The following is a 67,712-nucleotide window of genomic DNA, read 5'->3' as shown; positions in this document are numbered from 1 at the left end:
ATTTTCAAGCAGGTCCTTTCCTCCCCCAGCACCTGCAGCCTTACAGCCTACCAGATAAGTAACCATGGCAGAGCAAGAACTCAGTTTTCTGAGCACTTCTGGCAAAAGTCCTGCAGCTGTCTCTCATTGGCTTTACTTGGATGATGTACTCATTTCTGAAGCTGGGGAACAAGGTTGGCCCCATCCAGATCACACAAAGAGAAGGAAAGAATGGTTCCCAAAAGAAAATGAGGAGGGGAAATTAATGCCCACGAGGCTAATATATCTCTTATGTAGAGAGAGCCAGCCCTTGGGGGTACCGACCCATCCTATTTTGTCATGAAGAGCAGTCAAGTTGCCAACAGGCCAATAAGGGGCTAAATTAGCTGGAGGTAGTCAGGGATGGCATGTTGGAAAAGGCGATGTTGGAAGCAGAGCCCTGAGGGATAAAAGACAGTGTTCCAGGGGAAGAGACCTAAAAGGGCAAAAGACCTGAGGCAAATCAACGTTTGGTGGATAAGTACATGAATTAATGGGTGGATGGATGGATGGATGCCTACAGATGGGGACTGTATATGAGAGCACGGCTTCCTGCTCAGAAGGAACCTATGGGCCCTCGTAGTAATGAGGGAGCTGGGGTTGGAGCGGGATAGACCTTGAGGGGAAGTGGGGTGTGCAGACGTTGCCTGAGAGGAGGAGGTGAAGGGGTGTTTAGACACTCCAGGAGCCAAGAGGAGGGGTGGACAGTGGACTCTACCTTGGAGATGACGTCCCACATCCCTGTCTCCACTCCCGAGACTCCTGGGGCTACCCTGAAACCCTCTCCCAGTGCAAAGCTTCCCCTCTCCTCCCTCTCTCCCTCTCCCACAGCATTCTCACTTCCTCTTTTTTGTTCCTCAAACAGACCAAGTTTGCTCCCACCTGCAGTCCTTTGTGCTTGCTGTCCCACTGCCTGGAACACCCTTCCCCAAGAGCTTTGGGAGGCTATCTCCTTCTTAGACCTCAGGTCTCAGCCAGTGTGCCCTCCTAAGAGCCGTCCATCTGGACCACCCCAACTGAATCACCGCTCCCCCCCCAACCCCCAGCAGCCCCTTCCCAATCACACCACCCTGCTTTACCTCCTTTCTTGGAAACTTTTGTGAGCCTGTCGCAGTCCCAGCTGTCACGCCAGTGCCCAGCACAAACCCTGGCACAGAGTAGGTGTTCAAAGGGCTCAGGATCCAGCAGCTCAGAGCCCCTCAGTGCCGGTGACTAACACCCCTGTGCTCCCTGCCTGTTCTTCCCAGTGTGCTAGTGCCTTCTCTGTACCTCAGTTTCCTCCTCTGTAAAATGGGCATAGCGATAGACACGACCTCTGGCAACCTATCTAAGGCGCACACGCAGAGCACATGCAGCCTGGCTCATAGTAGGTGCCCCATAAGGTCAGCCTCAGCAATAGTATTATTACCAGCCCAGGCTTGTTTTGAAGTCTTTGGGAGGGAGTCGGGCACACATTCCAGCCATGACTGGAGCTTCCCGGCCGTGTGACCCTGTTCAAGTGACCTCCTCACACTGGGACCATATCTTTTTTTTTTTTTCTTTTAACCTTTCGGCTGCACCACGCGACATACAGGATCTTAGTTCCCTGACCAGGGATCGAACCCGCACCCCCTGCAGTGGAAGCGCGGAGTCCTAACTGCTGAACCACCAGGGAAGTCCCACTGGGACCATTTCTCTCATTGTAAAAGTGGAGCTCACTGCAGCATCACCACGCTCCTCCACTCCCCACCACACACACACACACGTACACACACGCACGCACGCACGCACACATCGCTGTGCAGGTTAATGAGCTCATGCAGATAAAAGTTAGTGCAGCGTTTCAGGCAGTAAATGGGAAGTGATGGATAATGTAATTTGTTCAGCCACCTATAATCTGGAGAAATGTTTCTTGGCGGGACATGTGACTTCAGTAATGGCCTTCACCTCCAACCCTCCTCCCCTTTCAGCTTTCAAGGGCCAGCTAGGGGCAGTCCCCTGCATGTAGGGAGGATGGGGGCAGCAAGTATCAGCCCCTGGCCTGCCCATGCTGTCGGCAGGTGAGGGCCGCTGAATTGAAAAGGCTCTCGCTCACCGCCAGGGGTAGTAGGGGTGAGGTGGGGGAGCGGAACAGGAAGTTCCATGGCCTCCAAGACGTTCTCTCTCTCTCTCTCTCAGTCTCTCAGGGCTTAGTGGTCTTAACCCTGAGGTCCCTGGGGGATGGGAGACAAGGACTTGCGAAGGCCAGGTTTTTTTTTTTAAGACGTTGGTGGTTTGTTTGTTTGTTTTTTCACAAACTGTTAACGCAGGCAACAAAAATGTGAAGTCTGATATAGTGGCCTTACTTTTGAAAAAAATTTGCAAGTAAAGACATGGAAAACAAACAAAACTACCAAACGAAAATGCATTGCTCTCTGATTTTGAAATGGGCAAAAGACCTGAACAGACACCTCACCAAAGAAGATATACAGACGGCAAATAAGCATATGAAAAGATGCTCCGTGTCACATGTCGTTAAGGAAATGCAAATTAAAGCAACAGTGAGACACTACTACACACCTCTCAGAATGGCCAAAATCCAAAACACTGACATCACCAAATACAGGTGAGGATGTGGAGCCACAGGAACTCTCACTCATTGCTGGTGGGAATGCAAAATGGAACAGCCATTTTTTAAGACAGCTTGTCAATATCTTATAAAACTAAACATACTCTACCACACAATCCAGCAACTTCACTCCCTGGTATTTACCCAAAGAAGCTGAAAACTCATGTCCACACAAAATCCTGTACGCAGATGTTTATAGCAGCTTTATTCATAACTGCCAAAACTTGGAAGCAACGCAGATGACCTTCAGTAGATGAATGGATTAACAAACTGTGGGACAGGCAGACAATGGAATATTATGCAGCACTAAAAGGAAATGAGCTGTCAAGACATGAAATGGCAAGGAAGAAACTTAAATGCATGTGACTAAGTGAAAGAAGCCAATCTGAAAAGGTTACATACTGTATGATCCCAACTCTATGACATTTGGAAAAGGTACATGACAGAGACAGTAAAAAGATCAGTTAGGGGTGAGGAGTGAGGGAGGGATGAATAGACACAGCACAGAGGATTTTTAGGGCAGTGAAACTATTTTGAATGATACTACAATAATGGATACACGTCATTATACATTTGCCCAAACCCACAAATGGACAACACCAAGGGTGAACCGTAATGTAAACCATGGACTTTGGGTGATTATGATGTGTCCGTGTAGATTCATCGATCGTAACAAAAAGACGCCTCTGGTGGGAGATGCTGATAATGAATGGGGAGGTTGTACCTGTGTGGGGAGATGGAGTATATGAGAACTTCCTGTACTTTCTATTCAATTTTGCTGTGAACCTAAAAATTGCTCTAAAAAACAAAGTTATTAATTTAAAAAATTGCTATCAACCACAGTGACTTTCAAACTTTCTTGACTCTAAGAAACTCACGTTACGTCATAACTCAGGAGGAACACAGGATTACAACAAGTTTCCGAAAACAACACTTCCTTGACAGCCTGAGACAAACACTGATACTTTAAAATTTCTCTTCTCTTCTCCTTGATTTCATTTTTTAAAAATGCTTGTCGTGACCTTCTAAATGGGTCTTGTGAGCCACTATTGAGACACTACCCACTTTGTAGTTTGCAAAGCTCTAACTACACGCAAGAAAGGATGAGGGCTTCCCTGGTGGCACAGTGGTTGAGAGTCCGCCTGCTGACTCAGGGGACATGGGTTCGTGCCCCGGTCTGGGAGGATCCCACATGCCGCGGAGCAGCTGGGCCCGTGAGCCATGGCCGCTGAGCCTGCACGTCCGGAGCCTGTCCTCTGCAACAGGAGACGCCACAACAGTGAGAGGCCCACGTACCACAAAAAAAAAAAAAAAAGAAAGAAAGGATGATTTAACACCAGGAAAAAGTGGGAGGGTTGGACCCAAAGCATATTCCGTTATACTGAATACATTTTTTGTACTTTATTTTATTTTTGTATTGAAATATAGTTGATTTACAATGTTGTGTTAGTTTCAGGTGTACAGCAAAGTGATTCAGCTATACATACATATATATCTATTTTTTTCAGATTCTTATAGGTTATTACAAAATATTGGGTTGAGTTCCCTGTGCTATAGAGTAGGTCCTTGTTGGTTATCTATTTTATATATAGTAGTGTATATATGTTAATCCCAAACTCCTAATTTATCCGTCTCCACCTTTCCCCTTTGGTAACCATAAGTTTGTTTTCTGTGCCTGTCGGTCTGTTTCTATTTTGTATATAAGTTCATTTTATACTGAATACATTGTACTTGATGAAAACACTGTAGTTTGCTTTTTAAAAAATCACACCGATGGAGAGCGTGCATGGATAGGCACAGATAGGGGAAGCTAATTCTGTGGGACTGCTTTCATGAATTCATTTACTCATTCAAAAAATCTGTGCTGGGTGCTGGGGTGTCGACTGCAGCGGTGTGCTGGAGCCCGCTCCTACCAGGTGGCAAGAGCCTATTGTTAAATTTTTCAGGAATTTTGGTTGAAATCACATTGGTGGCTTGAAATTGTCCATGGTGGGAGATTTACACCATGGAAATCAGCAAATGCTATCAATCAGCACTCACAACCCCGCCGCCACCCCACCTTGTCCCACCTTGCCCCAGAGGCTGTTGTTAAACATTCATGAGCACATTGGTGGTCAGCAGTGACCAAGACCTGGTCCCTGCCTGGACAGAGCTTACGTTCTAAAGAGGGTGGGGTGAGGAGCATAGTTTACGGAAATAACCACAAAAATAAAATAAACTTGATAAATGCTATGGTTGCTATAGGAATCCATGAGAGCATATAATATAAAAGGGGGCTCCAAGAAAGCTTCCCTGGAGACATGAAATTTGATCAGAGGCTTGAAGCATGGCAGGATTTAACTAGACAAAGAATGCAAGGAAAAGTATTTCAGGGAGCAGGAATAGCATGTGTGAAAGTCCTGTGTCAAGAGAGAGAATGGTGACTCAGCAATCTGGCTGGAGCAGAGAGCACGTGGGACAGTGAGAGATATGGAGAGATGAGTCTGGAGGTGTGGGCTGCCAGGCCAAGCTGGGCTGGTGGCAGGGTAGGGCATTTGGTATTTACCCCAAGAGGAAATCACACAAGGTGACTCCCATGTTGCATGGAAGATGTTCTTGTAAATGCCCTGTTTTATACCTTCTTCCATCAGATTCCGTGAACTAGATTTATGGTGCGGATTGCACGCTGCTTCAGGGCAGGGAAGACGTTTCCATGTCTTCCTGATGCGCCTTTTGTTAATGAGGAAGACTTGCGTTTTAAAATAAACCTCTGGAAGGTCAGAAGTGACCATCATGAGCAAACAGCAGCCCTGGAGAGCTCAACACTTTGCTGGCACAATGGAGAAAGGCTGAAACTGAGTTTCCTTAAGAGTAATGAAGTGAGGAGCTTTTATGGTTTTTCTTGTAGCCTAAGGTGAGCTTTGAGGTGATGTCGGGAGGTGATTAAGTGCGGTAGCTCATCAGCCCACACCTGCGATATCCGTTGAGGGCAGCCAGAAGAGCAGTGAAGAAACCAGGGGTTGACGATGGAGAGAAAACTACTTCCCGCATCAGCCGGTCTTGGTGTGGGAGACTTGCAGCCAACTTACCTGTGACCGTAGAGGGCAGAATGAGGACTGCCAGATGACAATTATAAGGGGGCAGCTTTTCACCCAAAATGTAAAAGGTTTTCCTTGACCAGCCAGAGGCAGGACTCCTTCAGTTCTGCCTTGCAAGACATTGTTCTTGGCTAACCTGTACCGGGGGAATCGGGGGATGTGACCTTTCCCTATTTCCACACCTGAGGAGTCCTCTCAGTCACTGTGGTCAAGACGTTGTTGGCATCCCTTTCCCTCTGTTGCTTCTTACTTACTGTGTAACCTTGCGGTGGCTGCCTAAGTTCTCTGTGCCACATCTGAAACATGCAGGCCATCTTGGTAGCCGCCTCATAGGGCTGTTCTGGGATTATAAGAGATAATACACGTAGTATTTAAAGGGCACCTGGCACATAATAAGTGCTCGATAAAGTTAGCTGCCATTGTTGGTGGTATCTCCAGCCTCCCTACTTTTCCCTCAAATCAAACATCTTATATGTGAGGCAGGTACACACAAGTTCTTTTACTGAGGGGTCACTTTATTAGTTTGGACTCTACTACAAACATCAGAACCCTACTTTCAAACAGAGTTAAACAAAAGAAAAACAACAACAAGGGAGATGGAACTTATTGGTACACTAAAAAGTCCAGATGTGTTTGACTTCAGGCATAGTTGGATCCAGGCGCTCAGAGGACCACATTAGAAGTGTGTCTCTGTCCCTTTTACCTGCTCAATCTGCCTCTATGCTGACCTCATTCTCAGGGTGATTCCTCCCTGCTGAGGGAAACAAAGGCCCCCAGCAACTCCAGGATCAGATCCTATCAGCTGAGGAACCGAGACAAAATAACAGCAAAGGTTCCAGCTTAACTGGAAAGGTTCCAGCTTGTCTCATTGGCCCAGCTTAACAATGCACCCATCGCAGAAACAATGACAGTGGCCAGGGGTACAATTTATTAGGCACGGTGCATATGCCCATTCCTGGATCTAGGAAAGGGGGTCACACCCCAAACTCTAGGAGCTGAACATGTGGGCCAGTGTTCCCCAAAGGAAAATATGGGTTCTCTTACCCAAAGAGGAGAGAATGGTTACTGGGCAGGGGGAAGCAAAAGATATCCCCTACAGTCAAATAGATATCTGCTTGGAGGGCTCAGGGTGTGAATTTATCCACCTTTCTTGCTTCCTTGAACCATATAAGGAAAGTGAGCCACCCAGGCTTGCCTCTTGGAAAGGAAGGTGTCGGGAGTGAAAGATTCTCTTTTTTGCTCCCTCTTTTCTCAATCTTCCTCCTACAGTCCCCTCTTTCCAGACTTTGAATCTGGTGTTCCTCCTCTCTTCCCTGTGAGACTTCTGAGACTTCAACCTCCTTTTTTTTTTTTTTTCCTTTTGGATCAAGGCTTCCGTCAGATGCTAATAGAAGCTCTCCTCTGGCCAGCTCTCCTACTCCCAATGGGTCATGCCCAAGTTCCAGGTTCTGGTTCTGAAATAATAAGAATTTGGTGAGTATATCAGGATTCAACCAGAGAAGCAGAACCACGAGGATATATCTATAGATAGGTAAATAGCTATGAAGGGACTTGTCCCTGGATTTGATCTTATGTAATCTGGGGAGCTGGTGAAACAGTCTCTGTCAGGGTGCTGTCTCTGAGTCTGATGTTCTAACTTGAAGTCCACAGGGCAGGCAGTCAGGAAGGGAAGATGGATGTAAGATCGATGAGAGTTAATAATAAGCTGGAACACAGAGCCCAAGCTGGACTCCATGAGGTTGGACTGTCAGTTCTTGTTGCCTCTGACGACCTTGGTGGCGTGGGTGTCCTGCAGGAGCCAGGGCGCTTCACCATGGGGCTAAACACACCTGGCCCAGGAAGTGGAGAAGCTGAAGAAGGATTGGTGGGGGGAGGGGGCGGAGGTGGAGCAATGGCAGGACTAATGAAGTGAGCCAGCAGAAAAGAGAAAGCATTATGAGCTACTAAATGGCTGCTACTTCCCCCATCCCTGAATCTCTCTTGGTTAAGAATCCGCCTGCCAATGCAGGGCACACGGGTTGGAGCCCCGGTCTGGGAAGATCCCACATGCCGCGGAGCAACTAAGCCCGTGCGCCACAACTACTGAAGCCCGTGCTCCGCAACAAGAGAAGCTACCGCAATGAGAAGCCCGTGCACCACAACAAAGAGTAGCCCCCGCTCGCCGCAACTAGAGAAAGCCCACATGCAACAATGAAGACCCAACACAGCCAAAAATAAATAAATAAAATAAATTAGTTTTAGAAAGAAAAAGAAGAATCTCTCCTGTAGCTCAACATAATTGGAAGCATCCCAAAAAGGGAATTTGGGGAAATGTAGTTCAATCTAAGTGAGTACAAAGCCACCATTACAAAGCCACCACAGTACTCCCCTTGTCAACTTGCACATACACATCTCCTTAAACCATACTTAATCTCCAAATAGAGCAACAAAGTCATGCTTTTACCTAAAATTAACCGCAATTTACCATCCAAGACTTCCCCTGGTAGTTGTGAGCCAGAGTTCCAAATTAGTTCCATCAGACAGATCCTACCAGTACAATGTTGTCTAGACGGGGAGACAGACATTCCTGCTGTTTCGTACTCCATCATCTTCCAAGAATGCTCCTGAAGTTTCTTTTTGGGGTGATGAAAATGCTCTAAAATTGAGTGTGGTGGTGGTTGTACATACCTGTGAATACACTAAAAATTATTATTTTGTGGTTTTTTTAAAAATTTTATTGAAGTATAGTTGATTTCCAATGTCATGTTAGTTTCAGGTGTACAACACAGTGATTCAGATATATATATATGTATTTATTTATTTATGTACATATATATAGACACACACATATATATATATACACATATTCTTTTTCAGATTCTTTTCCCTTATAGGTTATTATTAAATATTGAGTATAGTTCCCTGTGCTATCCAGTAGGTCCTTGGTGGTTATCTATTTTATATATAGTAGTGTTATACTAAAAATTCTTGACTTATATACTTTAAAGATGTGAATTGTATGACAAGTGAATTATATTACAATAAACCTGTTACCAAAAAAAAAAAAAAAAAAAAACAGAAAAATGTTGCTCTTTCCATGAAGGAAGGAGTTCAATGTAATCAATCAGCCATGGTCCACCTGGTTGATTCTCTTGAGAAATGAATGGTGCCGTAGCAGGGATTCAGTGATGGTCTCTGCTGCTGGCAGATGGGGCACGTATCAGTGGCAGGAGCCAGATCAGCCTTGGCGAGTGGAAGTTCTTGTTGCTGAGCCTGTGTACAACCTCCATCGCTGCCACCTTGGCCACACTGTTTATGAACTTATTGGGCAAATACAGGAGTCACTGGAGAAAGTGGCTGACTGGTGTCCACAGAGTGGGTTACCCTAAAGTAACCCACAGTGTGGGTTATTCCTAAAATTTTATTTTCTGAGGTCACTCTTCGTTGAGCATTCACACGGGACACAAATATCTTCCCACTCTGTAGAGATCTATCCACATACCTCTTCACCAGACTCTGTAGCAGTCTCTGACCATCTAGCCGAGAACCATTAGTCCCAACATGTGAATTGATGTACAGCCATGTTTCTGGACGTCTCTCCTTCCAATCAAAATGGACAACCAGATGCACTGCTCAAATTTCTGTCCACTGGGAAAATTTCCCTTTACCCCAGTCCTTCGGGGATGTCCCAGAATGGGGCTATAGTGATATGGCTGTCCAGTTGTGGGTGGTACCTGCGTGTCCTGCAGAACTATATGTAAACCAGGTCTGAGCTTTTTCTTCCTCAATCAGCTGGTCACAGGGAACTCCCCATGAGCCATCGGTCTTGTCTGAGAGACAGAAGACAATGAATCACGAATAAGGGATCTGGACATCCGAGCAACTTCCACATACGTGTGCTTCAGGACCTGCTAGAGCCCAGTCTTGCATAAACCACTTCCACGGAGTTCTGCTGTGGGTGCCCAATGTTATGGCTTGTTGGGTCAGACAACACACAGTTAATGATGGGTAGCTCAGATTGCATGGTATCTTGGTGCCAGTGGTCAAGTGTTCAGTCTCTACCAAAGCCCAGTAGAAAGCCAAACACTGTTTCTCAAAAGCAGAGTAATTATTTTCAAAGAATGACATAACTTTCTTCCAAATCCTGGAGGTCTACACAGTGATTCCCCAGCTGGGAGCTGCCGTAGTCTCCAACGGCATCCCTATCTACCACTGACACATCAAGCACCACCGTATCAGCCTGAATCTGTGACAGAACTTTCTCTTGTTCTGGATCCCGCTCAAAACTGGCAGCTTTTCAGGTCGCTCAGTGAATGAATCACAGCGCACGAGGTATGTGTTGTTTCCAAAATCCAAAGGGGCTCCGCAGGTCTGTGCCTCTCTCTGAATGTTAGGAGGGGCTGGGTGCAGCGACTCTTCCTTCCCCATCAACATGCCTCAAATCACTGGACCCCAAGAACTTTCAGTGAGGTGACAGGCCCCTGAATTTTTGTGAGTGGGATTGGCTTCCCATCCTCTGGCATGCGAGTGTCTTACAAATGTGGCTAACGGGGTTGCTACTTCTCCCTCATCAGATCCAATCCTCATAATATCATCCACGTAAGGGAGCAGCATGAGGTCCTGTGGAAAAGGAAGGTAAGGTTAATCCAGACCATATGATGACACAGGGCTGAAGCACTGATATACCTCTGAGGGGGGACAGGGAAGGTGTATTGCTGGCTTTGCCAGCTGAAAAGAAACTTCTTCTGATGTCCTTTACTAACAGATATAGATTAAAAAGCATTTTCCAGATCGATAACTACATACCAGGTCCCAGGAGATGTGTTAATGGCTCCAGCAACAAAACCCCCTTTGGAACAGCAGCTGCAATTGGAGTCACCACCTGATTAAGTTTATGATGAGTCACTGTCATTCTTCAATGACCCATTTATCTTCTTCACTGGCCAAATAGGCAATTTGAACGGGGTTGCAATAGGAATCACTACCCCTGCATCTTTCAAGTCCTTGATGGTGACGCCAATCTCTGCAATCCCTCCAACAATGTGGTATTGAGAGTTCTAGTGGCTCCTACTTGCCTTTTCCTATGATAAAATCCCTCATCCATGGGTCAGGGAACCAATGTTGGGATTCTTCTAGTTGCTCAAGATGTCTATTTCAATGATGCATTTCAGCATTGAAGAAATATCCAGGGGCTTCCCTGGTGGCACAGGGGTTGAGAGTCCGCCCGCCGATGCAGGGGACACGGGTTCGTGCCCCGGTCTGGGAAGATCCCACATGCTGCGGAGCGGCTGGGCCCGTGAGCCATGGCCGCTGAGCCTGTGCATCCGGAGCCTGTACTCCGCAACGGGAGAGGCCGCGGCAGTGAGAGGCCCGCGTACCACAAAAAAAAAAAAAAAAAAAAAAAAAGAAAAGAAATATCCAGAAGGTGTATTCAGGGACCGATTAGGCCTTTTGTGAGACAGAACTTCCCCAAAACTCCATTGATCACCTGACCTCCATAGCCCTACTCTGACTAGTGAACCTCAGTGATGTTTTGGAATTCCAGGAATTAGAGTCAGTTCAGACGCTGTGTCCAGTAATCTTTGGAAAGTCTGACTATTTCCCTTTCCCCTTTGCACAATCACGGGGTGAATGGCCACAAGTCTCTTTGGAGAAGTCTGGGAGGAAGATTAACAGCATACTTTTTTGGCAGTGTAACAGGGTCCTTCCTCAAGGAACCTGGCCTCTCCTTTAATCAAGGGCTCAAGCATGGAAGTGATTGAGGGTCCATGACTCTCTGTTTTGAGCATTCTGGTCAGGCTTCCATTCGCCAGACCCAGAGCTCATTCACTTATTCAGTTCAAGCAAGACTTCAGTAGGCTTCCCATCTACTGCCATGATAAACTAGTGAATGCTAAAGATCTGCGAGTCACACTATGCTTGTTACTGTTTTGGCTTCACTATCCACTATGGTAACTATGCCCATCTTATCTCTGGCATATGAGTGCCACCAGGATCCCTGCCACCTCTGGGTTTCTGCATGCCTATTGCATTTAGAGATCCCAATTAATCGTAGCCATTTCCACTAGAATTTCTGACCTACAGAGAAGCACCATCACAGAGCTCTTCCAGGATGCTCAGGCTCTCCCTCGTGAATCTATTTCTGACAGCTACAGTGAAAATTGCCTCCCCCTGACCCTCCTGGTGAAGGAGGGGTCAGCAAACTGCAGCCCAGCAGCCAACTCTAGCCCTCAGGGCTGTTTTGGTATGACCCACAAGCTAAAAAGGGTTTGTACATTTTTAATGGAAATTGAAATCAAAAGAAGAATATTCTGTGCCACTTAAAAAAATGATATGAACTGCAGATTTCAGCGATCGTAAATAAACTTGTATTGGAACACAGCCACGCTCCTCCATTTACAGATGGTCTTTGGCTGCCTTCCGGCTATGACGGGAGAATTGAATAGTCACAACGGACACTGGCCTGTGAAACCTAAAATGTGTACTATCTGGCCTTTTACAGAAAAGGTTTGCTGACTCATGCTCGGCAGGTTACCAAGGAACTTCTGACATTTCCACCCAGGATAGGCCACCTTTGGGAACATACATCAGTCAAATAACCAAGTAAACCGTCAGAGCCATTCCTTAGCCCCTCTACCTCTCTGTTTAGTGGACCAATGTCAATAAACTTGACCTGACCCACTTTGTATTCTTCCACCTTGATTCATCACTCTTAAGACCCATTTCCATACATATGCCCCAGTTTTCTCTTGATATAAATTGGCAAACAGAAACTGGCAATTGTTTTGGTATTACATCGCACCTCCTCATGGGTCATGTTTTTTTTTTTTTTTTTTTTTGCAGTACGCGGGCCTCTAACTGTTGTGGCCTCTTCCGTTGCGGAGCACAGGCTCCGGACGCGCAGGTCCAGCGGCCATGACTCACGGGTCCAACCGCTCCATGGCATGTGGGATCTTCCCGGACCGGGGCACGAACCCGTGTCCCCTGCATCGGCAGGCAGACTCTCAACCCCTGCGCCACCAGGGAAGCCCATGGGTCATGTTTTGTACCTCAGCCTTTGGTTTCTGTTGAGACTTGAGTCTAGTTAGAGGTGTTGGAAGCGAGAAAAGGGAGTAGGTTCTGACGAGGATCAGCAGTGCCTTGCAGGGAAACTGAGGCCACTATAGCAGGGGTGCAGACTGCTGCTTTGGGCCAAGAAGATGGCAAAATTCAGGGGTTTGAGGTACCCAGCCTTATTAGAATCTCGTCATACATCCTAATCCCAATTTTCAGGATCCTAGTCCTTCCCAATCAATGCCCTAACTTTAACAAAAAAGACCCCATGAGGTTGGAAGTTCAGTTTGTGTTGTAATTCAGCCACTCACAGGATCGGACTTTGAGCTTGGTCTTCAGAACTCTTGGCCCGGTGACCATGAGAAATAAGTTTCAGTGTAGTCACAGAAGCTTTCGAGTCTCTTATACAGGTCTTGACTGGGAATTTGAAGCTCTGAGCTCATCATTTTCTTTCCCCCATGTTTTCCAGCACAGTTAGAAACAATCAACCGATCCAGCACGCTCCTTCGTTTTACTGAAATGTTTCATGGAAGTAAATGCTTGGTCACCCAGAACCTTCCCTCCTATAGCACTGATTCAGGAAGCTACAGGTCACGATCTGAGTAACTGTTCTGCCACTTCATGCTATGGATTTTCAGTGTCCCCTTTACCTCTGGAAACAGGGTCATTAATGACTTCAAATCTGATTAGATCAGAGAACCAATTCCAGAAAAAACCAAAACTCATCCTTAAGAGTCTGTTCTTCTAAGAGTCTGCCCACTCTTAGACCCAATTCTATATCAGCAAAGCAGAACCACTGATACACACACACACACGATGTGTTACAGGCATTTGCCCTTTCCCCATTGTGGGAGCTGGGTAAGCTGTCTCTGTAAGGCTGTTGTCTCTGTACTTGATGCTGAAACTTGAAATCCACAGGCCAGAAGTCAGGAAGGGCAGACGGATGTAAAGCCAGGGAGAGCAAGAACAATCTGGAAGCCACGAGGGTGGACTGAACCCCATCATTCTTTATTTTTTTTTAATTTATTTTATTAAAGTATAGTTGATTTACAAAGTTGCGTTAATTTCTGCTGTACAGCAAAGTGACTCGGTAATACATATATATTCTTTTTCATATTCTTTTCCATCATGGTTTATCACAGGATATTGACTATAGTTCCCCGTGCTATACAGTAGGACTTTGTTGTTTATCCAGTCTATATATAACAGTTTGCATCTGCTAATCCCAAACTCCCGACCTTCCCTCCCCCAACCCCTCCCCTTTGGCAACCACAAGTCTGTTCTCTATGTCTGTGAGTCTATTTCTGTTTTGTAGATAAGTTCATTTGAGTCCTATTTTAGATTCCACATATAAGTGATATCACATGCTGTCTTTCTCTGTCTGACTTATTTCACTTAGTATGATAATCTCTAGGTCCATCCATGTTGCTGCAAATGGCATTATTTCATTTTTCTTTATGGTTGAGTAATACTCCATTGTATATATACCACATCTTGTTTATCCATTCATCTGTCGATGGGCATTTAGGCTGCTTCCATGTCTTGGCTATTGTAAATAGTGCTGCTCTGAACATTGGGGTGCATGTATCTTTTCAAATGATAGTATTGTTCAGGTATATGCCCAGGAGTGGGATGGCTGGATCATACGGCAGCTCTATTTTTAGTTTTTTGAGGAACCTCCATACTGTTTTCCATAGAGGCTGCACCCATGTACATTCCCACCAACAGTGTAGGAAGTGAACCCCGTCATTCTTGTCACCTTTGACCTTGATGGTGCGGGTGTCCAGTGGAGTTGAGGGTCCCGATCACAGGGCTAAGCACGCACCTGGCCCAGGAGTTGGAGAAGCTGAAGATGGATCCAGGGGAAGCTGGAGCATTTGCTGGCCCGGTTGTTGCCTGACGCCAATGAGACGAGTGGGCAGATAAGTGACAACTGGTGTGAGCCACAAAACGGCTGTTGCTCTAATCTCCACCCAGAAACCCTCCCACTAGAACATCTCTCGTGGCCCACCCTACCCGGAAGCACACGGGGAAGGGGAGGACTCTGGGAAATGTAGGTTAACCTCACCAAGTGGACACATCACAAAGCCACTCAGAGGGCGTTTCAAATCCTGTTTAATCTCCCACCAGCAGGAGCCGGAGTTCATTCACTCACCAGCCCCTTCAGAAGCAGCACCCCTGCCTGAAGTAAGCATTTGGAGGACGCTCCCGACGCCCCGAGAAAAGCACAATCTAGCCTCATATGAGCAAAGCAGATTTCTTCCAGTTACTGTGATTTGGCCTTAATTCTTCCAGAACAAGAACCTTGTCAGTATCGTACTCAGGAGCCTGGCTGCATGGGAAGAACCACTGCATTAGCTATTGGCAAGAAATCTCACCCCTGATGTAAGAGTGGAGGAAGAGGCTTCAGTTCAGACACTACGCAGCAGAAAAAGGTGTCGTGCTAGAAGGGGTTTGGGCAGCAGATAACAGCCTTTGGGGAGCCCTGGGGCACTAGTGGAGAGGTTTCTGAGTGTCTTTTCCAAGTCTGAGATCCAGTGTTGCTGTCCCCTGGAGGTCTCGGCAGACTCCAGTCTTAAGAATTACCTTCTCTTCTTGTATTTGAATTAAAATTGCTTGAGCTCCCATCCCTTGACTTGGGAGAAGCTCAGCATCCTCCTCACCATATCCACAAATTCCTCCAGGCTATCACTTTCCCTGGCGGTATTCAGAGTGTTGCAGACTCAGCCAAAAGACTACATTTCCCAGTTTCTTTTTGCAGATAGCAGTGGCCAATCAGAAGTAAGTAGAAGTCTTTGGGAAGGGATCCTGAAAAGTCTCTTTAAAAGGAGCTGACTCATCAGTGGTGAGTGGGCAAATAAGTGACAACCAATGTGAGCCAGAAAATGGCTGCTGCTCTAATATCCATCCAGCAACCCTCCCACTAGAATGTCTTTCGTGGCCCACCCTAACCAGAAGCACACGGGGAAGGGGAGGACTCTGGGAAATGTAGTTGCCAAGTGGTTAACCTTGCCTTTTTCTTTTGCTCTTGCTTTTTCCCCTGGAATGTGGCATGATGGCTGAGGCTCCTGCAGCCATTTTGTGACCTTGAGGATTACAGCCACATTCTAAGGATGGCAGATCAGTAAGTCAGTAGGAGCCTGGTCTCTCATGACATCAAGGGACCCCTTCCCCAGCCTTGGACTACATGCTTCAGAGTTCTGTTATGTGAGAGAGAAATAAATCACCTTGCTTACATCACTGTTGTTTCTGGCTTATGTCTCTTGCAGTTGAATACGGTTTCTGCTTCCGCAATTCTTGCTATGTGAGATAATTAACTTCCTTTGCGGCAAGCTATATTACTGTTCACGAACTATATCACAGTTCCCTCCCCATAAGAAGGTTGTAGTTTCCTGCTCTCTTGAACTCAACTGTAGCCATGTGATTTCCTTTGGCCAATGAAATCTCAGCAGAAATAATAAGTGTCCCTTCCTGGCAGAGGCTACAAGAGTCAATATGTGTTTCATCTTATTCTCTTTTCTTTCTGTCAATAATAAGCAGGAATATTTCCATAATAGCTTCTCCATCATCTTAGGTTACATCATAGCTCTTGGCTGACCCATGGACATGCAGTGTGAGTGAGAAACCAATATTTGTTGTTGTAAGCCACTTAGATTTTATTGTTTATTACTGTCATATTTAAGCAAAAATGGGCTGGCTTGATACAGGGAATTAGGGACTGACAAGCTCTTTGACTAAGGCTAGTGGCAAAGAAAGAAAAGAAAAGAAAAAAAAAAGGCTAGTGGAATGGGCTCTAGGTTAAGACTTTGTAGATGATTCCCAGAACATGATTGTAAGGAGAAACTCATCCCTCCTCCTGTGCATTTCTGCTTTACCCTCTCACTACTGCCACGCTCACAACACTTCTGATACCAGATGTGTGGCGGGGGTGGTTTCCCACACCAAGCAGTTCTCTGTGACACCAGCTGGATGTCCTACAGTTCAATTCAGTTCTGACACTAACCAGAATTAGTGCAGACACCACAGGTTAAGGGCTCAGTCCCACAAGACTGCCCCCCACTTCAGATGCCAATCACTAGCAGCGCCCCAGGTCATCCACAACTTGTGTCCAACTTGGTTACAATTGGAGGTTCCCATGACTCCCCCCAAACCTTGGATTCGATTGTTTCCCAGAATAGCTCACAGAACTCAGGGAAACACTACACTGACCAGTTTATCATATAGTAAAGGATGTGATAAAGGATACAGGTAAACAGCCAGATGAAGAAGTTCATAAGGCAAGATCTGGAAGGGTCCTGAGCATAGGAGCCTCTGTCCCCCTGGAGTTGGGGTGCATCACCCTCCTGGTATGTAGATGTGCTCACCAACGTGGAAGTTCTCTGAACCCCATAATTTTGGGATTTTTATAGAGGTTACTTCATCATGTAGGCATGGTCAACCATTAACTCAATTTCCAGCCCCTCTCTCCTTCCCGGAAGGTAAGGAGTGGGGCTGAAAATTCCAAGCTTCTAACCGTGCCTTGGTCTTTCTGGTGACCAGCCCCCATCCAGAAGCCCACCAGGCATTGCTTCATTAGAACAAAAGACACTCCTATCAGCCAGGAAATTCCAAGGGATTTCGGAGCTCCACATCAGGAACTGGGATCAGAGACCAAATATTAGAATGAAAGATGCTCCTAATGTAATTTCCTATCGTTTAGGAAATTACAAGGGTTTTAGGAAGTGTGTGCCAGGAACTGGGAGCAAAACCAAATATAAATATATATGTATTTTTTTTTTCTCATTTCACAATGACCAAACTGACCCACCTGGGGAGCTTCTCCCTCCACCCCAATCAAGAGGACCCATTGTACATGGCATCTTCAGAATCTTGTAGCTCTATCTCTGATCCAGGACCCGGAAGTCATCGCAGCCCAGGACATAACTGCCCTTTTGGTTTCCAGTCTGCTGTGTTTTGTGTTGAGGTATAATTCACATGTAGTAAAGTACACAAACCTTAAGTGTACAGTTCAGTCAGCTCTGGCCAATATATACATTCAATTAATCTGCATCACTGTCAGGGCACAGAACATTTCAATCCTTCAAGAAAGTTCCCTCATGTCCCTTCTCCATCAACCTCTTGCTCTCATAGTAAAGGCAACATGATAGTAGTAGAGGCAACTATTGTCCTGACTTCTATCACCATCAATTAGCTTTGCTTATTCCAGAATTTCATATAAGTGGAATTATACAGTGTGTGCTCTCTTGTACCTGGTTCCTTTCACTCGGGATAATGCTTCTGAGATTCATTCATGCTGTCGTGTGTACCAGTCATTCTTCTTTTTATCGCTGAGTAGTATTCCATCGCACAAGTATGCCACAGTTTGTATCCACTCACCTATGCTGATGGGTATTTAGATCGTTTCCTGTCCTTCGCTATTACAAATACTGCTGCTATAAACACTTGTGTAGTACAAGTCTTTTCTGGACATCTGGTTTCCTTTCTCTTGGATAGATATTTAAGACCTGAACTGCTGGATCATAGGTTAAGTGTACATTTACCCTTTTAGAGAACGGATAGCTTTCGAAAGTGACTGTACTGATTTACACTCCAATTTACAGCAACGTATGAAGGTTCCACTTGCTCCACATCCTCTGCAGCATTTGGTATTGGTAGTCTTTCTAATTCTAGCCATTCTGTGTGTGGTGGTGTCTCATTCTCGTTTTCATTTACTTTTTGCTCATAACTAGTGATGTTGAGCATCTTTTCATGTGTTTATTGGCCATTTAGATATCGTTTGTGTGTGTGTGTGCGCATAACTGCCTCTTAATGCCCACGAAGCTAGCGACTGGACACTGGAACCGTGCGGTCCCAAACTCATCACCTCGGCAACCCTACTTGTCAGCAGAAAGCAGCCAGTAGAGCAGAGGATGATCTCTCTGGCTTTCCAATTTCATACGAGGGCCTCTAATTAGCAGAGTTGAATCTGCATCCAGAACTCCATATCAAGGGCATCTTTGAAAAACAGTATCAGCTTTTTCATCTCTACCCCATGGGAAGATGGAATGAGGGGGGAGTGGACGCCCAGCACCAGTTCCCCAGTTATGATGAAGTGGGTCAGCACTGCCCTAGTTCTGCCTTGGAGGCTGTCAGGCATGCTCGTGTGTTGGTGATTCCTCAAGTTCAGGCTTTGCTCCAGTGGTGGCATGCGAAATGGTTTTAGGCCCCAAACAATATTAACTCACATTGAATTGCATCACGAGAGTAAATTGCTTTTTGAATATCATTTAATCCATCAAATGATATGAGGGAGGAAGACTCTGTTTAGTAAAGAGATGGCTGGCTTTTGTGCTCAGCTCCTGGAAGGTAATCTCGAAGCCCCTGGAATGTCCTGCCTGAAAAGAGTGTCTTTCTTTACCTGGAGGACTTGGGCCAGCCTAGATAGTTTTTAACAATGGGATTTATGGTAGGGCCTTTGGGTCACAGGTATCAGCCCCAGAGGGGCTGGAAAGTAAGGTGACCACGTGCGTGGTCAGTCATGTCTTTGTGACTGAGCTCCAATAAAAACTTTGGACACCAAAGCTTGTGGGAGCTGCCCTGGTTGGCAGTACTCCATGTGCACTGTCACACATTGTTGCCAGAAGATAGCACTGTCCACAGCTCCACTAGGAGAGGACAACTGGGGGTTTCATGTCTGGAACACTCCTAGACTCTGCCCTATGTGTCTCTTTTCTTGGTTAATCCTAATCTGGTTCCCTTCACTGTAGGGAACTGTAAAACACTGTATTTCACTGTAATAGACCATAACTGTGAGAATAATGACTTTCAGTGAGTTCTGTGAGTCCTTTTAGTGAATTATCAAACCCAAGGGTGGTCTTGGGCACACTCAGTCTTATAGTTGGCATCAGAAGTGAGGGTGCTTTTGGGCCTCCCAAACTCTGTGGTGTCTTTGGGCGGTAAGGAAACAATTACAGCCCTGACACCTGATGCTCTCCTCCAACAGAGCAGACTCTGGCCTCCAGCTCAGAGCCCTCAGCCAGCAACTCAGTATCCAGCTCGAATGCAGTCTGTCTTTCTCCTTGCTTGTCTTCATTGGATTTATCTCTATGGCTATCTTCTATCTACATCAAGCAGTACTAGGTCTCCACATACGATTGTGCCTTTTAAAATAAATGTATTTAAGTTAAAAAGGGAGCTGATTTTTTAAAAAGTGAATAATAATAGTACAGGCAGGATGAAAATACAGCAAAACTTGTGAAGAGCATGCGTGATGATTGAAGTTTGGGAAATACTAGAGACATCTTCCACATACTCCTGTGGCCATCCAGCCAGGGGGCAAACGTGGTTGCCAGCACTTCCTGTTCTGAGAAAGAACCTTAGTTCCTTCGCTGTGACAACCATATGTGACAAGCATATATGTGACAAGCATATCTCCCTCTCCCCAGTGCTTTTCAATATGTTTAAAAAGTGACCTGCAGTATGAAATCTGTTTTACACCATCATCATTAGTTGAGCCACATGAAATTGTTTTTATAGGTCAAAAAAATTTGAATAGTGACAATTTCATATTTAATTTGTATTTCAATTTAATAGAGATAACACATTACACATGAATATATACATATATGTGTAATATATGATAGATAGATAGATAGATAGATGAATGATATTCCCTCCTGATTGGTTAAGTATCTGTTCTGATTCGTAGGTGGGGAGTGCCAATCAAAAAATATTTTTCGTATCCCTCCATATGTATATTATATATATATCATGTATGATGTATATCACATAGATAGTATACATATATTATACATAATACATGTCACATATACAATATATTGCATAAAATATATGTATTTGTTTCATTGAATTTATCTTCTTGGCTATCTTCTATTTATATGAAGCAGTATTGGTTTTCCATATATCATTGTGCCTTTTTTGGGGGGGTTTATTTTGGCCACGCCATGCAGCATGCAGGATCTTAGTTCCCTAGGCCAGGGATCTAACCTGCGCCCCCTGCAGTGGAAGTGTGGGGTTTTAACCACTGGGCCACCAGGGAAGGCCCCCTCACTGTGCCTTTTTAAATATATTTATTTAAGTTAAAAAGGGTGTTCTTCTCTTAAAAAATGAATAATAATACAGGTGGGATTAAAATGGGGCAAAAATTGAGAAAAGAATCTATCTACAATGTCATATTATTTGTGATATATTCTGATATTTTATTTTCTGTTTTGTTACTTCTTTTTCTTGTTTTTTTTAATGCTACTCACAGCCCACTAGATCGATTTTGTAACCCCGGGAACAGGCTATGACCTGAAGTTTGTGAAACATTGTTATGCAACCGCCTTGAACAGGACCTTGTCTCTTGGCTTTGGCATGATGACCCTTGACCCTGAGCAGAGGTCCCCAGCCCAGGCCCTGCACTTCAGAGGGCCTGCTCCCACCTCATCTGGTTGAGTCCCTCCCCACGGGCTGCAGAACCTAAGGGCTTTCAGGAGCCTGTGCCCCTTCTCAGCCACGCTCTGGGCCCCCAGGACTCTGGAATTCCCCACCCAGGCTACTCTGAGCCCACTCCAGGGCCTGCGTGGCTTTCTTTGTGGGCACAGCCCTAAGACCAAGAGGCAACCAGGGGTGTGGATGGACCTTGGATGTGCAGGGTGGGGTGTCCACACTCACATGCTGAGGGACCCAGAGTGGGAAAAAAGAGGGTCACCGTGGGCCTGGGCCCTCCCTCTGTGCTTGCCCGGTTAGCAGTGTTGCCTCTCAGTGTCAGGGGTGAGCTGGCTTTGGACACCAGGCTCTGCACAAGGACCAGGCCAGGGGTCTCGATCTGCCATGGGTGGAATCCAACACTGACCCTCCCATTGGCCAGATTCCCCTGCGGCCCGCCCCTGCCCCCATCCTTCCCACCTCATCCAGGCTGGCTTCGTTCACTGCGGCCCCCAGCTTGGCTTTGGAGTCTGTGACTCCCTCACTTTACTCCTGGGGTCCCTGCCCCAGCCACTGCTGCTTTCTTCCACTCCCCGTTCAGGAATGATCAGAGACCATGGCGCAAAGACCACAGCGCTTTACTTCTTGTCGGAACAGAATGGATAAATGGGGAGCCAGTCAGCCTTCAGGGAGGGCAGGGCTGGGAGAGTAGCGGGCTCAGGCCACCAGTTCCGGCTCTGGCTCCATCCACGTCCTACCTCTCAGGCTGGGCTTTGTTGACTAGTCTGTAGGTCCTTCGAGGGGAGGGAGGAGGCCAGGCACGGTGAGCCGGCGGGGGCTCAGTCTCGGGGTGCCCATCGGGTCATCAGCGCCCACTTCCAACGGACTCATCTGTCATGACTCCGGCATAACCGGGGCAACTGCCTACACTTGCCACCTGTAGGTGAAGGAAATGGTTCAGTCATGAGTCGGAACAATATCGATTATTGCGGTGATCTGGGTGCCGGAGGACGAGCCTCCCCTCGGGAGGCTCCAAGGCAACTCTGAGCAAGTGACAAGAAGCTGATGGGGGAAGAGCTGGTGCAAAGGTCCGCAGGGGGGACCTCCCCCCACCCCTACGCAGAGGAGCCCTAGCTTGTGTGTCATTTATGTGTTCAGCAAACATTTATTGTGCACCTACTCTGTGCCAGGCAGTGACCTAGGCACTGGGAACACAGTTGGGAGCAAGAATGGATAAAATCCCTGCCCTAGTAGAGCTTTCTAGTGCGGGAGACCGACAATGAGAAAAAGAACTAAGTCAAGTGCACATACAGTGATGTGTCAGACAGTGGTGCATGCTGGGAAGAAAAATAAAACAAGGAAGGATGCAGGGAGACCCAGGAGCTGAGGGCATCCTCATGGCAGTGACTAGAGGGGCCTCAATGAGGAGGTGAGGGGGGAGCCACATGGACATATGGAGGAAGGGTGTTCCAGGCATAAGGAACAGTCAATGCAAAGGCCCTGAAGCAGAAGTAGACAGGTGGGGTTAAGGGAGAGCAGAAAGGCCAGGGGGCTGGGCCAAAGCAAATGAGGGGGATCTTAGAAAACAAAGGGGACTTCAGAAAACAGCCCTCTCCCATCTCCTGGCTGCCACCCTTACCTACACCTCCCTGTCCCTCTAGACTCACCTCCTACCCCTCTCCTGCTCACACTGCCCCAGCCACCCTAGCCTCTTCCCGTGGTTATTGCAACACGCTAAGCTCATTCCTGCGTCTGGGACTTTGCACTTGCTGCTCCCTCTACCTGTTTTTAAAAATCATCTTCCTTATCAGAATCCATTCTGATTTTACCTCTTTAGAGGGAGTACCTCTCCCCATCCTTCTCAATCCATCTTTATTTTCCTCCTGGTAATTCTCTTTTCCTGTACCTCTGCTCCACTCTGTTCATTAATGTGTTGAGCTGTTTATTGTCATCCCCCCACCAGCTGTGAGTCCTCCGAGGGTGGGGACCAGGGCCCCCAGCATCACAGCACAGGCTGGGCACAGAGTAGGTGCACACAAATGTCACTGGAACAGTTTATGGCCCCAGAGCTAACATATAGGCTCTGCCCTCACACAGACCTGGGTCCAGTCATTCCCTGATTTTTCTGTGCTGTGTGACCTTGGACAAACTTCTCAACTCTCTGAGCCTCACTTTTCCCACAGGGGAGAGAACAGGGTCTGGCACTAAGTCAGGATCTATAAGCACAAGTTGAACAACTGAGGCAACAGTGCTTGACTCCCTGATTCAACAGGATCAGAAACGCATCAGCGATCTCTTTTTAATTCTATCAGTGTTCCGTCTCCCACCTTAAAGCAAAAAGCTGAGGCTGTGCCCATTTTCCTGATAAGGAAGTTGGACAAGAGAGGTCACTCATAAAACTTGGCGTGGGTTGTACAGCTTAACTGAGAGCTTGCAAACTGGTTGCCCTCGTGTTTTACTTAATCTGTAACTTTTTTTTTTTTTTTTTTGCGGTACGTGGTCTTCTCACTGTTGTGGCCTCTCCCGTTGCAAAGCACAGGCTCCAGACGCGCAGGCCCAGTGGCCATGGCTCACGGGCCCAGCCACTCCGCGGCATGTGGGATCTTCCCAGACCGGGGCACGAACCCGTGTCCCCTGCATCGGCAGGCGGACTCTCAACCCCTGCGCCACCAGGGAAGCCCCTTAATCTGTAACATTTTTTAAACTTCTTAAAAAATTAGTTTCTCCACTTGTTAATCTCCCTTTGCCCCCCTTCCCTGCTCGACACTGGGCCCTGGGAGGCTGACTTGAGAGGCCGCAGCCCACAGGCCCTGGAGGGAGAGAGGAGGGCAGGAGGAGAGAGAGGCTGAGGTATCCAATCCCCTCGACCCCTGCCCCGCTCCCTCCCGGTGGGCTTACCAGGAGGCACGGCTGGAAACCTCTCTCTGAAGCCACAGTTCCTGCCTGGGGCCCCCTCCTCCACTTCCATCTCTCATCAGGCCCTGGCGCAGCCATTACCACTCCTCACTCATGCAGCCCGGGGCCATCAAAGCTTCCCGCTATTGCTAATCCTGGGGAGCTGCATTCCCCTGCCACCGCTGTGTGAACAAGCGCAGGCTAGCCTGCTGGAGAAGACCACCAGGTGAAGAACTGAGGTGCCCATAGAAGCAGAGCTCCCTGCTGACCCGCGGCTGACCTCAGACACGTGAATAAATCCAGCTGCAACCAGAAGAACCATCCAGCTGAGCCCAGCCTAAGTTTCCAAATTGCGGAATTGAGAACTCAGTAAATGGTTATCATTTTAAGCCACTGAACTCTGGCGAGGCTTATATGGATATGCCTCCTTTAAAACAACCTTGCTCAGGGGCCTTCAAGAACCTACCCTCCGTCAGAGTCCAAGCCAAGGCCTCCTCCCTCCCAGTCCTGATGCCCCTCCCCCCCAACCCCCGTTCTCACTGGTGAGGATGACAATGCCGGTGATGAACAGCACGGCTGCCACCAGCAGGCCCCGTTTCCGAAGGGTGCCCTCATCTGCAGAGAGAGAAATGGAAGCGTGTGGCGAGAGGGGCCTGCACCCTCCTCTCCCCACAGCCTCCCATGGGTAACTTACCATAGGAGAAGGGGTCGTCCTCGCTTGAACCTGGAGGGGACAGAAGGGAGCAAAGGTTTGTGGAGTGAATCGGTGAGTGAGAGTCAGAGTCAGAGCAGAGACACCTGGGTTTCAGCCTTGGTGCACTTAGAGCAAAACTGAAGTCCTTACTCAGCACACAGTCTGGTTCCCTTCACCTCTAACCTTTTCTCCTCACTTGCCCCCCTCACTTACTGGACTCCACCCCCACCCCCCCCCACCCCCGCTGGTGACCATGCAGACCCTTTCTCACCCCAGGGCCTTTGCACTGGCTGCTCCTGCTGCCTGAAGCTCCCTTCCCCAGGTGGCCACATGGCTCCCCCTCAGCTCCTTCTCAGTGAGGTCTCCCTGGCCCTTTACAGAAAATACTCTCCAGTCGTTCTCTCACCCTAACCCTGCTTCATTTTTCTTTTTTATTCCTTTTTTTCTTCGTTTTTCTTGATAGCAGCTTAAAACCACCTCATATATAGTTATTATGATTCTTATTTATTGTCTCTCTCTCCCCATGAAAACCTTTCCTTCATTAGGGAAGAGATTTTTGTCTGTCTCATTCGCTGCTGTACCCCTGGCACCTAGAGCAGTGCCCGGCACACAATAAATGCTCAACGAATATTGCTTGAATGAACGAATGAACTCTCTATATGACCCGTGGGTGTATCATTTCCATCTGTTCACTGGGGTTGGCTGGACAGGAAGTGGAAGATAAGACCGGGAGGGGAAGAATCAAGGTGCCCCTGCAAACTGAGCTCCCTGCTGACCCCAACCTGATCTCCAGTGCACAGGTAAGTCCAGCTGAGACCAGAGAAGCACCCAGCCAAGCCCAGACTAAACTTCTAAGCTGCAAACCTGAGAGCTACATACATGGTTGTCTTTTTTTTTTTTTTTTTTTTTTGGCTGCGTCCGGTCTTAGTTGCGGCATGTGGGATCTTCACTGTGGCATGCAGGCTCTTTTAGCTGCGACATGTGGGCTCTTTTAGTTGTGGCATGCGGGAACTAGTTCCCTGACCAGGGATTAAACTTGGCCCCCTGCGTTGGGAGCACCAAGTCTTAACCCCTGGCCCACCAGGCAAGTCCCTAAATGATTGTCATTATTAGCCATTGGGTTTGGGGGTCGTCGGCATGCAGCACTCACTTATGCATTCATTCATCTATTCAGACATTTCTTGTGTGTCTACCCTGTGCCCACCCACAAGAACACCAGCCCTGAAGTCAGGTATTCGCCCGACCCCTGTTTACTGAGCACTATTCTGTGCTGGGCAGTACTGAGGCGCTAAAAACACACAGTGAGTAGGAGATAGCCTGTGTCCAGTCTGGGAAGGGAGCTACTGACCAGTCTGCCGGGGGGCGGGGTCCGTCCTGACGTTTTTGCGTGGGAGTTGAGTCTTGGGGGGCGTGGGGCCTTGAGTGGAATCAGCAGAGAGAGTGGCCAGAAGATGGTGGAGGGCAGGAGTGAGCCGTGGAGGGAAACAAAAGACAACTGAACGTCTGCGTCTGGGAGAAGCCCCTCTCCCACGCCTACCTTCAGGGCGCAGGCCAGGTATCCCCGCCTCCCACCCACAGAGGCAGCCAGGAGTGGCAGGTATGGAAATACTGCAATAAGCCTGCACCCCCCGATTAGGACCAACAGCTCCGACTCCCGAGGAACCCCTGGCTCCTCTCCTAGGACCTCCCGGACCACCCCGTGATCAGGAATAAAGGGTCACATCTGTCAGAGCCACACAGGGGCCTCCAGAACCCTGACCCAGTTACAGAGCCTGGAGATGCTTGTTAGAAAACACGTTGAATTTTGCCTCTGCTCCCAGACCAGAAACACCAGCGGGTTCCTCTCTTTAAAAAAAAAAAAATTCAATACCCAAGGGAAGACCTGCCGCTCTGGCACTGAGAAATGTCCTCAGTGAGGCGGCCATCCCTGCCTGATGCCCCGGTGTGAAGTCAGCATGCAGAGAAGCTGTCTCATGACCTGGCTCCCCAGGCCAGCCTCAGCACCTCGTTCCCTAAATAGGAACCGATTACGAGATGTTCAGGAAAAGTTCTTCCAAGAAAAGGGATGAGCCAGATCCAGGGTAAAGATGGAGGGACCACAGGACATGTAATAAAACACAGCCTCAGTGGTATGTGGTGCTCATGCCCCGCCCCCCGGCCACTCCGGTGTGTGGGAACCTGGGCTCAAATTCTGGTTCTGCCACTTTGCACTGTGTGGCCTAGGGCCAGCCAAGTAACCTCTCTGGGCCTCAGTTCCCTTCCCTGTAAAATGGGGTACTGACAGCTCCTCCCACATAGGGTAGCTGTCAGCAGTGAACGAGTGACCACGTGAAAGCTTAGCACAGTGGGTCCCGCATGGAGCAAACCCTTAGCATGCTGTTGCTATTGTCTACCTGGCTCTCACTCCTCCCTTCTTCTGGCAACAGTCCCCTTTCTTTGGGGGGAAATGTTCCTGCTTCCCCAGACCATCTGGGTCTCCTGTTGTAACCCAGCCACAAGGGGGAGCATGTGACCCAGTCTCACCTTTCCCTACCTTTCAAATTCCAAGTAGGGCTTTTGAGTGGACGCTAGGTGACGGAAGTTCTGAGCTGGCCATCTCCTTGCCAGGTGGAAAACAAGCTCCAGTGCAAGAGAGACAAAGATGAAGAAGGGAGAGAGGCTCTGGGGGCGCTGGGCTCAGCAGTGCCTTTTACCACTTGGCTCCTTGACCCCCCTCGACCCAGTTGAATTTCCATCACGTACAACCAGGAACAAGGAATACCACATAGGGTAACCCAGGTCAGCAAGGAGTCAGAGTGAGTGAATCCAGAGATGTGAAGATGTTTTCTCATTTGGAAAATGTGGAAACAGCTGCTACACCCCCAAACCCCACTGTTGTACAAAATAAAATAAGCTCCCTTCCCCAAGACACCGTATTCCCATCTGTTGTAAAATTGTTTTAATAGACAGATTCTTTCAGAAGGAGATGCTTTACTGCCATCACTGGGAAGTTGTAACAATGATAAAAAAATCTACAAGCAGAATGGTGTGACCTTCTAGGTAGTGCTCTTGTGCAGTGCCCAGTCTGAGCAACCATGCATTCAACTCAGCCTGGGAGTGGCCTAACCTATAGTACTTTCCAGTGGGGGCTGCCTCTCAAATACGGATCATCACACAGGCATTAGAGACCCCCTATTACCTTTATTTTTGCTCATCCCCCTTTCCCACGCCTCTGGTAACATTAACTCCCTTGTCCTGAGGGGAGCCACCTCTTCCCTGACTCTTGGTCTATGCAGATCACACATGGGGCACAGACTCAGGGCCTGACCAGTCAGAGCTGTTCATTTCCCGGGCTCCCATTGGTCAGACATAGGCACATAACCCCAGCTGGGCCAATGAGAGTCAACTCTAGGCCTTTCAGCTAGAGATGCACTCTAGCTGCTGAGTTTGTAGCCTAAACTTAGAGCTACGGGACCACCTTTGTCACTAAGAGGGGAAAAGCCGCTTGAGAATGAAGAAAACAGAGCTGAGGGAGGAAGCAAGTCAGTCATGATGACAGTGCTTGAGTCCAGCTGTGCCTGAAATTGGTGCCTCTGTACTTTACAGAGCGTATATCGCTAATACATCTTTTTTTTTTTTTTTCCAGTTGGGTTTTCCGAGTTTTGCAACTGAACAGCTCCTGCTCTAACATTAAGAAGATCTACACCAAGGAAACACCTGCAGGTACATTTCCCGCACCAGCCCTTCGAAGGGATCTGAATAAAGAGGGGTCCTGAGTCTACCAAGTTTGGAAAACGCTGCAAACTAGATGCTCCCCCTTGGGATGTCTGCTACAAACAAGCTTTATTACGACTCTGAGAAGTCCTGCCAGATAGAAACGTGTTTAACTTTAACTCAGAGTTTCCCGAATACCTTTGACCGCAAACCGAGAAAATTTTTTTGAAAAATGTATTAATTCCCCAAACAGGTGCTCTGAGAAACGTACTCAGGGAAATGCCGACCTAGATGGAGAATTAAACACAACTCGTATGTTGCTGTTCTAGTCCCAGGCTCTACCTTGCGTCCTGCTCTTGTCTGTCCCCGGACCTGGTGTTAGAAGCACATCCATTTCCGTCGGTTGCTGGGTGTGGATCTCCATCTGGTTCGGGGTTGCTTCTACTCAGGTCGGAAGAGAAAGGAGGGGAGGGTAAGAAAGAAGCGAATCAGGGACCTGCAGAAAGCAGCAAGGGGCCCTCTCCCCTCCTCAAGTTGGCAAAAATCAAAGACATCCATGTACAGGTGCTGCTGTGGGGATGAGAGAGGGGGACTCTCTCACGCGCCGCTGGTGGCAGGGCAAATCAGTGTGCCTTTGCCCCACCGTGTCGTGGGTAAACTTTAGAGCCAGGTTCCTGGACCCTCATCCTAGCCGTGTCACTGACTTTCGGTGACACCTTGGGTGAGTTACTCTGAGCCTCCTGTAAAGCGAAGCTAATGCTCATTTCTACCTCAGAGGGTTTGTGTGAGGATTGAATGAGTGAATGAGGGTAAAATATTTAGAACCATGACCGGCACTTAATTTGTGCCATAAGTGCTCAAGGAGGAGGGGACAGGCTTGCTCACTGCGGCACTGCAAGCAACAGGAAGCACTGGAAGCAACCAATGTGCTCATCAAGATGGGCATGGCTTCATCAGCTGTGCACCGGCACCCTGCAGAATGCCACGCAGTGAAAAAGACCCACATGGATGCTTCTATAGGACTGTGGGAAGAGCTTCCAAACACATTATTGCATGGGGAAGAAAAGCAAGTTGCTGAACAACAGTCATACAGTACCCTTAAGCTCCCACAACGACACCTCCCAATTAGTATGTTTTCCCCAGTTAATACACACGTGATGCAGTATCACTGGGGAACTACTCCCAATGTAACACTAACGGTGGGGACCTCTCAGAGAGGGAGAAGAGAATGAGAATGGGGAGTGGATGAAGGGATTTCATCTTACCTGCAATATTCTTTTTATTTCCAAGGAGAGCGTGTTTATGTACCACTAAACATTAATGGACAAAACTGGTGAACACTTTTTGAATGCTGTTATATTCCAAGAAAGGGTGAAAGAAATGATTTGAAAATTCAAAAAAGGAAAAAGATAAAGAGATAAAAGGAAGAAAATGAAGGGGTTGGCATACAGGGAGTTTCTGGGGTGTCTGCAAAGCTCTATTCCTTGACCTGGCTCATGGTTACATGGGTTCAACTTAGAGTAATTTAAGTTGTACACTTATGGTTTTTATATTTTTCTATAGGCATGTTATTTTTCATGATTTCAAACAATTTTTACAAGAAGTGAATGGAGTTAGCTGGCTGCCCCACGACAAAGTAAACCTGGGGATTCAGCACTGGGGGACTGAAATGGGTAATCAAGGACCCAGAGTGTCAGAGGAAGAGGGGCAACAATGTCTGTCCCAGGCCCACCTCCCCACCCTCTGCCCTGCCCAACTCATTACCAGCCTGCAGGGTTGAAGTCTGAGGCGTGGGCTGGAGTTCTGGTTGGACGGTGTCTGGAGTCCGGAAACAGGAAGAGAAAAGAGAGAAGATGCAGAGAAGGTGCATGGCTGGAGGTACAGGGGGATTTCCATAGCAACTCAAATTTGATGTCATGGAAACGAATTAATCCAGCCATTTGCTAACTGCCCAGATGGGATGCCAGTATCTCCCTGGCCTCAGGCCCTCCCCTCCCACAGATGTCTTTTCCCCTACTCAGCACACACCCGCGTCTGGTAAGAGCCCCCTGAACTTCCTTTGGGGAACCATCCTTCCCTGACTGTCAGTCCACTTGGTTCAATGGGCCTGGCACCAGCCCTGTTGGAGGTTAAACACGAGACCCGGGTCTGGCCAATGAGTTTTCTATGCCTGTGGCCACAATGATCCGCTCACAGGTGGGTGTGTGACCTGAGCCTGGTCACTGACACTCAGCTCTGGGGCATCTGCTGGATCGGGGAAGGGGAAATTCTCTTTCCTCTGGATTCTTAGCAGGTAGGATAGAAGCTCCAGGTCTCTATGGGCCATCTTTGCTCCATAAAAGGAGAATCTGCCTGAAAATGAAGCCATCACAGAGAAAACAGAACCGGGAGATGGAGACACGTTCCTGATAGCATAATCTGAGCCTAGACGGAGCCATGCCTGAAGGTTTACCCCTGGACTTTTCAGTTACACAAATCCAAACAATCCCGTTTGGTCCAAGTTGGAGGTTTTTGTTGCCATTGTTATTTGCAATGACAGGATCTTGACAGACTGTCCCTCTTTCCTCACCTGGGGCTGGAGTCAGGGCATGAACGTTCTCAGTGACTGGGTCTGCTAGAGTAATGGATATGGCCTCCTCCAATGTCTGTCCTGGGAAGTCAAGGATGAGAAGTCAGGGAGGAGCCTCTGGTCCCCCTTCTCTCACCGAAACCCCTACCCTGCCCTCCCTCCTGAAACTTTGGGGGATAACCAGGAAGTCCTGTCTGCTGGCGGAGCAGCAGACAGATGTGTGATCAGCTTTGGTGGAAGTGTTTTAAGAAATGCTAATACCCCAGCACCCGACCTGCAGCTGCCTCTCCGTACCCATCCTTGTGGGGTGAGAGAGGCAGTTTAGCCTAGGAGCCCAGGTGCTAGACTCAGCCAGGGCCCTGATCTCAAAATCTGTTCCCAATAACTTCCTTGCTGTGAGTCCTGGAGCAAGTGAAGCCCCTCTCTGAGCCTCGGCTGCCTCATCTGCAAAGTGGGGATAATACTTGAATCTACTACTCAGGACCGTAGAGAGGGTGAAATGAGATGGAGGTCTCCCGCACTGCTTAACATGCAGTCAGTGCTGGATAGAGCCACTGTCCCCCACCCTGGCCCAGCCTCCCTGCTCTCCCTCCTGGACCATCACACAACCTCCTCCCTGGTCTCCCTGCTCCCATCCCGCCCCTACAGTCTGCTCCCCACACACAGCCAGAGGGAGCCTGTGAACCCCTGAGTCAGATCAGGGCCCTCCTCTGGCTGCATCTCACTCCTAGTAAGAGCCAAAGTCCTCACCTGGCCCATAAGTCCCCCCTCCACCCGGTCCCCTGTCACCTCTCTGACCTCTCCTCTTACCACCCTGCCCCTTCCCACCCTAACCCTAACCCAAACCCGAACCTGAACCCTGGCCTGCCTGCTGTCACTCACATTCTCCAGACAGCACTCGTTCCTTACATACCTGCTTGGCTTGTTCCCTCCTCTCCTTCAAGTGTCTGCCCAAATGTCACCTTCTGGTGAGGTCTTACCTGATCACCCTATTTAAACAATCCTCATTTCTCTCCTCTGTTTTTCTCTATAGCACTTTTCACCTTCTAGCATACTATATAATTTACTGATGTGTCAGTTACTGTGTGTCTTTCCAACTAGAATGTGAGCTCCTGTTTTATGCAATTGCTGTTTTCCCAGTGCCTAGAATAGGATCTGCTCAGTGAACGCTTGTTGAATGACTGAATGAACACAGGAAACCCATTTCATCAAAGAGAAGTGGGGTAGCTTCAGTGCAGAGTTTGCTCTGGGTTCCAGGGTTGTAGCCCAGCCCCTCCACTCACTAGCCTCTGGCACAGGGCACTTTCCTTCACTGGGCCTCAGTTTCCTCATCTGTAAAATGGTCATGACAACAGCATCACAGAGTAGAGCTGGAGCTGAAACAAGCACCTGTCGTGTAGAAAGCACCTGCAAAGGCCCCCCACAGGGACTGCCTTCAGAAAACACTTCTCAGGTAAGGGTGAGACATCTCCAACTCCTGGACTGGCCCCAGCTCACCCTTTTCCCTAATCATATATCACCCGGGGATCCCAGGGAGCTGCTCTGCTGTGAGTCCTGCGTTCCTGGCTGCCAAGTAGGAAACCGACACCCATCTCCCCGCCAAATCAAACTCCGTTGAGTCCTTCTTGGAGGTGAAATGGAGGATGCTCAGCAGGACAGGCCCTGGCCAGACTCGTTGGAAGCGGCCACCCAGGTCTGAGGTATCTAAACAGGGTGTAACCTTGGCCCCCTTACTGGGGCCCCCACTTCCTGGTGCCAGCTCAGGAGGGGACTGAGGACACAGGACAGAGCGTCCAAAGTCACCAGCCGTCCACCCAGCAACACATGCACCCGGAGCGGGGCTGAGGGCTCTGCAGCAGGGTGGAGTCAGGGCTGGGCCTTACCTCTGGTGGGGAGAATCAGGCCAACGAAGACCAGGAGACACAGGCGACCAAAGGGCGACATCTAGAGCAAGCCAGAGCGGGGGTCAGCCATGATGTCAGTGAGGCAGGCCCAGGGCAACCCGCGGGGACCCTGCAGCCCCCTTCCTTACCCTGAGCAGGCACCTCTGGCTTCAGAGACCCCTGCCAGGGTCTTTGGCTGCGGGAAGGAGGGCCAGGGGGAGGGTCTCAGAAGTGGGGATCGCCAGCAGTCACTCCCTCTTTCCCTCTGCAGGTCCCCAAAGAAAACAAGAAGCATCAGACTAAAGCAGGCTTCAAGTAGCAGCCACTGCACGGGGCTGAGGCAGAGAAGCACTCAAGGGCTAGGCAGGACTGACCGTGCAGGGCGAGGGGAGGGATCTGGGGCACCGGAGGAGATCTGAGGACCTCGGTCCCTCCCTCCGGGGCAGTCCTCAGAGCAGAGGAGTCAGCTAGGAGGGGGAAAGAGGAAGAGTGAGTAATGTGCTCCTGATCTCAGAGGAAAAAGTGAGCTGGTGTTAGGGGCCTCCCTGCAGGGACAATAGAGCAGGATGCTGGGCAGATCTGGGAGGGTGAGAGGGATGGAGGCGAGCTGGGGAGACTGAGGCAGGAGGAGAGAAGCAATGCCGCAAGCGGAGGTACTGGGGAGCCGGAGGGACAGGGAGCATGCATGGGGGGGGGCGCGGAGAGGCGCCAAGAAGATCGCTCTCTACCCACCTGAGCCCGGCCCCTGGGCAGAGGGGAGCGGACGGAGGAAGATCGGAGGAGAGACTCACGTCAGAGCTGGTGGTCCCGAGCCGCCGGCAGCCTCGTGCGGAGAGGGCAGCTGCAGTGGCTGAGTCCAGGCGGAGGGTGTGGCCAGGGGAGCGCTGGCGGGCGGGGACCGAGACGGGCTCAGTCATTTCCTCTTGGGTTTCCTGGCTTCAGAGCCCGGGGTGGGAGCAGGAGGGGGAGACGTTGAGGGCTATGGGGGGGCTGGGGTGAGAGGCTGGGCGGAGGCCTCCAGCCCCCCGGCCTAGGGGAGGGTGGGGGTGGGGAACAGCAGGGCGGGCAGGTCTGGGCGGGGTGGGGCTCCTGTGGGGAGGGAGGGAGAGCGGGGGAGGGGTCTACTCTGGGGTCTGGGGATGAGAAGGGAAGGGGCAGCTGGGGGCGGTGGCGCTGAGGGAGGGAAGGGAAGCTTGAGGGGCTCTGAGAGAGAAGGCGGCCACTGTGGCGCTGCGGGAGGGGAAGGAGAGGAAGGGGGAAAATCTGGGGATGGGGGAGACAGCTCCCCAGCTTCAGCTTTGTCCCCTCCCCAGTTTGGCCCCCACAGATGAGAGCACACAGACAGAACAGGGGGAAAACCAAATGCGCGTTTATTAAGCTCAAGACACAGACGCTGAGGGTGCGGGGAGCAGGGAGGTGCCGGCGAGTAGCACACAGGGATTGTGGGGGGCTGAGGGTGGACTCCCGGGACCCCAGGAGCTGGAGGCCTGAGTCCCTGGGTCTGGGATGCAGACGGGCTCTTTGGGGGGTCGTAATTGCCAAGGCCTGGGGAGGTGCAGCGGCTCCAGCCTTGGAGTAGGTGGGACGGCTCATTCAGGGGAGCGCTCCCTGGGCAAGGCTGGGGTCCCCACCGCCTCCACCTGGTCCTCAGGCTCCCGCAATCAGGCAGGGACAGTAGTGGAGGTGCCCAGGGCTGGTCTACACGCCGCCACCTCCAGGGGCTGGGGTGAGAGGGAGTGAGAGAGAGAGAGAGAGCCATGGAGCTCCAGTGGGCAGCAAGAGGGGTGCAGGCAGCCCCCCGCCACACACTGCCAGGCCCCCTTCATGGAAGTCAGGTCTCCAGACTGTCACCCTAGAGCTAGCCCTGGGAAGTTGTCTTGCCTCCCTGCATCCTAATATCTGGTCCATAGAGGGACACCTTTGGGGCTTTTGTCCTGTCCCACAGGACACTGTCATGAGAGGAACACATCTGTGATGAGGCCGAAGACCCCTGGCCCAGCCTGGGCTTTTCTGTGGTGTCCCCCCACCAGAAAAGGAGTCTCCAACCCTCTCCCATGCTCCCAGCGTCCTCCTATACCCCCATTCCTTTCCAGCACACCATCTCTGGGACATTTGGATACAACAGGAATTCCTATGTCTCCCACCCACTTGGGCCCATCATTCAAGTGGAATGGGTGAGAATTCTGTACATATTCTTAGACTGTGGCCAGGTACCCAGGCCAACCGTACCCCCCCATCATCCACAAAGTGACCCATTAATGTTCTTAAATCTCATTAAATAAACATGAAACTAAACACATGAAATTCCACATCAAATCCTCCAAATATGGAGTACCCCAAGGCCCATTTTTTTAGTTCTAAAAACTTTATAAGAGGCAGAGTTTCCCATCTCTGATTTTTTAAAAGTCCCTGGAAAGGACACAGTTCCACTAAAAACAGGTCGAGATATTTTTACATAATTAAAATTAACACCCCCAAGGAGTCACAATCTTTCATCTACATGCTTATCCCCCCTCCTACATCCTACATCTATCCACCTGCACTCACTCTCCCCCTCCTCCTCACTCCACCCCCTCCACCCTCCACCCCCCCTTCACCCCACCCCCTCCCACATTCCACCCTCCTCCTCCATTCTCCACCCCTTCTAGGGACTCCTTCCCCCTCTTCCTCTATCCCCTCCTGCACCCTTCACCTCCTCTTACACCCCCATTCTCTTCACTCTTTATCCTATACTTTCCATCTTTCCATCCTCACACTCATATTCTCTCTTCTATTGTCTCTTTTCCAATATCAATTTTTTTTTTTTTTTTTTTTTTTTTTGATGTACGCGGGCCTCTCACTGTCGCGGCCTCTCCCGTTGCGGAGCACAGGCTCCTGACGCGCAGGCTCAGCGGCCATGGCTCACGGGCGCAGCCGCTCCGCGGCATGTTGGGATCCTCCCGGACCGGGACACGAACCCGGGTCCCCTGCACAGGCAGGCGGACTCTCAACCACTGCACCACCAGGGAAGCTCTCCAATATCAATTTTTAAAACCTGTATTCTATATGTCTCTCTTTTTGTTTTTTGATACAATTATTCACAAGCCTTCCTTCCTTCCTTCCTTCCTTCCTCCCTTTTTCTCAGTCATTTCATCCTAGATCTTCCCAACTGAACACTAAAGTCTGGAAAACATTCTATCTTCCTGCCTTCTCTAGTGCTCAACTCTGCCTTCATTCTGACTGCCAATATCCTTTTCCCATGTGGACCCCTCTCTCCACAGGCTGTGGCTTTCTCATCTGGGGAATTAGTTCATCCTTGCTTTTATGAGATTAGGTACTTGTTTCTGGGCTGTTTCAAGGACCCTTTAGGACATTTCACATCCCGCTAACTTCATGTTTTAACATGTTTGATCGGCAGGGTCTCAGCTCCATCGTTGGTGGCCCCATTCTTAGGGCCATCCAGTGCAGTTTCCCCTCTGACTCCCCTCCCTGCTCCCACCCATCTTCCCAGAACCACACCCTTTCACACCCTCACCTGAGGAGGGAAGCTCCGACTTACAGGATTTGCATGTTGGGCTGTGGAAGCAAAGATGAGAGAGAGAAGCATAAACAGGCTCAGTTGCGCAGGCTTTCTGGGAAGCACCTGGCAGGCCCCGGGGGCCCTTTTGTTTGGCAGCCCCCCTGTGCCCCAGGCCGCTCCCACCCCTCCCCGTCTCTCCCCACTGCTGCCGGACCTCTCAGACCTGGAGTCCGCCTTCCTGCACTTCATCTTCTTGCCTGTTAGGACAGAGACAGAACAGAACAAGGAGACAGGACATAAGGGTCTGGACAAAAGCCAGCAGGGGAACTGCAGGTGCCCAGGGCTTTGGAGCCCAAGAAGGGGTCACACTTACTGATGATGATGAGGATGCCCAGCAGGAACAATATGGTGGCCAGAGTCATGCCCACGGTCTGGACAGTGTCATAGTCTGGGGAAGATATGGGAGGACATCAAAGTGGGGGCAGCACCTCAGCTCCCCTGGAGCCTTGGCCTGGGTTCAAGGCCGCAGGCTCCTCCAGTGGGTCAACGTAAGCATCAAGTGCATGGCCTTGGGCGTTGGGCGCTCCCCTTAACCTCTCCTCTTTACCCTTCTCTTACCCTTCTCTGGATTGTTTGGCCATAGATATAGAGAAAGATATGAACTTCCTCTATTGCATATATATATATATATATATATATGTATATTTTTCAGCAAACAACCTTCTCTGTGGTCTCTCTGTCACCCATCCCCCTACTCAACCCTCCAGCCATAGGGATCCTGTTAACACCTGAGTCTGCTCAGGGTCTTCCTGCGTTCAGAGCACACCACTCCACCCCCTCCAACTTCCACTGCATTGCGAGGAAAAGCCAAAGTCCTCCCCACAGCCCATGAGGCCCTGTACCACCTAGTTCCCATCCCTTCTCAGAGCTCATCCCACTCCACTCTCCTCCTCAATCCCCTACTCCAAGCACACCAGTCTCCCTGCAGTTCCTGGAGCCTATCAGGCTTGGTCCTACCTCAGGGCTTTTGCACTTGCTGGGCCCTCTGCCTGAAAGCTCCTCCCCCAAATATCCCTCCCTTACCAGCTTCTGGGCTTTATTCAAATGTTAGTGACACATTCTCTGACTGTCTCATTTAGAATTTTCCATGCTCTCCTCAACATTTCCTAATCTCGTTCTTTCTTTTATTTTCCTTCATAAGAATTATTCTTGTCTAGTGTGCTATAGTAAACATTTATAAAAATATTAATTTATAAAGCAACCACTCCGTACCAGCAGCAGCCCAGGCCCTTGCCCTCAGGGAGTTGTCGTTCATATTGTGTTAAACAAAAGAAAACCAAAAACCTCAGTCATGTGACCATGGCTAGATGTGGGTGTGGCCCCTCTTGCTGGGGAGTCAGGAGGGCTTCTGCTAGTAGACAGTCATTATTTGATCTGAGGCCTGAAGAAGAAAAAGGAGCTGTGTGGAGAGCTAGAGGAAGAGCATTCTGGCAGAGGGAACAGTAAGTGCAAAGGCCCTGAGGCAGGAAAGAACTTGGCGTATGGAGAAGCGGTATGAGTGAGCAATGGGAGAGGGCAGGAGGGTATTTAGAGGGAGAACTGGGGTCAGTTCTGCTGGACCTGGAGTCATTTTTTGAGCTTCAGTGCTGTGGGGAAGATTTAATGATATCATCCGAGTAACTCTTTCCCACAGTCCTTATAGGTAGGAACCATTACTATTCTTTATTTTACAGAAGGGCCCAGAGAGACAAAGTTTCTTGCTCAAGGCCACACAGCTAGTGAGTGGATAATCCAGGATTCAAATCCCGACAGCCCGGTGTCAGAGTTGTCTGCTTCTCTGATGATCCCGGTGCACCAGCCCAGAGTGCTGGTGAAGCCTAAAGAGGGTCCATAGAGGGTACCCCCTCCCCAAGTCTGACTCGGCCCTCCATGAGCCCAGCCGATGTGAATTATATCCACATGGTCACATGGCCAGTGGGCCAGCACGTAGCGTGTAGCCATAGCTGAAGCCACTTCAGCAGTGACCCATGGGGATCTAAAGCCACCCCTCATCCAGCCCCAGGGTACCCTCAGCACAGCATCTGCCACTCACCGTAGTAAAATGGGTCAGGTTCCTGAGGAACTGTGGCAAGGAGGCAGAGAAAGAAAGAGAGGGGGAAAAAATTTCAACAATGAGCTTCTTAACATTTTTGAGGATCCTGATGGGGCCACTGGTCCAGTGGTTTCTGTGTAGAAATCAGATAATGAGACGTCTTGCTCTGGATGATGTAGCCTCATGGCCAGACACAAAGCTTAAAGAGAGGAGCATAGGCTGGATTCCAGCCCCCACTCATTCCATTGGTCGCTACCTTCCCTTGTACAGTGTACAACCTACCTAACCATACATGGCGGTCCCGGTCCTAGCCCCCCGTGGAGGTCTAATGCAAGCATGGACTCATTTTCTGAAATACACATATATACTCCCGTTTGCATACGATGCTGAGACTCCAATCCCACTGCTGAGTGGACTGCTGAGTGTATCAGCTTCCCCTGAACACTCCCTGAAACTTCTCAGCCATCTGAGAGCCCCAAAAGGCAGGCACTGTGGCTACTGCTCTCATCCACTTGCTCCTGACACCAAATCCAGCAGAGCAGAGATGTCCAAAATTTTATATTATATTATATCATACTATATTATATATATATACTTATATCCTATATTACTTATTTCTCAGACATCAATTTAAAGATTCAAAATTGACTTTGTAATAACCTTCCCAGTGTGTGTGTATATGCACGCATATGTGTGTAGCTGTACCACAGAAAACATACTCATCCATTGGAAGACTCACTCTGATTTCAAAAACGTTAACATGTGGATAAAACGTGTGTGTGTCTGTGTGTCTGTGGATTTACTTTTCCCCAACTCCCACCTCCCTGTCTCAAACTATATTCCCCTTCAGGAGAGCTCAGAACATCCTTCCCATTCAAGAAACCCACCCTGATGCTTCCCTAATTCCTCTGACAGCTTTTAGTACACTCTGCCTTGATTAGAGCACGATTCTGCAAAACAAGCACCACTAGGGGAGTGGGGGTGGGGGTGGGGTATCAGGAGCGCCAGGGAGATGCCAGATGTTGTCATTAATGTTCTTCCCCTATCCAGGCTCAGGAAGGTTGGCTACCTTGAGGTTGGGAAGGGGGACATATGACTCATTCGGGCCAATGAACTCTGCAGCATTTAAGTGCCCGCGCAAGAGCTCTCTTTTGCCTTTGGCCTGGTGATACGAATGCTCAAGATCGTGGTTTCTCCAGTTTTCTTTGGTGAGTAGACACCCCCCAGTTGACCTGTGGTGGCCATATAGTCCAAATGAGAAATCTACCTTCATTGTGAGAAGCCACTGAGATTTTCTGTTACCACAGTATACTCTCGTTTAAACTGACTCATGCAGGTGGCACCCAGGCAAGACCCTGATGAGCACTGACTCACAGTGTGTAAGTTCACCCTTCTCAGTTCCCTGTCCAATCTTCAAAGAGCAAGTCTTAAATAGGAGCTGATGTGACGCTACACTTTCCAACCCTTGTTAATCTCCCAAGATGAAACAGGCCTTGGGTTCAGGGCCTTCAGCAGGCAACAATATCTAAATAGACTGTTATGATGTTATTTGCTTTTCTCCTTTATTTATTTATCTAGGCAGCATTTGATAGCACTGAGTCCATGCCAGGCTCTCTTCTAAGCACTTTACAGACATTAACACAGTTATCTTCACAGCAGCTCTCTGATATAGGCGCTATCTTCATCCTCATTCCACAAAAGAGGAACACTGAGGCTCAGAAAAGTGAAGTCACCTGTTTAAGATCATTTTAATACTTGCCTTCAGTGTAAGACCAAAAAAAAAAAATTCCTGATTTTCCATTTGTGGTGGCAGTATAAAATAAAGCTAACAAAGTTTTTTAAAAGTTAATTCTTTGAAGGAAAAATGTTAAATAAATATCAGTGTGGGGAACATTTGGACAGGGCAAAAATCATGAAGGTGGTACTCATAAGCATCAGGATGGGGAAACATTAGTTTAGAGCCATCTGTGCTCTGTCTTAGCTCCCCCACCAGATGGAGAGTAAATTTATTGGATTCATCTCTACTGTTAATCCTGGCATTTATAAAGTTTTTCAAAGAAGTTTTCTAGAATGAATGAATGGATGGATGAATGAATGAATGAGCTCCTACTAGGCTGCAGGGAGACTGCATCAGAGGTGGAGCAGTTGAATTATCCTGCTTTTGTCTCCTGTGCTTCCACACATCCTGCCTCCCCAAACCATCACAGAAGCCCAGTGGGTGAGCGCCTGCCCCAGAGTCCTCTTTGGTTCCTCCCTGGGTGCTCCTTGCTCCATGCAGAAGTTCCTCTTCTGGTCTCTGCTGCCCCAGCAATCTGGGTCCTCAGGACGAGACTGAGCTAAGGGTGGAGCCAGGAGGCAGGAGAAGGAATGTGCACCACTCCTGGCCAGTTGCCAAGGAGACATCAGGAAGGAGGTGGTTACTATGGCAACTGGGGCATCTTGAGAGGTGAAGACAGTTGATGGGTCTGGGTACCCCAGGCTGGATAGGATCCTGTGTGGGACTTGGGGGTTGGGTTTCTAACTCTGGGGCCAAACTTGACTGCCTCTGCTCCCTTTGTACCTCCTGTTGTTGCCTCTGCAGGACTGGCTTCTGGCCAAGCGGAGGGTCCTTCTTAGGGATAGGGACCCAGGCCCAGCTGTGCTCCTGCATCTTCTTTCTGTTCGTCCCCAACACACCCTCCTGCTCTCTGATGGGGTGGGGGATGGGGGGATGCGGGAGCCATCCCCCGCCCCAAAACAATCCATTCACTCATTAATTAATTTCATTAAGTGGTTTGCAACAGGCAACATGCATTTCCTCCCCCGGGGTTTCCCAAGACCTGTGGTCCCCTCTCCTGCTGTGACTGGAGAAAGGGTGTGGGGAGGTGGAGGCATCTGTCCTCCCACCTCTGCCCGTCTGCTGCCATCGATCTTGCTAACCACCATCTCCACGAAAGGAAGCACTAGGCTCCCGCCAGGCTTGCTGCCTCAGCCCTGCCCCCTCTCCCTAGGGTGGCTTCCAGCCTCTGCAGCCGCCCCCCCCACCCCCACCCCCCCGCCCTGCTTCAAATTCTGCAGATATGGCTCAGTGCAGCAGCCCCCACCTCCCAGGAAAGCAGACAGGGGAGGAGAGATCAGAGTGGAATTGGGGTTCCCTTCACTTGCCAGAGGTTCCTCAGCACCGCTGGCCTCTCCCCTGGCCCTGCTCTCAGCGCAAGAGACCCTCCCTTGCCCACCTCTCCCCCACCATGGAAGCATCCTTCCCCTTGCCTATCTGCAGAAGCAGGCTCAAGAAAGGGGGCTGTTGGGGGGGTCAGTATTTCGGGGGTGCACAATTGGGCTAATGGTGTGAAATGTAAATATCTGTGTGGGCGATGGAGGTAGAGAGGGGCATCTGTGTGCACACCCAAGTGCACCTTTCGGACCAGACAACACCCCGAATGTGGGCTGGGAAGGAGGGTCCTGACACCCATCCCTGCCCATGGGGGCTCACTGCAGTGGTACGGGCCCCACCCTGTGCCACCCCCCCTTCTCTTTTCCATTTCCCTCTCACGCTGTGGGGCCATCTCTCTCTCTCTCTCCCCCTCTGTGTCTTTATGCCTCCCTCTCCATAGTTGCCTCAGTCCCTCTGTCTCTCAGTCTCTATCTCTTTCAGGCTCTCTGTCAGTCTCTTTCTGTATTCCTTTCGGTCTCCCTCTCTCTTGCTCTCTGTCTCTCTCTGTCTCTCTCTCACTTCCTCCAGCTCCTATCTTTCCCTCTTTCTCCCTGCTTCCTACTGAACCTGCCTGTCAGAGATTTCAGGAAACACCCACCGTAGGTGCCAGCACTAGGAAAAGAAGAGGCATACGGACCCCCTCCCCTTACCCCCCTGAAATCTGCGAGAACCTCTGTGGCTGCAGATCCACCCGCTCCCACCTTCGAAGCCCATCTCTTCGAGTCCACTACCACCGCTGTGCTGGACCAGCCACCCGGTTGCTATAGCTACCGGTCCGAGCATCCTTTCTCCGGGGACTGCCGCTCTCCAACCACGGGTCCCGCACAGGAACGACACCACCGGGAGAAGGTGTCCAAGAGGCCTGGAGGGGTGCCAAGGGGTGCACTGCAGGGGCCTCCGCCCATGGTAGGAAGGGACATCCCCTTCCCCATTCCCCTCCCCTTCCAGTACTGGAATCTCCCCAGAGCCTCTCTCCTAAGCTCTAAGATCCCGGAGCCCCCCTGCGCCCTCTCCCCAGGCGACGCTCACCCTTTGTGGTGACCTGGGTCGGGGTCGCCATGCCAAGCCGGAGCAGGGGTCGGCTGGATGCCGAGGCGGTGAAGGCGCGGCTGCAGCAGCTGGAACCGGGACGGACTGTTGTCGGGGGGAGATGGGGGGAGCCCTGGTGTGGAGGGGGCCGTAGCCAATGGGGGCCCGGAGAGCCCGCCCCCGTCCCGGCCACCCCCGCCCCCGCCCCCGCCCACTGCCGACGTCCCCGCCCTTTCCCCAAGGGTGGGGGCGCCCTCTGCCGGGGCCAAGGGGGCGCCCAGGCTTTCCGCGCGAAGGGACTGACAGATCCACACCGCTCTGTCAAGACAGAAAAGCACGTTTTATTGGAAATCTGAGCGGCAGACGGGAGTCTGTGGGGGCAGGGCTGGGAAAGAGGACAGTCCAGATGGAGGTGGGCGCGCGGAAGGTGGGTGGGAGGCGTCAGGTGCCAGGGGAATTCTGTGTGGGTGAAAAGGGTAAGAGGCAGGAGAGCCCTCCAAGCCCCCTATCCCAGCCCTTCGCCCCCTCCTCCTTCCCCCCTCCCCCCTCCAGCCTAGTCAGAGCTGCAGGACCTGGCTGGCTTCCATCGCACCAGGTGTCTCTACCGCCTGCGGGTGGACAGACCTAAGGGGGAACACATAGAGTTCGGATAGCAGGAGGGGCACCCCAGCTCCTCTGGAAGGTGGGAGCACAGCAGGGCAACTCCCCGACCTCGGGTTTCAGATCAAGCCCCCCGCTCCACGCGCCCACGGAGGACCAGGAAAGGGGTTCTTGGAACCAGCTTGCATCCCCAAACACCCGAAGTCTCCCCAAACTCACGGCGGATTGAGCTGCGGAAAGTTCCCTCCTCTTCATCAGGTTCCCCAGTCCTGAGAAAAGAGATGCAGAAGGAATTGGGGATGGAAAAGGAGAGAGGCAGCTACACCCGGGAAACCCCAGTGCAGCCCCCATTTCACAGACTTGTGTACTGAGACCCAGAGATGGGCGAGGAGCAGGCTCCGGGCCGCCAGAAAATCCAGTGCACCCAGGAGCAGTTTAAGTGTTTGGCAGGAGGCGCTCCAGGCCGGTAACAGAGAGTACCTCCCCGAATGCTGGAGAAGGAACTAGAATTTGCAAAGGAGGTATAGCCAAAGCGACTTGAGGGCAGATTGCCTGGAGACGGCCTAGGTTAGAAACCTAGAGCCTTCACCTTGCAGTTGAGCGATTTGGGGCGTGTGACCACCTTCCCGTGCCTTGGTTTCCTCATCTGTAAAATGAGGTTAATAAAAGCACCTGCCTTATAGATATGGTGTGAGGGATAAATAACACATCATGAAACAGCATCCTGCACGTGGGACACACCCAATAAATACTACCTTTATTTATAATAACATCTACAAGTATCTTAATACCGACAAGGTATTCACACATTGCCTGGGCTTTACATTTTTATTTAAGGATGAATCAGAGAGCTAGAAACAGGACTCCGAGCTAAACTGGGCCGCCAAGTGAGGTGATCTCATTTCGCCGCGGCTCTTTCTTTCACAGCACTTACGGCGCTTCGTGATTTTATATTTGTGGGTCTGTTGGAGCCCATCGCCACCGCCCCCACTGGGCCGGACGCTCAGCCAGGCAGGGAGGGCAGTTAATTCGTGGCTTGGTCCCAAGGCCTGGCTTGGGGCTGGACACGTAGTAGGTGCTTGATACATATTTGCCGAGGGGTCTCTCTGGCTCTGGATTGAGTGGACTTCCGGCCTCGCCCCCAGTGCTCCTTCAGAGCGGGAGTAGATGAGTGAGAGCCCAGAGAGGCTTCTTACCTCTGCTGCTGGTTGAATTTGCACCGGCATCTTCTGCCTGTGGGTGGGGGCGTGGGGAGGAGTGCGCTGAGATTACGCTCTACGCGGCACAGCGAGCCAGAGCTCGCGCTCGCCAGAGCTCGCGCTCGCCAGGGCTGGAGCGGCGGGGGGGATAAGGGTGGGGCAGGGACAGGGGGGTGCTGGGCCTGCAATAGAGACGCGGCTGGCCCGAGGGAGGAGTAGAAGGGGCAGGGCGGAGCCTAGGGCAGGGAAAGGGGAGGGGCAGAAACAGGGGCGGGGCCGAGGGCGGGGCCGTAAACGGGGCGGGCCCGGGGGCGGTGATAGAAGCGGGAGCGGGGCCGAGGGCGGAGTAGAAGGGGCGGGGCCTAGAGCAGCGATGGGGAGGGGCATAAACAGGGGCGGGGCCGAGGGCGTGAGGCCGGGGTGGGCAGAAATAAGGGCGGGGCCAAGGGCTCTGATAGGGGCGGGGTTGGAGGCGGAGCGGGGACTGGACGGGGTTGGGACAGACACCCGCAGATTCGCGGCTGGAGTCTGGGTAGGGGTACTCACTCAAGATGATGAGTATGCCCAGGATGAAAAGGATCCCGGCGATGATGAGGCCTCCGATCCGCAGGGATTGGTAGTCTGTGGGCAGCAAGGAGGAGCGTGAATGCAGGGAGGGGAGGAGGAAGGATGGTAGAGGGGCAGAATGGGGAGGAAGGGGCAAGGAGGAAGGATGGGGAAGAGGAAAGGAAATCAATGAGAGGAGGAGGGAGAGATGTGGGAGAAGGGGGATCAGGGAGAAGAGAGGATGTAAAGAAAAGGGAGGGGAGGAGGTGGGCAAGGCAAGGAGGAGGGAGGAGACAAGGGAGTGGGGAAGGATGATGGTGAGGATCAGGGAGAGGAGAAAGGCAGGTGGCAGCAGAGGATGAGCCATAAGATACTAAGAGGTAAAAGGAGAAAGATTCAGAGATACAGAGAGGGATGAAATAGACAGAGACCAACAGAGAGACAGAGACAGAGGGAGATCAAGACAGAAAGAGTCAGAGAGCCAGATCAAGAGAAAGAGAGAGAATGAGAATGACAGAGACATAAACACTGAGTCTAGAGATAGATGGAGACAGAAACAGAGAGAGGTGGGGGGAGGGGAGGAATGAGGAGAGGACAGGCGAACCCAGCCCAGCACCCCCTAACTCCCAAAGAAAGGTGCCCCTCCCTCCCTCACCATAGGTGAATGGGTCGTGTTCCTGTGGCGCTTCTGGAAAGAGAGAAAGAAATCAGGGTCGGATGCTTCCTGGGATCCTGGACAAGGAGGGGCATAACGAGACCTTTTGGGGGTTTCACATTCCTGGGCCGAGAGTCTGGGGACTGCTGGACCCTGAGCAGGCTGCCTACCCTCTCTGGGTCTTAGCTGCCCCGCTGCACTGTCCTGGGTGGAACAGCAGGCACCTAACTGCCTCAGCTCTCCGTCTCATTACAGGTTGTCTCTGATTCCGTCATTCACAGGCCTCCATCCCGCGCTCCACCTTTGCCTGACCTGGGGCATCCTCTCCCCTCCCCCAGATACCAGCCTGTAACTGAACCCCACGTGAGACCCCAATTTCCTGGTGCCTCAACTGACTCAGTTCAGATTGGAGTCTCCAACTTGTTTCTCTTGCAGGGTTTCCCCTACCCTTGCCACCCTTGGGGCTGAAGTGGGTAGTGGGCTGCCTTCCCCGGACTCACCTGCGTTGACCATGGCGAGGAGACCCACACAAAGAACCAAGATGTGGCTGAGAGATGCCATTGTCCTGGGGGACAACAAGGGTCAGGAAACCTGTACCCTCAGTCCCCCACCTCTGGGGCCTGAACTCTCTTCAGGGGACTGTCTCTGTTAAGTCAGAGACAGTCCAGGGACTTAATTTCAAAAGCGTCCATCATCCAGGTTGATCACCCTGAGAAACAGAGGCACCCTCCTGCTTCACTGGGACACAGCATCACGAAAACAACCCACACCATGGGGGTCACAGAGCAGCAAGGACAGGGGTGAGACACACACACAGTCCACAGGGACCTCCCGCAGGCCAGGGCCTTCCCCACAGCAGGCCCCAGATTCCCCATGCCTACCCTGGATGCCTTGCCCCACCCAGGTGGAGAGACAGACACGCTGCCAGGGAAGAGGCAGCCAGGACATGCCCAAGGGCCCACCTGCCCGCACACCACAGCCTCACCGTGTCCGTAATATCCCAGCTCTCCTGCCCTCAGCCGCTGGCCCGCTCTCTGCCTGACCCTGGGTATAAATATCTCCCATTTCACCCCGGAGGAATTTGCCTCGCACAGGCCACCATGGCAACAGCCTTCCTCCCCCCCCTTGGGGGTCACGCACAACGCTGCCCGGGTGAGGCTGGGCTGCCACATTGCCATGGGCTGCCCCCGTGGGAAAGGCCACCCCTTCTCCTCTCCTGGAAGAGATGAGAACAGGGAAAACGTCCCCTTTGCCTGCCTCTGGGTGACATCTTTCATGAACGGACAATGCCAGGCGAGTGACCTGCGGCCCAGGCCAGTGGGGCTGAGAGGTAGAAGACAGATGCCAGGGGCAGGAACGCACGCACACATGCACACACGCGCGCACACACACACAGTGGGGCTGGAATGGAGACGACGCCCACTCCCTAAACTTCTGGTTGGAGCAGGACATGGGGTGGAGACCCAGGCACACGCTACTCCTTATCTGGGCCTTCTGCACCCCCAAACAATGACGCAGCCCGACCTACACCCTACACACGTGAGTGTCCAAAACCCACACCCAGCCAGGGTGCACGTGCCACAGCAGGAGCAGGGAGGAGCTGCACCCACACTTCCACCCCTGGGAGAACCCCAACGTCCCAACCACACTCCCTTCCTCTTGGGTCTGGCCTGCCTGGGAAGCCACTCCTGTTCCCAAAATAGGCGGCCCAGCCAGGCCAGGGGTGAGGCCTGGAGGGGAGGGGCAGGGGGCGCTCACCCCAGTCAGGCTGTCCCCTGCCGAAAGAAGGCCCCAAACGTCCGGCTGTGCCCTGGGGCCGAGCACTTTGGACCCCCTGGCCCAGAGCTGGCCGCGCTGCCCTCAGCCGTCTCCCCTCCCCGCCCCACCCCACCCCTACCCTCCCCAACCGGCAGCTGTAACTGGAGCCGGGCTGGAGGGGGGCCAGGGGGCGGCCCCCAGCCCAGACCGCCCTGGCCCGCTAGGTTAACTCTCTCAGCTCAGAGGGAGGAATCGTAGGCAGCCAGCCGTGGGGAAAGCTGGGGAGAAGAGGTGCCGGCAGGGAGGACTGTGTTACAGGCGCACAAACACACACACACACACTCACACGTGAGCCTCGGCCGCACCTCAGAGGGCTTCGGAGCTGGGAGGGCAGGGTGGGTGTCAATGATTTTCCACGCTGCTCCCTGGGAACTGGGCCCAGCCTGGGCTTAAGGTCACCTGGCCTGAGTGCCTAGGAGTCCACTGACCCCTGACCCCAGGGTCCTGCGGGGCCCTCGTCAGCACCACAGGGCCGTTTGGGGGGCATTTCAGCGTGTATATAGGTTGTCTTCTACTGACTGTGAGGTCCCCCAGGGGTACACACCACACACACACACACACACACACACAGAAACCCAAAGACCTGGATAAACAGGCACGAAACAAGACAAATACATGCATGTCCATACATACAAATCCAGAATGACACACCCATAGAGAAGCCCAAAGACACTCAGCAGCACTCCTCACACCAGTCACAAAACACCAAGACAAACACATTTGTACACACACAACACACACGTGTTCATTGAGATGGATGCCCGTATAGAGGCATAAAGACACAACCACACAACTGTGCACTCTTACAAATGGTCACAGAGATACACACTCTGGCGAGGACAATACTGACAAATGTCTGTACAGAAACACACCAACACATGCACACTAAACATAAATACATTCAAAGGCACCGCCACAGCCAGCACTCCTACACAGTCTCAGGCATGCGAAGGCACAAAAACTGTGCACATTTGTACACAGGCGCACACACACATTTATGTGGGCTCATGGAGAAGCAGAAACACTGTCAAGGACACAGGCATACAACCAACCACGCTGTGGTTTCATAACCATAAAAACAGACACACACACACACACACACATCCTCATGCACCAGCAAACAGGCACACAGCTGGTCATACAGTCGCAGACATACAGGCCCACGCTCTGTGTTCACACCCTTGGAGACACCACCAAATGTGCGCTGATGTGTTTAGCCCAGAACCTCCCCGTCCCTGAGCTCATGTGACCCCTGAAAACCCCTGGAGGACAACACACCTGGCGTCCTCATGGGCAGACCAGGTTACCAGGCACTGGTGACAGAGAAAAGGGGGATCAGCTCTGGGCTCTGCCATTCCTAGTTGTGAGAGCTCGAGCAGCCCAAGAGACCTCTCTGTGCCTTGGTTTCCCATCCTACAAAATGGAGAAATCACTAAGGTAATATGTATCACCCTGGGCCAGGCTCAGAGGTCTCTGAACCTGACGTTGTCATTTTTAAAAATATGTATTTACTTATTTATTACTATTTATTTGGTTGCGCTGGGTCTTAGTTGCAGCTCAAGAGCTCCTTAGTTGCGGCATGTGGGCTCCTTAGTTGTGGCATACAAACTCTTAGTTACGGCATGCATGTGGGATCTAGTTCCCTGACTAAGGGTCGAATCTGGGCCCCCTGCATTGGGAGCTCAGAGTCTTAAGCAGTGTACCACCAGGGAAGTTCCCTTGATGTTGTCTTATTATTAACTCCATTTTAGATATCTGCAAACCAAGGTTTAGCAAAGTGGAGATAATTCTCCCAAGGTCCCTCTGGTGGTTAAGGACAGAAACTGCCCCCACCTGAAAGAGACCTGGGCCCAGATACCACACTCTGCAGGACACAGATCAGGAGCAGGCAGATGGCTCACACCCAGGCACAGGTGGCCCTGACACACACACACACACACGCGCGCGCGCGTGCGCGCGTGCACGTGGTCTCAGAGGACCCCAGCAGCTTCAAAAGTCTCCCTCATGAGCCTCTGCCCCTTGTGGCCCTATACCCCAGAGTCACCAGCAGTCCCTGGTTAATGATAACCCTAATATTTATGTAGCCCTGGGGAGGGATGACAGAGGAGCAGGGAGGGGGGCACCTGGCTAGCTCTAGCCAGTGCTGGGGTCCCTCTCCTCACAGGGTCAGCTGCTCCAGAGTGGAGAGGCCCAGCCATTTTCGGGCTGGGTGATGGGCCAATGACTTAACCTCTCTGTGGCTCAGTTTCTCCTTCTGTAAAATGGAAATGATAATACTATTCAACTCAGAGGGAGGTCGGGATGATTATCTGAAATGATCCATGGAAAATATTGAGAACAAAGCCTGGCACACAGTAAGTGATCACAAAAAAAAAAAGTAAGCTGTCACCATCATCATCCTTGTCATTCTTCTCATCATGAACAGGAGGGAAAACCCTGCTGGGCTGAACGTTCTGTGAGTATGGATTTAGGCCCATCTGTCTCCCCTCAGTGTCCCTGGCCCAAAGCTCTTTATCTATCTTTCTCAAAGACCCTGTAAAGAAGTTTATCATCCCTGCTTTATGGCTGAGGTAACAGAGACCTGAAGGGCCTTGTTCAAATCACAGAGATGTTCAGGTGCAGGACAAGCCCTTGGATCCGGAATCCACCCCAAGCTGGGGGGTGCCCACCCTGCTCTGAACACTCTCTCTCCTCTCAGATAGAGGAGGAATTCTCTACACATCTGAGAAGTGGGTGACACGATTGCCCTATCTGACAGATGGGCAAACTGAGGATCAGGGATGACCCTGATATGAGTGACCCCACCTGGTGTCAGGGTGGTCACTTTTAATACTTTTAAAAAATATTCAAGTTTAATAATTTATGCTTTACCAGTAAGACACACATTTCTACTTTTCTGTAAAAGGCGTTAGTGGAACAGTCCTGAGTATGCCGACCCGAAGCTGACCCAACGCGGCCTGGGCCTCATCTGCCCGCAGCTTTGCCCGGTGCTCTCCAAAGCCCCGACTAGCCCGCGTGCCAGGCCCACCCCGTGCCCTGCTTCGTGACCGGCGACCCCTAGCTGGTGCTGTTAGGTCCCTTGTCCTCCAAGTGTTCTGGGTGTGTGCAGCAGTGCCAAGAGAGGCTGTGTGTTCTCCTCATGCCTTAGTTTTCCCATCTGTAAAGTGGGGGTTAATAATACTACCCACCTCAAGGGGTTGTTGTGAGGACTGAGTAAATTCATGTCAAGACTGATGCATAGTAAGGGCTCAGTGAGTATCGTTTCTACTACTTCAGATTGGGTAATATCATTTATTTATTTTTTTTATTTAATGAACAGAATCTATCCAAACTGCTAAACGCTGAGTCCAAACGAAAACAGCCAGTATCCATGGGCTCTGATCTCCAAAGGAGGAATGCAAAATCATACTGGGAGACTGTGCAGCCAGCTGCCTGGGCTTGAGTCCTGGCTCTGCCTCAGCTCGATAACCTAGATCTCAAATGACCTGACCCCTCGCTTCAGTATTTCCATTTGTAAAATAGCCGTATGATGTATCAGCCTCGGAGGGCTGTAGTGAGGTCAGCACGAGCTAATAGATGAACTTGTAGGACGCGGCGTGGTACAGAGTCAGTGCTGAAGGAAGGGGATGGCATCATTATCATCCTTTTTCCCTTGGGTTGGCTCCCTACCCCTAAGTGAGTGGTGGGTACTCAAGGAGTTAATTTCGGGCAAGAGAGGTTGTGGGTTTGGGGCAGGGCGGCTGCCCTGCTGAGTGTCGCCACCAGAGGGAGCAGCTGGACTTGAGCTGGTCCCTCCAAGCCTGGGTGCCAGTGCCCACCCAGCCCTACTGGAGCCAGGGGAGGGGGCTGGCTGGGAGTGGCCACCGCGGCTCCAGCCCTTGGTGGTCTCTCCTCCCACCCCCCTCCTGCCTGCAGAGCCATCCGGTCCCCACCCAGGTGACAGCCTCCTCACACTCCGTGAGTGGGGTGGAGTGGGGAATCTGGGGAGGGGGCTGGCCGGGAGGGGCCAGGGCAGCTCCAACGCTCCGCGGCCCCTCCCCTCCCATGGGGCCCTCTGGCCCCTTCCCAAGGGCTGCTCTTCCTATGGCCTCTGACGCCCTCCTCCTTCTTGCCCTGCTTTGCCTGGAGCACCCGGTGCCCAGCAAGTCCTTTTCCCAAACCTCCTGGGAGAAGGGACGTGGGAGGAGGGGAAGAAACTTCCAAGGAACTGGAAAGGGGGGGTAGGGAGACAGAAATAAAGACACCAGACAGAGGGAGACACACACACACACACACACACACACACACACACACACTCAGACACACACAGAAAGAGAGGCCAACAGACAGAAGGAGACAGAGAAAAAGAGAAACAGAGACAGAGAGACAATTCAGATAGAAATAGAGAGACAGAGATAGAGAGTGGGAAGCAGACTAACTCACGGAGTCAGAAGGATAAAAAGGGAGAGAGACAGAAAGACAGGGAAAGAGAAATAAACAGAAAATTAGACATCAAAGAGATACAGGAAGCAAAGCAGACTGAGGAGAGACCAAGAAAGAGGAGAGAGAAGCCAGGGCAGAGCATGCCAGCGGGCGGCATGGAGGGTCACCTGGCGTGGGAGATGTAGTGGCCGCGACCTGGGCCAAGCTGGGTGGGCAGAGAGAAGCCGGTGCCTCAGTGGAGGTCAGGGGGCATGGGAGGGGCAGGAATTCTGCTGCTGCTGCTGGCTGGGGTGGGCGTGGGGGGGGCCTGGAGACCCCCAAAGGGAAAGTGTCCTCTGAGTTGCTCCTGCTCTAAAGACAGTGCCCTGTGTGAGGGCTCCCCGGACCTGCCAGAGAGCTTCTCCCCGACCCTGCTGTCGCTGTGAGTGTCCGGCCCTCTGGAGGCCTGAGGCTGCGGATGGGAGTCCTGGGACCCCAGGGGCTGGGGGGCAGGGTGCTGGCTCCCCAAGGAAACAGGGACCCATCAGGATCTTGGGAGGGGGGCAGCAAAGGATGTCGGGAGGCCTAAAAGGGGGCTGCTGGGATTTGGAAAGGAGCCGGAGGGAAATTCCAAAGGGCAGGGTCAGCATCGGGGCCTGGGAAGAAGGAGAGCCATGGGGTGGGCTGAGCGCTGCCAGGATCCTTGCCAAGCGAGGAGGGCAAACGCCTGTCTCCCCTGGGATGTAGGGGAAACACGCACACCCAGGGTCAGGTGGCATGCCAGGGTCCCCTCCGCCCCACCCCCGGACACAGGAGACAGCTCTGGGATGGGACTGGCACACTGGAGCAGTCTTCTCCTCGCCCACCATTGCCCACATCCCCAGCTCACTCGTTAGGACTGGAGTCACCCAGCTGAAGGCCGGCAGCTTCCTGAGGGTACCGTCACTGCACCTGCTGTGAGTGGGGCCCGGCTTAGCGACGGCCACCTGAGGGAGGGGGTGTCCGTGCACACGCGCGTGGGGGAGTGTGCACACATACACATATGTGCGTGTCCATGAAAGCATCCGTGTCACACACATACTCATGTGGCATGCGTATGTGTGTGTGACCATGCCCACGTGGGCTGGGGTTGGGAGGGGGCAAGGTTAACGTGTCAGGTAGGGAGCAGCAACCCTGGAAAAATGTCTTTCTAACTTCCTTGCCAGCCTCTTCACATCCAACTCCTTCTCCGTGATCGAGGACGATGCGTTTGCGGGCCTGTCCCACCTGCAGTACCTGTGAGTGAGGCCAGAAGATGGGGGCAGGAATGGGGGCCTGGGAGAGGAAGGCGGAGCCCCTCTGTGTCGCCTAGAGTGGGGGAGATAGGGGCTTGTTGCCCTGGGGAGGAAGTGTCTGCACAAGGGACCGTCTGGAGGGGGCAAGGGTCCTGGCCTCTTGAGTGGGGTTGGGGCTTCTGCTCAGCTGCCCTCTCTGTTTCAAGATTCACAAAAGGCCTGGATGACCCATGACTGTTTCCGGTCCTACCTGACTTTTGGGAGCCCAGGGAGGTTACAGAGAGGCCAGAGATAAAGATGTGTTTCAAATTAAGAGGAAACTATTCTGAGTTAGTTGGTGATGGTGGTACTGATGGTAATGGTGGTGATGAGAGTATGACTACGCCAGCATGACTGCTGGTGCTGGTGGTGATGATAATGGTGGTGGTGTGCAGCTGCTCGCAGGGAAGTGGTGGCATTATTGAGGATGGCGGAGTGGGGATGATTTTGATAAAAATGGTGGACCCAACGGTGATGGTGCTGTTGGTGGTATGGACGATGAAGTCTGAAGGGTTGGTGTTAGTGATAATTATCAGTGTTCTGGGCATCGGTAATTATTGTATTGGTATTGGTGATGGTTTGGGGTAGGATGTTGGTGTTGGCGTAATGGCAATGTTGTTGGTGTGGGGTTTGGTGGTGATGGCGGAGATGTTCGTATGTATGGAAATTGCGGCAGTAGTGGTGCTGATGGGTGATGATGCGAGTGCTGGGGGTAAAGGTGACGTTTCTGTTGTTGGCAGTGCTGGTACCAGTGCTGAAGCTTGTGATGACGGTGGCATTGGTTTTGGTATTGATCACAAAGGCTGTGTTCTTGGTGATGCTTATCAGTGTTGCCGGTGTGGGTTTGGTAATGATGGTGTTGGTGTTGGTGTTGGTATTGATGATGGGAACGGGTGGTGATGGTATCGGTGACAGTGGTGACATGGTATATTGTTGGTGATGACGATGGTAGAGGCACTGGGCGTAATGGATGATGGTGGAGGTATGGGTGGTAATATTGGTGCTAGTGTTGGTGCTGGTGATCAGGGCAGCAGTGGTGGTGATGGTGGTGGCAGTGTTCACGGTGAGGCTGGCAATGACCATAGGGTCAGGTTCTTGGGTCCTGAAACTGTAGGCTGGGACCTTGCTGAGGAGAGGTTCGTGGGAGGTTTTCCCTGGGATCGTGCAAGCTGTTGGGGGAGAATTCGGCACATTCCAGTGGCCTATGGCTTCCATGGGGTGAGTTCCCCAAGCACTGTAGGGCCACAGCAGGGAACCAAGGGCCGCCCCCTGACCCCACCTTCCCTCCACAGCTTTATCGAAGACAATGAGATTGGCTCCATCTCTAAGAACGCTCTCAGAGGACTCCGCTCACTCACACACCTGTGCGTGCCCCCATCGCCCCAGCCCTCCCTGACAGGCACCCCGCACCCATCACCCAGGCACACAGCGTATCCTGGGAGCTGCTGATGGTTTCTCCTTCTCTCCCTCCACCAGAAGCCTGGCCAATAACCATCTCGAGACCCTCCCCAGATTCCTGTTCCGAGGCCTGGAGACCCTGATTCACGTGTGAGGCTCAAGGGGGCTGGGAGGGTGGGGGGATTTGGGAATGTTTGGGTGGGGGAAGGGGACATCTGTGCCCACTCTTGGTTGGCACAAATGAGTATGACTGCGATGGTTCCTACATATTTTCCACACCACTCGGGGGCCCTATCCTGAAACCTTGCCTGGGGAGGGGTGGGGGGCGTGGCCCGCAGGGAGTGGAATCCGGGTCGCAGCCCCTCCCCGGCCTCTTGCCCCAGGGACCTCCGCGGGAACCCGTTCCAGTGTGACTGCCGTGTCCTCTGGCTGCTGCAGTGGATACCCACCGTGAACGCCAGCGTGGGGACCGGGGCCTGTGCCGGCCCCGCCGCCCTGGCCCACATGCAGCTCCACCACCTCGACCCCAAGACGTTCAAGTGCAGAGCCATAGGTGGGGGCTTTCCCGGTGGGGTGGGAGGGACAGCAGGCGTTCCCGGAAGAAGGTGGGAGATTGGGGAACGGCTGCCAGGGCTGAGGGGCTCACCTCCTTCCCTGCTCTGCCATTTCCTGGCTGTGAGTCTCCTGAGCAAGCAGCATCACCTCCCTGAGCCTCAGTTTTCCTGTCTGTAAATAGGGGTAATAAACAGTGACATAGGGCTGCTGTGAGACTTCAGTGATGTACTTGGCGCAGGGCCTGGGAGGGGAGGCCCGCACAAATGTTCATTCTCCTCGTTGTTGTTATTGATATAAAATCGACCATTTAAAAAGTACTTCCTATGATCATTTTGCTTTTCCACAAATATATTTTGGTACCTTTATGGGTACTGGGCAAAGCAGAGAGCACAGCAGTGATGAAGCCAGTCCTGGGTCTTGCCCTCACAGAGCCCACAGCCAGAGGCAAGCAGAGAGGGATGGCCCAGAATGCTCAGGCCTGGGATGGGGGAAGCACAGAGGGGTCAGGGCCGGGATGGAGGGAAACCGTGGAGCTACGGGAGCCCAGAGCCAGAGCGGGGGCCAGGCACAGCTGGAGGGTCAGGAAGGAGTGGACATTTGAGTTCAAACCTGAAGACCATTACTAACATCATCATCATCAAAGCGTAAGACATGCTTTTGGTCTTTGGGATTCACAGAACAAGGGAGTTTAACTTAGTCACCCTTCATTCCATTATTCAACACACAGTCACTGAGGTCCACTCGGTGCCCGTCCCTGTGAGAGGCAATGGGCACACTGTGGTGACCAAGATAACCCCGGGCCTTGGCCTTGGCCTCATGGGGTCACAGTCCTGGGGGTGGGGAGACAGACATTAAATAAAACATTGCACCAATAATTGTATGATACACATCGTGATAAACACAGGGGGTGATGAGAGAGTTTAGGCGGTGGTCCTGCCTTACCTGGGGCATCGGAGAAGGCTTCTCTGAAGAGGTAGCACTAGCTGTGGACGTAGCTAAGTGGAGTACAGAGGAAGGAGCCCGCATGTGCAGTGACCCCCAAGGCAGCACAGAGCTTGTCCTGAATGAGGATCAAAGGGAGGCACGTCTGGTTTACGGGAGTGAGGAGGGAAGGACACAGATGAGGTGGAAGGTGCAGGGGCCTCACTCTGCAGGACTTCGAAAGCCACAGAGAACAAGGTGGACTTTATCCAGAGGGCTGTGGGAAGCCATGGAGGGTTTTGAGCAGGGACTGACATGATTTGATGACCATTTTTAAAAGATCCCCTTTGGATGGGTATGCTCAGTGGTTTGGTTCATTGCTTCAACCCTGGTCCCTAGGAGTAGGGCCTGGCATGTAGAGTGAAGTATTGTAGACTGGAGTCCACCACCCGGCTCCACCGCCACCACACTGGGCAATCTGGGTGCACCGTTACCAAAAATGCTAAGGTGCTGTAACAGAGAGGCTGTCAATAGCAAGAATTAAAGAAAACAGAAGGGTCTGAGGTGAGCAGTCCAGGTGGGTGGGGCAGCCCCTGGGTGTTATCCTGCTTTCCACGGCTGAAACCGAGCTGTGGCCCCGTCCATAGGCCAGTTCACAAGGAGAAGGGGAAAGGGCCAAGTCCAGGATGAGCCGTCTTCCTACAAGCAAGGCAAGCACTACAACCATCACTCTGCTTTTGTTCCACTGGGAACTTGGTCTGGTCATGGCCACAGCGGACCTCAGAGGCTGGGGGGGCAGCGTAGGGGCAGTGCTGGGCTAATGTGGCCTCTGGCTGGGCAGCTTTGTGCCCAGCTGCTCTCCTATCTCATGGAAGATGGGAAGGATGGATTTGGCAGGACAGGCTGGCTGCCTGTGCCTCTTAGCCTCAGTTTCCTCATCTATAAAGTGGATATAATAACAGAACATAACCCATAGGGATCTTGTGAAACTAAATGAATGAATAAATGGCTACTTCTAAGCAGCTCTTTGCTGATGCCAGGCAGCTTAGAAAACAGAGTACCGCCATGTTGTCGTGAGTTAATACGTCCATAGGTAAAAAGATTCCACTGTATGTCCCTACGAGGTCGACACCGTGGTGGTCCTCACCTCAGAGGTGTGCAAAGCGGGACTCAGTGATGAGGACCCGTGGGGTGCCCCTGGCCTGCCTGACTCTCTCCCCTCCCCGCTGCACCCCCTCCCAGAGCTGTCCTGGTTCCAGACGGTCGGCGAGTCAGCGCTGGGCGTAGAGGCTTTCTCCTACCAAGGGGAGCCCCACGTCGTCCTGGCACAGCCCTTTGCCGGCCGCTGCCTCATCCTGACCTGGGACTACAGCCTGCAGAGCTTCCGGCAGGAGGAAGAGCTGTCTGGTAAGCCCACTCCCATCCTCCAGCCTGCCAGGTAGCCTGCCCAGCTCGTCTGACAGGCGCCCTGCTCCCCGCCTCCCCACAGCGCCCTCTGACAGGCGCCCTGCTCCCCGCCTCCCCACAGCGCCCTCGGTGGTGTCCTGCAAGCCGCTGGTGCTGGGCCCGCGCCTCTTTGTGCTGGCCGCCCGCCTGTGGGGAGGCTCGCAGCTGTGGGCCCGGCCCGGCCCCGACCTGCGCCTGGCCCCGCTGCAGGCCCTGGCTCCACGGCGGCTGCTGCGGCCCAATGACGCCGAGCTCCTGTGGCTGGACGGGCAGCCCTGCTTCGTGGTGGCCGACGCCTCCAAGGCGGGCAGCACCACGCTGCTGTGCCGGGACGGGCCCGGCTTCTACCCGCGCCAGAGCCTGCACGCCTGGCACCGGGACACGGATGCCGAGGCCCTCGAGCTGGACGGCCGGCCCCATCTGCTGCTAGCCTCCGCCTCGCAGCGGCCCGTGCTCTTCCACTGGTTTGGGGGCCGCTTCGAGAGGCGCACAGACATCCCCGAGGCCGAGGACGTCTATGCCACACGCCACTTCCAGGCCAGCGGAGATGTGTTCCTGTGCCTGACACGCTACATCGGGGACTCCATGGTGAGGCTGAGCCCAGTCCCGTGGGGCAGGCACAGGCCAGGCCTGACCTGCATCGGCAGACTCCCACTCAGGGCTGACCTTCCAGCACTGACCCCACCTTGCGCACTGGCCTCTGAACTCTGACCCGCCTCACGGGCTGAGCTTCCTAATGTGCTGACCTTTGAGCTCTGACCCCACCCCAACACTGACTCCAAGACTGTGAGCCCTGGAGGCTGGCTGACCCTAAACCACTCCCCATCCCCCAACACTGACACTGGCCCCGAGATTCTACCGCCAAACTCCAACACACCCCAGCAACTACATTTAATCACAACCATTACACCCTGAAGCCCCAGGGCTGACGGCCCACCCCCTCCAGCACTCTCTCTCTGGAGTGAGGTACAGCCAGGGGGAGGGCTCTGGGCCTAAAAGGCACTGATCTGACGCAGGTGTTCACAGGGTGTCTGCATGGGGAGCAGACTGTGGGCACAGGGACAGGAGCAGGGAGATCAGGAAGACCGGGAAGGAGGCTGTGTGATGGTCCAGGAGGGGGGTGACTGTGGCTGGGCTGGAGGGCAGCCAGAATAAATGAGAGACATAAATACCATGGTAGGTGAAACTGACAGATCCCAGGGCTGACTGATTCTATGTGGGGTGTGAGGGAGAGAGAAGGGCTCAGAATGACTCCAAGTCGGTGGCCTGAGCAGCTGGGTGGTGACATTTATGAAGATAAGAAAGCTGTGGGAGTTCGGGGACCTGCAGGCCTCTGTTCCCAAGCTGTCCCAGGTCCTCCAAAGCCTAGAGGACCACTGACGGGCAGGCCTGGCCCTCTCGGACCCCAGCCCTAATGAGCGGCCACCCTCCGCAGGTCATGCGCTGGGACGGTTCCATGTTTCGCCTGCTGCAGCAGCTTCCCTCTCGCGGTGCCCACGTCTTCCAGCCACTGCTCATCGCCAGGGACCAGCTGGCTATCCTGGGCAGCGACTTCGCCTTCAGCCAGGTCTTCCGCCTTGAGCCTGACAGGGGGCTCCTGGAGCCACTGCAGGAGCTGGGGCCCCCAGCCTTGGTGGCCCCCCGGGCCTTTGCCCATATCACCATGGCCGGCAGACGCTTCCTCTTCGCTGCTTGCTTCAAGGGCCCCACACAGATCTACCAGCATCACGAGTTAGACCTCAGTGCCTGAGACTGGAAGGGCCCCTGGACATGGCTGGCAGAGGGCTGGCATGGGGAGTCCTGGGCCTCTGGATGCCCCATCGCCTAGACTCCTGGTCCTACTCAGAGGTGACTGCTGGTCCTGTGAGATACTGACCACAGGCCAAGTTCAAGGCAAGAGCTGCTCGTCCAGTCTTAAGCAACATCTTGGCTGGGGGTAGATGACCCCTCCCCCTCCAAGGATGACTTGGGGGCTCAGGCTGGGGCACCGCCACACGGACACAGTACAGAAATCATGGGGGGCGGGGGGTAATGTGCAGAGCTCCATGAGGTCTGGAAGCGCCCCGCTCAACCCGCTCTCAACCCTCCTATTCCCTGTAAAAGTACTACGGAGAGGATAGCTTTCCTTTTCCTTCTAAACTCAATCCAGCCAATTGCTTTTAGTGCCCGCCTCCGTGACGTCATCAGTAGCTGGGCAGTTTTCCCTGCCGGGCTTGCTAACTTCCTCTGCTGCTTGTGCGCATGCCTGCTGCCGAGGCGGAAGCCCAGCGTGTCTTCCCTGTTGCGCGTGCGCAGGGAATAGGCGGGAAATTGAGAATTGTTGCCGGGAGTCCGAGGTACCCGTCCTCGGTCAGTGAAAGGGGCGAGGACAGAAAGTGGACGAGCTCAATAAACGCGCTGTGCACCCGCCTCACCGGTTGTTGTGGGGTCTTTGGGAGAGGGTGTCTGCTGTGGCATGGGGGTGGGGTGAGGGAGGAGCATTCGTGTCCCAGGAACGGTATTATGGGGGGGCGGTGTCCCAGGGTACATTTTGGCTGCCCTTGTTGAGCTTTCGTGAGGTTTCTAAGGAGTGTGTGCTCATGATTATGGGGGGCCTAGTGGGATGTCCAAGGGATATAAGGGCATTATTAGGGGACAGGTCACGGGTTTATTGTTGGTCTCGTGTCTTATGTATTGTAGGAGATACTGCGGGGTGTTTTGGAGGATTTTAGGCATTTTTATGGCTCTTGGGGACTTTTGGAAGTCTTATTGGCTATTGGAGACTGTCTCAAGGGAGTTCAGGGCTTGTTGGAGTTCTCACACCGTGTGGTCATTATATATTATTAGGAGTATCATGGGGAATCATTTAAAGGTCTTACAGGAACATTTGAGTGTTAGGAAGGGTCTTTTATAATAAAATGGGGTCTGAGGTGAGTCGGAGGGTCACTATTATAATCATAAGCTATCTGGCTACTCCTGTTGTGACAGGATGATCCCACATCCTAGTTTTCCTGGGAAGGTCCCACTGTCCACCTGAGTGTCCCAGCATTCCATCTGGCTAGAGCTCCCTTTCACTCTCAGAATGTCCCCCATGTGGCTACTAGAGCATTTTAAATGGCAGATGTGGCTCCCATGGCCACGGAGGCAGAGGTCAGGCCCCATGCCGTCCACCAGGCCATGAGGAAGCAGGCCTGTGGGCTTGTCCCAGTGGAGAGATTCAGCTGCCAGCTTCCACGCTGGCCCCCATGCACATCCACCTTCTCCTGGCCCCCCAAAACCCCAACGCGCACATAGGGAGTTTCGAGGCTGCTTGGGCATGAGGCAAGATCATTTAAGAGTGAAAATTGAACAAAGACCCCCTCCAGTGAGAGATGAGATGGAGCCCTGGCCAGGTGGTCTGAGAATTCCATCCTGGAGTTTAGGATCCTGTGCAGAGCCAGGACTTGGGGAAAGAGTGGCCCTCGGTGCTCTTTCCGCTGATCCATCCTCAACAGTTATGCTCAGAGCCTGGGAGAGGTGACAGGGTCAGCTTGTGAGAGTGGATCAGGTTATATCTCCCCAGGGTGCATACACACACACACACACACACACACACGCACACGCACACACACACACACCTCATACCCTATGTCCCAGTCAGCTCCATTCTGTCCCTGTCTTACCTGAGGTGATGAGAGGTGGAGCATCGCCTGGATAGTGACTAGGGAAAGAAAAGTGATGAGATCTCTGTTTACCCCCGTTCATCCGCTCCCTCAAGGCTAGAGGATTCTCAGCTTGCCCCGACCTATCTGCCTAGCTGTTTTCCCACAAAGTTGTACCATCCCAGGGACCAAAGCATTTCATGATTGGAGGCCCTCTGAGGATTCATGGCTCTGAAGAATAAACCTGGAAGATCTCAGTAACAGGAATTCTCCAGGGCAAGACCCAGAAACCCGGCCTTTTTTTTTTTTTTTTTTGCGAAATTTAGCTCTTTCCCCCTGAAAGGTGTCTGTCCAGTATGAGGCAGGCACACTGCCTGGAGCCCATCTTACCGGGGCTTCCGGCTGAACTTGCATTTGCATTTCCCACCTGTTAGGAGAAAGGGGAACGTCAGGGGAGGACACCCACTGCCCTGCGCTGCCCCCTCCCCCGCCAGCTGCTCCACTCACTCATGAGGACGATGATGCCAATGGCGCACAGGACCGCTGCGAAGATGAGCCCGCCGACACGGAGGCTGAACCAGTCTAGGAGAAACCCAGAGGGGGCCCTCGGTGCCAGCCCGTGCCCTCCTCATCCAAGCCCCCAACCGCTTGACGATATGCATTAGGCACCCCTGATGTGGGCTACAGCAGTGGAGAGAACAGACAGCCCTCCAGCCCCCGCACTCACTTTCCAGTCTCTACACAGCAAGCGACAGAGATCTAACGTGGAGTTAGGTAGAGAGAAGCGGTCTGAAGACATATAAGCAGGGCCAGGGGACGGAGAGTCAGAAGACAGCTCTTTTAGGGAGAGTGGCCAGGGGAGACCCAGCTGAAGGGGCACATTTGAGCAGAGGCCTGAGGAGGGGAGGGAGGGAGCATGGGGCAACGTGGAAGAAAACGTGGGGGTGGTTTTAAGGACCAGGCTGGCATGCCTGGTTGCCTTAATCCCCTGTGTTTACGGTTCAATGCCCCAATCCTCACCCCTGGGTCACCCCCATCAGACCCTCACTCAACCCTGTGTGGGACCGTTGGCACAAAATCGGTCTGAGGGGTGAGTGGGGCTGCAAAGGGAGGGGCACAGGCTCTCACCGTAGTAGAAAGGACTGTTTTTATCTGCAAGGAAAGAAAAATAGGACATGAATCCGGGATAAGAGTGGGGTTGCAGGGGTCCTGGGGGAGACTTTGGGGGCGGGACTGGTAGAAGAGTCGGTCTGACTCACCTTCCGGGTCGTTGGCATCCAAGGCAGGCAGGCCTGGCGGGGAGAAGCGGGGTAGGAGAGAGATGGGGGTGCTGGCCTCGGCAAAGCTGGGGCCAGGGCCGTTGGAGCTCCAGGCCTCAGCGTAGGGTCCCCTGATGGACAGTTCCCCACCTCCCACGGGCACAGGGGTCCAACCCCAAACTAGCTCCTCTGCACGTTCCACCTCGGAAATGAGGGTTTCCCCCGACTCAGCCCCACACCTGCAATAGGTTTTCACCTGGGTGGCTTTGGGCCACCTAGCCAGCCTTTGGCCTGATGTTTCCAGACACCTGGCTAATCCACACCCCCTGCAGAAACGAGCGATGGTCTTGTCAAGATGACAGGTGGCTTCAGCTCCCAGGCGTTCTCAGCCCTCATCTCCTGGTTCTGCCACGTCCACATCCCACCCATCCCTCACCACCCCCCTTACAGTGACTTACTAATTATAAACTTAATATGCTTTATTTAAAAAGGCAACTTTACATCACTACCCTGAATGGAATGGCAGTCTTGCCCAATGTAACTGATAAAAACAGATACAATGAGGGCTTCCCTGGTGGCGCAGTGGTTGAGAGTCCGCCTGCCGATGCAGGGGACACGGGTTCGTGCCCCGGTCTGGGAAGATCCCACATGCCGCGGAGCGGCTGAGCCCGTGAGCCATGGCCGCCAAGCCTGCGCGTCCGGAGCCTGTGCTCCGCAATGGGAGAGGCCACAACAGTGAGAGGCCCGCGTACCGCAAAAAAAAAAAAAAAACAGGTACAATGAAAGCAAAGGACTAGGTTTGAATTCTGGCTAGAAGCAGTGGGCTGCCTTAGCTCTGGGCCTAAGCTCTGTTCTTTCTTTGTTAAAGGGAGGTTCATATTTTTAAATTATATTTAAAGCACAAACACATGGTGCTTACTCTGTCCCAGGCACTCTTCTAACTGCTCTGCAAATAGTAACTCGTTTAATCCTCACAGTGACTCTATAAGTAGGTGCTACTATTGTCCATATGGGGAAACTGAGGCACAAGGGGCTTTGGTAACTTGCCACATAACCTTGAAACCCTTACCTCTCGTAATCAAGTGTTAAGAAGTGTTAAAGACACAGTAGCCCAGAGCTGAGCCTTCTTGATGTCACCAAGGAGACATCAAGACCACGCATGACGAGCTGCGTGAGCCTCTGCTTTACACATAAAGGTCCTCCTTTATGTGTTCCTTGAAATCACCAGTGTGGTACTTCCCACCTTCCAGGAGATGCTGTCCTGAGACTCACCACCCCACAGCGCAGGCAGAAAGCACGAGAGAGCCACACACAAGCGTGGTCACCACCCAGCTGAGGGGGTCAGGGGAAAGGCAGTCCAGGAACGGGCACTCACCTGCCAGGAGGACGAGCAGGCTCAGGGCCACCTCTTGCATGTCGGAGAGCTGGCCTGGAGGGATCTAGGGGGGAGGTCCAGCTTTAGCAGGGCCACCGGGATGCCAGTGGTTCCCAATCCCCTGCTGCTGTGCTCCTTATCCAGGGTACACAGCTCACCCCAGGGCAGAAAGCCTGGCCTTGAAACTCCGCTGGGCTGAGAGATAAGAAGGAGCCGGAAAGTGCAGTGGGGGCTGGGTGAGAACGAAGGCCTACGGGGGAGCAGCAATAATAACTCACTGGACGTGGACTTGAGGCTTTAAGTGAATTGCCCTGGCAACCAAATGAGGAAGGTGCCGCCAGCTGTTATCCCCAGCTTACAGATGTGGAAACTGAGGCTCCAGAGGTGAAAGTGGGTGCTCAAGGTCACCTTGCCAGGAAGCGGGATTTAAACCAGACCTGGCTCTGCGGAGGCTGTTCCTAACTCAGGACTCTCTCAGGGCCTTGGGGTGTTTTGGGAAATGGGGTGTTGGGAGCCAGGTGGCAGGAGGCCTTGTTCCTGGGAGTGTCTCCCATAGACAGCTCGGAGCCTGCCCGCCCTGCCCAGACTTCGCAGACCTTGGGCTGGGCCAGGGCTGGGGACTGAGCTGGCTCCTCTTGTTGCTCTGGGCAGGATGTGGGGAGGAGAGAACTCAGAGAGGATGGGGGACGGGGAGGGGGAGGGAGAGGGCAGCCCCAGCGCACCCCACCGTCCTGCTTCTGCCCCACCCCTGCCCATCCCACCCCAGTCCTCGGTCCTGCCTCTACCCCTACCAAGCTCCTCTGGCAGCAGACAATTCCTCTTTCCCCAGGTAGGCCTGTGCAGCACAAAGAACACTCCCTTCTTGGTCCGGTATCAGTCCCCCTGTGCGTCCCCCTGTCCCCTCTCCCGCCCCTGCCCCGCTGCCACAGCATACATTGTCCCAATCTTGATAGCAAGAGCTAACACTTAGATCCACCCTGTGCTGGGCACCGCCAAATGACCTTGCTGGGTTTTCACTCATGTAATCCCCCAAGAATCCCGGAGGCCATTGGTTATATGCCCCATTTCACAGACGGCAAAACACATACCCTCCCTAAGCCCGGTAAAAAGCCCATTGACATTGCCTGCTCTGTCTCCTTGTCGGCAGCTGGAGAGCACGTCCCGTGTCTCTCTCTCTCTGGCCTCTATGTAACCCCCTCCCTGAATTTCTTTCCTGAGAACCTTCTTAGCTTCCCAGTTCATCCCATATACCAGACTCACAGTTTTAATTTGAGCATTCATTTCTTTGAGCATTCAGGCAGGAAAAGGGCCTGTAGCTTTAGGGAACATTACTAAGGCGTTTAAGACCGCCCCCCTTCAAATTTGGGGTGGTGCGGGGAGAGTTGGAATGTGTATGTGAGCGGGACAGCCTAGTGGCTCCCAGCACAGGTCTGCAGAAGGACCACCTGTAGTCTAAAGCGAACACGTAGGCTTTGTCACCCCACGATCACACTAATACTAGTAATAAGAGCAGGTGCTGGTTGAATGTTGACCCCACACCAGACACTGTTCTCAGCTCTTTGCGCTGGTTCATACATGTAATCTTCACAGCTTGATGAAGTTGGCACTATGATTAGCGCACGTTGCTGTTGCAACCCTGTCACCCCTGCGAATTCAGCTTAACGCTCTATACTGTCACCCGGGACTCAGAGTCTCAGCGCTTAAGCCTCTTTCCATGGGAGCCTCCAAGCCTCCCTGGCCGGTGAGGGCTCCATTCACCCCCATACAGCCCCTCCCCAGGCACCTCCCAGCATCCCCAGCACAAGGGGCACTGATGGGTGGTCTCAGCCGTACCCCAGCCCCTGCACGACATTTCCACCCTACTGTCCCATGGTGTGGGCTGCTGGGAGCTGGCATCCGGGCATCTGCCCTCTCCTGCCCTGTTCGGGCTGTTATTGGAAGAGGCCCCAGGGCAGCTCCAGAACCGACTGCAGTCGGTGTGAAGCCTTGGAGAGAAAGGCAGCCTGCAGACGGAGGCTGCGCCCACCCCTCTCTGCTCTTTCCTGGCCCCAGAGATCCCAGTGCTGGTGTGAGGACTTTCCGCCGTCCACCCCCTACTATCGTTCTGTTTCTCCATGATGGTGGCCAGGCCCTTCAGGCCTGAGCAAAATGACTCCCTCGTGTCCCTGAAGTCTCCGCGCCACCTCCCCATGTTACAGCTTCCCCGGGAAGCCACCAGCCCCTTCCCCTAGAGGTCTCCAGGACCCACACATTCCCAATATGCGGACACCCTGAGCCCACCTAGTCATCTACCCATCCAGCCAGTCTGATCCTCCCGATCCAGATACTTCTGTGCTACTCAGAACCCCCGACCTACCCAGACCCACCAGTCTAACAGACACCCCAGTCCCATCTGTGGGCCTTACCCTCGCCCCAGCTGGCTCACCTGGCCTCCTGTGTGGTGAATGATGGGGAGGGGGGCTTGCTCTAATCTGCTCCCCCAGCAAAGGACCTTGAAGGGGGAAGGTTCTAGGGGTCTTTAGCAGAGAGCGGTGGAGGGAGGGGCAAAGCCAAGAAGGGGTTGGAGGGAGGGGGCCCCAGCCCCTCACCTGCGTGCTCCCCAGGCTGCGCGGAGGTTCAGGTTCCGGGAGAGAGCGGGGCTGCTTAGCCTGGGTCCTGCCTTTATCCGCAGCCTCCACGCCCTAAGCAAACCTGGGCAGGTAGAGAACTAGTCTGACTCCCTAAAGCTCAGGGGCTCTCTCACCTCACACCTGCTCTTAAAGAGACAGTTCCAACCCCCAACCACTAGTGGCAGGGAGCTCCCTGGGGTCTCTAGGGTCACAGCAGCCTTAGGCGAGGCAGAAGGAGAATACGATGAGGGCTGGAACTCTGCCCCTCACATCCAGAGAGGTGGCTTTCTCCAGCCACCTGCCCCTCAGAAAAGGACCTGGAAGGAGGAGGGGCTCAGGTCTTTAACGGCAGAGCTTCTGCCTGGCGGGGCGGTGGGGGGAAGGCCATGCTTTGTTTGTAATAACCTAATCTCTTTTACTTAGATTGTGTGTTGTCCTTGGAGGGGGGATGGGTGGCCATTGCGGGAGATCTAAAGTCCTCCTCCGGGCTACTTGCTGCCGTCGACACAGTTTGAGGGTCAGCAGAAGATGCCGATAGGACCAAGGTCATGAGGTGGGGACGGGATACACGGGGTGGGGGGAGGGGGTGTGTGAGGGGGCGGTGAGCTGTTGGGCCGTAGACCATGACCTCTCCCCCATCGTGCCCATCATGGCCTAGGGAGGCTGGGATCTGGTTCCCAGCACCAGGCAGACCTTCCCAGCCTGGGTTCTTCCCAGGGGTGCTGGGAGCCAGATGTCTCCGCAGTGGGTGTTGGGACGGGGGCTGCCTCTCACCCCGATAAGGGCATTGCACTGTGCAAGGCTCCCTTCCCCTCCCTCCTCCCTCTCTTGTCCCTCCTCCTCATGGCATTCCTTCCAGCTGGGGTCTGTGCAGGTCCCCACTTGTTCCCCGTTGGGGTGCCCCCTCCCCCCAATTCCGCCTTTTTAGACAGAGGGACTTTTGTCTGGGGGCTGGATGGAGAACAAGGCGCCTTTGAGTGGCTGGCGGAGGATTGGGGTCACGGGGAGGGGCAGGGCCTTCCTAGGGTGGCTCTGCACTGGCCACCAGCTGGACTCCAGGCGACCCCCAACACCATTGCGGGGGTGGGGAGGAGGGTGCAGGAGCCAGGCCAGGGAGAGGGTACCATGGGGAGTGTGGAGTGCTGGACAAGGAGAGGGGGTTTTGAGGTCAAGGCTCTGCTGGGGGCAGGGAGAAAGGACCCCTCCCCACTTCTCAGCAGGGAGGGGGAAGGGTGGGGCAAGGAACGCCCGCCCAGCTACACGCTTTCTTTATGTGGGCCCCTTGGGCAATTTCTCAATCCCAGGCCCTAGACTAGGACAGGGTCTC

General features: G+C 52.3%; 4 protein-coding genes and 1 long non-coding RNA gene across 37 annotated transcripts; 1 reads left to right on the top strand and 4 right to left on the bottom strand.

The window, feature by feature from the left end:
- Positions 1-6,524: 6,524 nt before the first annotated feature.
- On the bottom strand, positions 6,525-10,297 carry LOC141277201 (uncharacterized). 2 transcript variants are annotated; one of them, XR_012328184.1, is made up of 3 exons: positions 9,164-10,297; positions 8,126-8,360; positions 6,525-7,136 (listed from the first exon to the last, which is right to left on the bottom strand). It is a non-coding gene; the product is annotated as an uncharacterized lncRNA (long non-coding RNA). The 2 variants fall into 2 exon arrangements; XR_012328185.1 differs by having other exon boundaries at positions 8,126-8,349.
- Positions 10,298-21,744: 11,447 nt separating this feature from the next.
- Positions 21,745-33,730, bottom strand: FXYD5 (FXYD domain containing ion transport regulator 5). Of its 3 annotated transcripts, none has more exons than XM_033845007.2 (10): positions 33,590-33,614; positions 33,007-33,122; positions 32,858-32,918; positions 30,975-31,055; positions 30,170-30,223; positions 28,748-28,846; positions 26,061-26,129; positions 24,713-24,742; positions 24,559-24,633; positions 21,745-22,060 (listed from the first exon to the last, which is right to left on the bottom strand). In XM_033845007.2, exons 3-10 carry the CDS (start codon positions 32,916-32,918, stop codon positions 22,011-22,013), a joined length of 519 nt encoding a protein of 172 aa, XP_033700898.1. In that variant the 5' UTR covers positions 33,007-33,122; positions 33,590-33,614; the 3' UTR covers positions 21,745-22,010. The 3 variants fall into 3 exon arrangements, with proteins under 3 accessions (XP_033700898.1, XP_073652711.1, XP_033700900.1); XM_073796610.1 differs by lacking the exon at positions 33,590-33,614 and adding an exon at positions 33,232-33,324; XM_033845009.2 differs by lacking the exon at positions 33,007-33,122 and having other exon boundaries at positions 33,590-33,730.
- A 74-nt stretch (positions 33,731-33,804) lies between these two features.
- Positions 33,805-47,571, bottom strand: LOC101321670 (phospholemman). 20 transcript variants are annotated; one of them, XR_012328169.1, is made up of 13 exons: positions 45,671-45,697; positions 45,016-45,090; positions 44,467-44,503; positions 43,490-43,539; positions 43,243-43,294; positions 42,671-42,988; positions 42,413-42,503; positions 41,009-41,135; positions 38,449-38,478; positions 37,629-37,797; positions 36,730-36,804; positions 36,571-36,613; positions 36,396-36,412 (listed from the first exon to the last, which is right to left on the bottom strand). XR_012328169.1 is itself a non-coding variant. In XM_073796601.1 (11 exons), the coding sequence occupies exons 4-11, from the start codon at positions 43,523-43,525 to the stop codon at positions 33,888-33,890; spliced, it is 771 nt and encodes a 256-aa protein (XP_073652702.1). In that variant the 5' UTR covers positions 43,526-43,539; positions 44,467-44,503; positions 45,016-45,090; positions 45,671-45,697; the 3' UTR covers positions 33,805-33,887. The 20 variants fall into 20 exon arrangements, 13 of the variants coding, with proteins under 13 accessions (XP_073652702.1, XP_073652700.1, XP_073652701.1 ...); XR_012328170.1 differs by having other exon boundaries at positions 37,701-37,797; XR_012328171.1 differs by lacking the exon at positions 41,009-41,135 and having other exon boundaries at positions 38,449-38,581.
- Positions 47,572-50,429: 2,858 nt separating this feature from the next.
- LGI4 (leucine rich repeat LGI family member 4) lies at positions 50,430-59,964 on the top strand. 4 transcript variants are annotated; one of them, XM_073796556.1, is made up of 10 exons: positions 50,430-51,445; positions 52,272-52,331; positions 52,637-52,845; positions 53,095-53,166; positions 54,495-54,566; positions 54,679-54,750; positions 54,984-55,153; positions 57,319-57,483; positions 57,605-58,110; positions 58,958-59,964. In XM_073796556.1, exons 3-10 carry the CDS (start codon positions 52,667-52,669, stop codon positions 59,270-59,272), a joined length of 1,551 nt encoding a protein of 516 aa, XP_073652657.1. In that variant the 5' UTR covers positions 50,430-51,445; positions 52,272-52,331; positions 52,637-52,666; the 3' UTR covers positions 59,273-59,964. The 4 variants fall into 4 exon arrangements, with proteins under 4 accessions (XP_073652657.1, XP_073652656.1, XP_033700823.1 ...); XM_073796555.1 differs by having other exon boundaries at positions 52,268-52,331; XM_033844932.2 differs by lacking the exon at positions 50,430-51,445 and having other exon boundaries at positions 51,465-52,331; positions 52,774-52,845.
- Positions 59,965-60,816: 852 nt separating this feature from the next.
- On the bottom strand, positions 60,817-66,513 carry FXYD3 (FXYD domain containing ion transport regulator 3). 8 transcript variants are annotated; one of them, XM_033845016.2, is made up of 7 exons: positions 66,365-66,501; positions 63,777-63,840; positions 62,402-62,434; positions 62,271-62,294; positions 61,650-61,724; positions 61,164-61,201; positions 60,817-61,008 (listed from the first exon to the last, which is right to left on the bottom strand). In XM_033845016.2, exons 2-7 carry the CDS (start codon positions 63,814-63,816, stop codon positions 60,829-60,831), a joined length of 390 nt encoding a protein of 129 aa, XP_033700907.1. In that variant the 5' UTR covers positions 63,817-63,840; positions 66,365-66,501; the 3' UTR covers positions 60,817-60,828. The 8 variants fall into 8 exon arrangements, with proteins under 8 accessions (XP_033700907.1, XP_033700908.1, XP_033700909.1 ...); XM_033845017.2 differs by lacking the exon at positions 66,365-66,501 and adding an exon at positions 66,202-66,354; XM_033845018.2 differs by lacking the exon at positions 66,365-66,501 and adding an exon at positions 64,055-64,370.
- Positions 66,514-67,712: the final 1,199 nt, after the last annotated feature.

Source organism: Tursiops truncatus, chromosome 19 (genome assembly GCF_011762595.2).
Source record: "Tursiops truncatus isolate mTurTru1 chromosome 19, mTurTru1.mat.Y, whole genome shotgun sequence".
NCBI lineage: Eukaryota > Metazoa > Chordata > Mammalia > Artiodactyla > Delphinidae > Tursiops > Tursiops truncatus.
This window is presented reverse-complemented; position numbering and strand designations above follow the sequence as displayed.

Coding starts and splice junctions, on each gene's coding strand:
- LGI4 (XM_033844932.2), top strand. CDS start 52,162: ATGGGAGGGGCAGGAATTCTGCTGCTGCTGCTGGCTGGGGTGGGCGTG. Junction 54,567..54,678: donor CTCCGCTCACTCACACACCT/GTGCGTGCCCCC, acceptor TCCCTCCACCAG/AAGCCTGGCCAATAACCATC. Junction 54,751..54,983: donor CTGGAGACCCTGATTCACGT/GTGAGGCTCAAG, acceptor CTCTTGCCCCAG/GGACCTCCGCGGGAACCCGT.
- FXYD3 (XM_033845016.2), bottom strand. CDS start 63,816: ATGCAAGAGGTGGCCCTGAGCCTGCTCGTCCTCCTGGCAG. Junction 62,295..62,401: donor GGATGCCAACGACCCGGAAG/GTGAGTCAGACC, acceptor CTTTCCTTGCAG/ATAAAAACAGTCCTTTCTAC. Junction 61,725..62,270: donor AAACAGTCCTTTCTACTACG/GTGAGAGCCTGT, acceptor GGTTTCTCCTAG/ACTGGTTCAGCCTCCGTGTC.
- FXYD5 (XM_033845009.2), bottom strand. CDS start 32,918: ATGTCGCCCTTTGGTCGCCTGTGTCTCCTGGTCTTCGTTGGCCTGATT. Junction 30,224..30,974: donor TGCCCTGACTCCAGCCCCAG/GTGAGGAAAGAG, acceptor TCCGGACTCCAG/ACACCGTCCAACCAGAACTC. Junction 24,743..26,060: donor CCCCGCCCCCCGGCAGACTG/GTCAGTAGCTCC, acceptor TGTCCCCTCCAG/GTTCAAGCGAGGACGACCCC.
- LOC101321670 (XM_073796599.1), bottom strand. Junction 42,504..42,670: donor GACCCAGGTCACCACAAAGG/GTGAGCGTCGCC, acceptor GCACCCCTCCAG/GCCTCTTGGACACCTTCTCC. Junction 38,479..42,412: donor GAGAAAGGATGCTCGGACCG/GTAGCTATAGCA, acceptor TCCTTGCCACAG/TTCCTCAGGAACCTGACCCA.